Below are 72,089 nucleotides of genomic sequence, written 5' to 3'. Positions count from 1 at the left end.
GATATGATATTAATGATTAGTGTTACATGATGATTATGATACGAAACAGTAGGGTTTGCCGGCCGAGTCTCCGCGACGAAACAGCGGGATCTCATCACTAGCTGGCCACGACTCGTCACCAATTAGCTTCGATGAAACCTTGGGGTTTCGTCACATAGGAAATTCATCAGGGAGGCTGCATGGGCCTTTTGTCGAGGCGGAGAGCATGTGGCCGATGTGTTGTAAGCAAAGATAAACTAAGATGGTGAATCAAGGATATGGCTGACAACATATAAATGCTTCTATGATTATTGAATATTATTGGGGCAATTAATGTTTAAACGTGAAATAGGGGCTGCATGGAGTATGGGTTGTGGTGATGTAGAGTTTGACACTTGGACATGTCATGGCATTAGAGTAGACAAGACACCATTTGTTTTGACTTTTCGGTAGTAGCATTTGGTATTCGTTTCCTTTTTGTAGTATTCAATATTTGCTTTGGCTTTTCGGCAGTATCTTATGTCAGTACCATATATGTATGTAATCGGTCATGTGATATTAGGATTTATGTTCATTATGATGATAAGCTATAACCTTGATTGTGTGTGATTAAATAATGATTGTTGTGAACGTATGTAGGTATCGCATGATATGAGCTTATGGTTGGATCTGAATGGTAGTTAAATAGGGTGTTAACTTTTGCTAAACGAATTGGTGGAGTAACTCAGTTAACTGTTGTGTGTAATACTCAACTGTTGTAGTATGATACGCATAGGATGTGAATACAAGTGTGAACTGAATAACTGTTTATGTGCTACCTGCTAATTGTTGCTTGAACACAATATGATTACAATTTATACGCAAGTCATGCGAATGTAAACTGATTACGTGTACCTGAACATCATAGGCTTTGAGTAACTAAGTGTGAACAAGAAATTAATCTTACCGAGCAAACCAAAGGTGAGTTCATCTTTCTTGAGCATGCGTCCCGGTGGTTCGGACAGTCAGTGGGTATTCCTGGGAGGGACAAGTCTTTTGGGTTAAAACGGGAATGTTGGATAATATACTCTTCCTATCACCTTTAAAGTCCCTCCGTGTTGTTTGGTTACCTGGAAGGTAACATGGTATTAGTTAGTAGCGCTACTTAGGTTTGGCAACCTCACCCCGTATCTGGGAGAACGGGTGTTGAACTAATGACCTAGTCATGACCAATGCTTTGATAGGAGCATTGGAGAAAGGGCAAAATAATCAGAAGCCGTCTTGTATCAGGGTATTATCAACATTGTTTTCAACATTGCTTTCGGAATTAACTTCAATGGATTAACTACATACTTGGTAAACAACGTTTTCGTAAACTATGAACTCACCAGCGTTGTCTGATACACTTGTTGCATGCTCGCAGGTCGTTAGGTACTTTGGATCTGGGAACTTGCTGTCTGAAGTAGCTGGAGTGGTCATGGGTCGACAGGAAGGATTGATGTGACTGATTTCTTGATACTATACTTTGATTTTTGAAACAGTTTAATTTCGTTTACTATTTGCTTCCGCTGAACTTATTGGTTTTCGTTTAAACTTATTGAGGATGTTTTTATTAATAATGGGATTTTTAATTATAACTTGTATGGGTTCAATGTAATTGGTGGCTCGTTATTGGTACGTCACACGCCTATCAGGGACACTCCCTAGGTGGTATTTTGAGGGTGTGACAATCTATGTTCATACGCCAAATCCACAGTCTCAGCATGTATCAAATCACACAAGTCCTAAAACAAAGTAACATACGACCTACTTTCAACAAATGAATATACTTCAAATCAGACTAACAGTTCTAGTAGGCTCAAACATCTCACAAAACGAAAGGATAAAGGTTACCGACATATAACATGTGTGTACTCTCCTAAAGCATGTTACCCCTAGTTAGGAATCTCTTTTCAATTATCCTCTAAAAACACCTGTCAGAAACACTCTCATGAAACTTAAATGGATAACCATGACAAAGGATCTATGTTAGTTTAATATCAGCAAGAAACCCTTTAGCGATTGAAAATTTTGGTTTTCATGACATTTAAGCATGCTTGAGACAAAAAATTTCAAAATTTTTAACATTTTCAATTTTCACCAATTTCAATCATTCAAGCATCTTATATCACCAATACTACCAATCCCTTTCTCGAGTTACTGCATCCCCACACTTGGGATACATTATCCCTAATGTATGGTCATTTTTATAGATCTAACCCAATAGCTACCACCTAACAATCCATGAGCGACCAATAACCCAAACCTAATAACAATTAAACACAAATAAATCCTCCCAACACATAAGTGCACACCACCAAATACAAAAATAAAAATAAAATGCAAGATAGAAAGACACATGGACCTGATCACTCAATCAGTGAGTGTCGGAAGTAGTGCAACTACTGCAATCTAACAAGGACGTAAGCATCTCATGGATTCTTTGCGACTCTTGTAAGATCCATTTCAATTTAACACGATTATAACAATAAAATACGCATTTTTGTACCAAAAATGCGACTTTACAAAATCTTTGTCATGCCAACATTCATACTTGTTTAAAACATTCAAAATATAGTGCTAAATGTTTACAAAGTTCACATTTTATCTAAACAAAATAAGATCAACGCAGAAGCTTCGTTTGGACATGTTTTCGGTTCACGTTCATTGCTTGATCTTCATCCGGGAGCCTACGACGTTCACCTAATTTCAAAACCAACATAAAAGTTAGTTTTGATAGCTTAAAAATGTGTTTAAACAAGTTTATAGCATCAAACAACAAAATAAAAATATTTTTTTCCAGATTCATGCCTCTCGCGCCACACGAGAGGCTTCCCTTGCTCTTTCGCGTGCCGCGCCGGTGCCCCGATGTCCCCTCGTGTGCCGCGAGGGAGACCACTTTCCAGCAGGTCCGTATCTGGGACCTGCATATCTGCCCAGCTATGGTTTTTAACCAAAATTCAACTTCCAAATGTCATAACTTTTTATCTACTTATCCGATTTGCGTGATTCTTTTTCCTATGCGTCCGTAATTAAATTACGGATCCGTTTATCATCTTTGTTTGCATCGAAATCCGATTTATAAGCTAACAACTTATAAATATTTTTTATGATTATTCGACCCGTTTCATCTATCAACATATTACATGTTTATTAGCAACGATTGTATCTAGTCCTTTTTACCCATTCCTGGGCTTGACAAATATCAGCATTTTCGCTTCCAATCACATGGTTTGCGCACGCGATGTCATCACGATTTTAAGCATGCGCAATTAACTAAACAAACAAATTCATATTTCTAAGTTTTTGACCCAAATCCAGGGGTTCACTAGATCAAGTTTTGGCGTATCCAAAACTTGGCTTACGCATCAATACTCCGGTTTATATAGTGACGTTCTAGTTACTTAAAACCATCAATTTGTTAACTTATTCTATCTTGAACCGTTTGGTTGTCGAGTGAGTTACATCACTTCATTGACATACCAAACACGACTATTTTCACTATATCATCATCAAACATATCTAATTAACTCTTTTGACCCGTTTGGTTGTTGAGTGTGTTACATCACTTCATTGACATTCCAAACACGACTGCCTTCACTAATTCATCATCAACTATATCTAATTTACAATTTTGACCCGTTTGGTTGTCGAGTGAGTTACGTCACTTCATTGACATTCCAAACATGTCTGCTTTCACTAATTCATCATCAACCATATCTAATTTACTATTTTGACCCGTTTGGTTGTCGAGTGAGTTACATCACTTCATTGACATTCCAAACACGACTGCTTTCACTAATTCATCATCAACCATATCTAATTTACTATTTTGACCCGTTTGGTTGTCAAGTGAGCTTCGTCACTTCAATGACATACCAAACTCGTATATTACACTACAACACCATAAACATACTACGGCCAATGTTTATACATAATGTAACGAAACTATAAGTTACATACCTTCAAAGCTTTTCCTTCAAGCGTACCTCCGCTCCGGCTTGTGCGCTCGAAGATTCAATCGCCTTGCCTATAGAGTTCAACCAATGACTTGTTTAGAACTATTATCACATTATATTACGCATAATTCGCCATAAAATTCGATTACGCGTTTTACTCTAAACTTCAACAAATTTGCTTTCGTTTAGGCATTTTAACAAACTCCTTATGGGCATAATTTTTATAAAATTTAGAATCAAGTTCATGACTAATTATTTAGCCAAGATTTATCATCTTTCACAAGTTCATATGCCTAGTATGCATAACAACACCTAGACTTACTTCATAGAAATCAAATAACATCAAATTGATGATCATAATTCCAGGGTTCTTCATTATCTTACAAAACCCATTTAGCACCTAAGTGGTGATTATCAATGTCATGATTATCATGACTAATTCATCAAACTATTGACTAGGGTTTACTCCTAGACATGGATTCATCATGATTTCACTCAAACATCAATCATTCAAGCTCAATTTTTCAATTTCAAGTGTTTATCAAGAATTCAAGATGTAACCAAAAGATGAAATTCGACATACCTTGTGATCCCCTCACTTGGGTGATCACTAGTTTGAGTGGGATTTTCGATTTGGACTTGATTTGCCTCTTTGATTTGGCCAATTTGTGCAAGTTAGGTATAACAACCCTCCTAGAACCCTTAACATAACCCAAAATGTCCTAAAATATACATCATATGTGAGAAACAGGCCCAGAATACCTTAATATTTATAGAAACCAAGAAAAACAAAATCTTGGAGTCGCTCGCAGGGAGCGACTCCCTTAGCCATCATGGTCGCGGGCCGCGACTGGCTTTGTTTGCTGGACAAGGCATTGTGCCACGTGTCCAGTGACTCGACGACCCTAGCCCTTGACTCGGCGAAGCTATACTCGACACGTGTTCTCTCGCGGGCCGCGAGAGAGTTAGAAGATGTTTACGCGGGCCGCGAGCCGCCTTCGAATTAGCCTATAAATAGGGGCGAATAGATTCATTTGCAATTCGTTCAAAATTCGAATTCTCTCTCAAACTTTCTGTAGCAATTATAATACTCGAGTATTATACCCATATAAAGCGAAGCTCTGCCTCGTTGTAAGTATTATAACCATGTTGTTATCCTACATGATCGATCTAGGGCTTCGTAACGCATGTCAAGGCTCTGCCTGACTCAGTCGTTGGAGTTCTGTCTCGTGTTACACCCGATTGATCTAGGACTCCGTAATGCATTTCAGGGCTCTGCCTGACTCAGTCATTGGAGTTCTGTCTTGAGTTGTATGGTTAATGTGATTTGGGTTATTTTACTAACACGTGTGCATTGTTTAATTTAATAGATAATAACCAGGAGATACACTAGGAAGCTTTAGTATCACCTAAGTCAACAATGTGAGTACATTCTTCTTTTATAAACACCTTTTGTGTGTCAAAATGTTTTACCAAAACCTTAAATGTTTTCCATTACAATTACAATGATTAAGTCTTTGTAATTTTAATATTGCTGCCAGTATTATGGGGTTTGTATACAGTACTTGATAACCTTCACAATTGGGCACGGGTATCCAATATGTGATATGACCATAGTCACAGATCCGTCGAGTGACATGTACTGAACGAGTAATTGTGTAGATATAAAACTTGTAATTGCCCTTAATACTGTAATGTGTAACAACTGATGCTTTACAAAATGGAATGTGCTTGCCAGTATTTCTTACTGATAAAATGTTTTTAAAACGCGTTTCAGGTAACAAAATGTGAAAGCCAATAGAAGCCAACTGGAGAGCACTGAAGGCTTGGAAAAGTGGCTATAAAAGTTACCTAAATAAAAAGGAGTTTTGTTTTCCATAATTAAGGTTCATCCCTACAAATGTATTGTCAAATGAACTAGGGTTTTATCCTAATGAGTTGTTATAAAAAGTTTGTTGTTTAACTCTGACAAAAATATTTCCTAACTATGGTCCTGATGTATTCCGCTGCCAAATTAATAAACATCGATACCACACGCTCTGCGCGATGCTCGTGGCACCCGCCTTTCATTCACTAAACTTTCTCCATACTAACGAAGTTCCTACACACGTTCTCGACTCATTGGTGGGTTTACTGGGTCAGGGTAATGAGGTATGGGTTCCTCGTAAGGGTCTGCTTTATTCATTTCAAAAAATGTTCTATCATCATCCCACCATGTATTACGTTCTAAAGGGATTGGGGTTGGGATTCTAGGTAACTCGTTGGGGTCAAATGCAGGTATCGGGAATTGGTTTTCCTGGTTGGGTTCTAACATTTGTTGGTCTGGGAATAAAGGTAACAATGACGGTTCAGCTATTTGGTTTAGGTTAGCATCTACTGCTGTAGTGGCTAGCATATGGAAATCTGCCAACTGTCTATCTAGTTCCTTTTCCCAAGGTGGCCTATTGACTGTTTCCTGAATTTGTGCATTCGCTTCCTTATTAGCTCTGACTATCGCTCTTTGTTGTTGTAATTTCTTCAATCTCTTTCTTCTCTCATGTGCTCCTCTATTAAACAAACCTCTCTTTTTAGAAGTGAAGGGTTCCTCAGATTGTGCCTTAAAAACAAATAACCCTTCCTCAGTATCAGCTGAGTATCCTGAGGGATTTGGTTGAGATGATGTTCCTATATCTTTTGGTGAACTAGCTAAGTGACGATAAGCGTCTGAAGTACCTTGCTCACTCATACTGTAAATTAATAAATAGTCAAATAACACAAAACAATATTTATATGTAATCACATAAGTTACTTCCTAACACAGAATTTAAGTGTCAGCAGAACACTTCTTTGGCTTAAACCAGTGGTTGTAGCTCTGATACCACCTCCTGTAGCAGCCCCCAGCCAAACCAACCACACAAGAATGGAATCGTCGAGCGAAAACACTCAACAACCTCTAGGAAGCAGCTTTTCTTGCCACCAGACCTTTCTCCATCAATTAGGAATCTGATGCCGTCACTAAACACATTCCTTAAATTGTAGCCAATTTTTGAGTGTTTATTTTTTGGTGTCTACTTCGCATATATATCACTGATGTGCGTGCGGTGTGATATATTTTTATGTATATTTTTAGCCCTTTTTACACTTTATTCAAGTTTTAAATTTATAAAACACGATATTTTACTAACACCAAACACACATATGGGCAAGTGCACCCATCGTGAGTGTAGTATAGCGTTGGTAAGATACCGAGGTCGTCCAAGGACACAAGAGCTTTTAATACCGGTTTATCCTCAACGTCTAATCAAATCAAAAATTTAGAAAAAGGTTTTAAACTAGATAATAAAAACTAAAAATGCTGAAAATAAAAATAACAATAAAAACAGATAGACAGGATGAATCACTTGGATCCAACTCGCCTTTAGTGTAACCTTTGATTATTTCCGCACTTTTGCACTTTTTAAGAGATTATCTTAGTTATAGTAGTTGGCCCCTCTTTTGAAGGTGACGTTACCCTCAACCCAGTAGTTTAAGTCAGCAAGGATACAATCCTAAAGGGTTGGATTATTGAAAGATAAGTAATTAAGTTATTAATGCGTAATGTGGTAGGCCCCTCTTTTGAAGGTGACGTTACCCTCGGCTAAGTAGTTTGAGTCAGCAGGGATACAATCCTAAGTAGCCGGGTTAATGTTTAATAGTAGTTCACATATGAGGGGATCAAGAAATTCGGACCCCCGGCATCCAATACCAATGGGTATTGAAGGAGGTCCTACTAAGCTTGACCCAGGTCCTTGCAGGATCTATACACTGAACAAGGCAAGACGCTTACCAAACCATTCCCTTAACCCCTGACCAGGTAGCCAACATATCTCCATATAGACCGTGGAGATATGAATGGTGTAAATCTTTTATTTTATATAGACAGTAAAATAACGCCAAGACACCACAGACAAATGATAAGGAAGTTTCACCTTCAACATAAGAAACTAGTTATTAAAGTCATTAATACATAACCAAATAAAAAGTGCGAAAAGATTAAAAATAAAAAGTATTACACTAAATGTTTGTCTTCACCAAGTGATGTAAGAGACTAAGGCAAACATGGCCTTTGATTGTCAAGAACTCTTACTATCAATCTTGGATCCCGAGACTACTACTGTAACACCCCGTGTTTTCGAATGTCAAAGTCAAAGTCAAAGTCCAAGTCAACTTTGACTTTCTTTGACTATAGATAGTCTATATTATGTTTTGGCTGTATTATGTGGAGTAAGTGTTGTAATCAGAAAGAATCGAAGTAATCGAATGTTTAATCAATGTGACCGATTTACGACTGTGAATAGTAGGAAGTAACAATGCGATAAAGCTAAACAATCAATAATCAAGCTAATCGATTCATCAATCAAACTCGAGACTCGAATTATGTGAACTCTGGTAGTGTATTACGTGTGTGTGTGCCTTATGTGTTACTTGTGCGTGTTTACTTATATGTTTGGTGTGGTATTCAAGCGAATCAATCGAAAATCAAATCGAAACTCGAAAAGCAATCAAACTCAATCGAAACCGACATCGAAACGTGAAATGTAGATGCTTATATGTAGATATAGTGATTGGGACTGAAAGTAATTTGACTAGGAACTCTATCGTATTCGTATCAGCGTCCATCGAAATCGAAACATCGAAAATCGTCGCGAAATACTCAAAGTGGGTCGCGGATCGAACAGGAGGCATCCTGATCGAACAGGCCAGCCGATCGGCTAGCATCTTACTAGCCGATCGAGCAGCCCATTCGATTGGAGCTCCTGGCCGATCGGCTGCCACTTTCCTCTTTTGGAGCCTATAAATAGGGCTGTCATTATCACACTTTCTATTTTTGGAAAAGATCTGACCGAACCAGCCTTCTTCTTCACCTTTTCTCAGATTTCTCCCAACTCCGGTAAGTTTTCACTCTAATTCTTGTACGATTTTGATCATTGCATGATTCTACACCTTTCTATCTTTCAAAACTTGATTTCTAACCGTGAAATCACCAAGATCTAAGTGTTCTTGGGTGATGTCATCATGGTGTTCTTGAAAGAACACCAAACTTTGGCCTCATTCAACCATGAATAGCTTAGATCTGACCGGTTTCCACATAAACAAACTAAGATTTGTAAGAATCTTAACATTTTTATGAATGATTTCCAACTTTCTTCAACCTTTTACACTCGAAACCTTAAAACCAGTAGAAACGGAGCTTGAACCGGCTAACTAATCGTTCTAACAGTTAAGAGGTTCAAGATTCGGATTCTATATACAAGGTTCACTGATTTCGGGTTAAACGTCAACTTACCGTTTCGAGCAGTTCACCGGCCAGATTTGGGTGATTCCTATCCGAACCGGTGCAACAAGTAAAAACCCACGTTCTACAGTTTAACTCGCCGTCAAGTTACCTTAAAAGCATGACAAATAATCAAACAGCCAAGTGTTAGACGAAAGGCCGACCAGGTCAGAAATGCTAGCCGAACGGCTAGGCTGTTCAAACAGCCCAGCCGATCGGACATACCAGCCGATCGACCGGGCCAGCCGATCGGTTAGCACATGGTCTCACTTTTCAAACTTTACGAAGTATGCTATTGACGAAGTGATGTTCGATCGAGTATGCTACTCGATTGGTAAACGTTACTCTTCGGATCATGAGATACTATGCCTCAACACTCAATTGATTTTACCACTCGATCGTAGTAGGGAATGTCAGCCGATCGAACAGTCTGTTCGATCGAGCGACATCCTGTTGAGAATCACTTCTAAAGTTCCCAGCCGATCGGTTAAGCCGGCCGATCGAACGGACCATTCGATCGATCGACCTGGAAGGTAAGAACACCTTAGTGCTCTCACATACTACAACGAAAACTTCAAAAGTTCAAATCCTCAAACACAAACACACCAGAGGAAGAAACAATCCACTCGAATGGCCCAGCCGATCGAGCCTACCGGCCGATCGAACGGGACTGTCCAAACGGACATATCAGCCGATCGAGCAGCCCGTTCGATCGAACCTGCCATTCGATCGACCAGCCTATTCGATCCATCCACATTTGTTTACATTTCCACGTTACTCATTGTTATGCCATCGAACTATTCAGGCTAACCCTACTCTCAGCGCTCCCTTCAATCCATAATCAATCACTGTGAGTATACTCGATCCCTTTTTGCTTTTAGCACTTTTGGGTGTTACACACGTTGCTTATATCAAAAGACAAACGATCACACTACTCAAACTATTTGAACGCTAACCAATATGCATGTATTACGTGAGCCAAGCACCCCTATTTATAGCCTGCACAGAAGCCCGAACACGGCCCCGTGTCCATTGGGCACGGCCCCGTATCCACCCATCTTCTCTTTCTTCATTAATTGCAGTTTGTCTGCATTAGTTTATCACGGCCCCGTGTGCAGAATCGTATCTGTACTATCAAGATTTGCTTAGATTCTGCGAGTCTTAGTGTTGACCACGGCCCCGTGTCCACTGGGCACGCACCCGTGGTGGGTGATAGAAGCTTCTACAACTTTGTCTTTTCCTATTCTTGTATTATTGTTAGATTTGGCTGCATTTTTGCTTCTTTTGTTCATTTAAGCTCATTTATCCCTGAAAATACAAAAGGAAGACAAAAGCACACTTTTTCCAACATTAGTACTAAAAAAGGGCTAGTTTTATGCCACATTTGATTTAATTTATATGTTGCATTTTACACACATCAATCACCATTGCTCTTGATTTTCTTGACTGTATATCTATTAAATGTCAACATATACACGTATGATTTAGTTTACGAAGATTTTTCAATGCCGAGAATCTCGATCAGAGAGTAAAAAAGGCGTAAGGTTCACAATGGTGTAAAACTAAAATGGGATATACCGGGCTAGGATCGAGTTACAGGAACAAGGGCCAAACCAACCACCCAAGAATGGAATCGTCGAGCGAAAACACTTGACAACCTCCTGGAAGCAGCTTTACTTGCTACCAGACCTTTCTCCATCAATTAGGAATCCGATGCCATCACTAAACACATTCCTTAAATTGTAGCCATTTTTTGAGTGTTTAATTTTTGGTGTCTAATCCGCATATAAATCACCATTGCTCTTGATATTCTTTACTGTATATCTCTTATATGTCAACATATACACGTATGATTTAGTTTACGAAGGTTTTTCAATGCCGAGAACCTCGATCAGAGAGTAAAAAAGGCGTAAGGTTCACAATGGTGTAAAATTAAAATGGGATATACCGGGCTAGAATTCGAGTTACAGGAACAGGGGCCAAACCAACCACCCAAGAATGGAATCGTCGAGCGAAAACACTTGACAACCTCCTGGAAGCAGCTTTTCTTGACACCAGACCTTTCTCCATCAATTAGGAATCTAATGCCGTCACTAAACACATTCCTTAAATTGTAGCCATTTTTTGAGTGTTTATTTTTTGGTGTTTAATCCGCATATATATCACCATTGCTCTTGATTTTCCTTACTGTGTATCTCTTAAATGTCAACATATACACGTGTGATTTAGTTTACGAAGATTTTTCAATGCCGAGAACCTCGATCAGAAAATAAAAAAGGCGCCATGTTTGTGACAACTCGTATTTCGAACCTATCTTCGTGCAACGTTATGTAATTACGTGAACTATATTAATTGAATGTTATGATTATATGTTATGTGTATTGAATGGTTGTATAATAAACGAGCCCAAACGCACAACATAACCCGATCGCACAAGCTATTTGGGCCGCACAACTCGTTCCTTGTTTTACATGTCCTCTCGGCCTAATCTTGCACATCTTGAACCCGAAACCAATGGGCAACCCATGATGGGTTCGGCCATCCACCTATTTAAACTAAGACATACCCATTAGTGGGGGTTTGTTCTCTCATTAGTTGCAAACACACATACACACACAAAAACCCTACTTGCTCTCTTTCCCTCTCTTGAAGCCGACGACGAGCATCCCCTTTCGTATCGAAGATTCTTATCGTTCGGATCGATCTCATTACGTTTTCTTAACCGGTTAGTGTTATGATTATTGATTGGTTGTTGTATGATGTTGTGATTCATATGTTCCTTCGGTGATGCTTTACGGATGAGATACGATTGATATATGTTATGAATAGATGATAGGCGGATCACATGTATGATGTTATTGATCGGTATAGGGTTGTCAAAACATATGATGCAACTAATGATCTAGATTTAGAATCAGGTATATACATATAATCGGCTGTTGTGATATGATAATTCGAAGTGGTTGTAGGATGATTAGTATTGCATGTTGATATAAAAATTGCTAGCCTAATGATCCGGATTGAATGATTTGATTATTGCTCATAACTATGATTATCTAGGGTTCATGAGAATTCATTTGAATATGCTCGGTTTGATTGATTGTATGTTAAACGAATAGTTGGAAACTTGTTAATTGATAAATGATAAATTTGGAAACCATTGAATGTTTGTAACTGATTGCATGAAATCCGGACATTTAAACTAATCGCACAAGACTGAATACACAAGTGCAGTCGCACAAGATGATCCAGTCGCACAAGAGGTCCCCAGTCGCACAAGGCTGTTGGATCGCACAAGTTGTTATGTTTGCTTAACTGTTGGGCCGGGTATACAGGTTGGGTTGGGCTAGTCCCGATCGCACAACCCAATCGGATCGCACAAGTCGACCGGATCACACAAGATATATTTAATTATTGGGCCGTATGTATGTTGGATCAGGTTGTTAATTGGGCCGGATGTTTCACTGAATCGCACAACATGTTGTGGATCGCACAAGGCTGTGCTGAACGCACAACATGTTGGGCCGCCTGTTTATTGGGCTTTACCCATTGGATCGTACAAGTATTAGATGTTATGGAATGGACTGCTAATATGTTTACGTGCATTGTGTGTTTTCCATGATCGATATGTGTTAATCACCTGCTAGTTTATGTGATACTCATGTGCACTACTCGAAACCAAAACCTTACTTGTATGGTAACCATGTTAGGACGTGATTGACCACTAGCCGCTAAACTTGACCTTTCTGTGTATCTGCCGAGCAAACCAAGGTGAGTTCACACTCTTACCAAGGCATGGGGTTCCCATGGTCGGGAATGGGTTTGGAAGGTTTCTTATACTTAAGGCATTATCGGGATTACGTACTTTAGGCCTCGGGAGAGGAAGGTTATTGATAAATACTGCTAGACTAGTGATACAAATACTTCTCTTCGCACACACGCTGGGAATGGCTGCGATAATAGAAGCAATCTTCGCACACATGCCTGGAATGGCTGCGAACCATACACTAAACTTCGCACACATGCCGGGTGGGCTGCGATACAAATATACCTAGTCTAGAATACTTGGGAAACTCCCACTAATCTTCGCACACATGCCTAGAGGGCTGCGATACAAATGCATACAATACATGGATTACTAAACGAACATACGATTTACAATACGATTACTATAACTGAACAAACCACTATGAACTCGCTCAACTAGTTGTTGACTCTCTGTTACATGCCTTGCAGGACCTTAGGTATACATGGAGCTTGCACGGGAGGCACAGTCGTTGTGGGACATGGATCATGGATGCCATGCTAAAACATTTAAACATTTGAACTTATTACTTACATTGGGTTTACATTAATGCTTCCGCTAGACACTTAACATGCTTTGTTTTGAACACCTTTCATATTGTTTGGTTGATTTACATTTATTACTTATTATGTTCGATATGATTGGTGGCTTGATCCTGGTCATGTCACGTCTCCATGTGGTGGTACTCCGCGTGTGGATTTTGGGGGTGTGACAGATTGGTATCAGAGCCATTGGTTATAGAGAACTCGGTTTTAATAAGGGGAAAACTTTTTTATTAAAACCAGACTATAACCAGAACAGTGCTCTCAACGATCCACAACGACGCTTCGCTCCACGTGTAAGGCTCAACATCCGAGGTAATATTGTTTATGTTTATATTGCCTACTTGCTAGACATAGAACTTTGCTCAGGGTATGCTTAGATACACATAACCACTATTGCTTGAGAACACTTGTGTGCTTACTCTCTTCTGTCATCGCACTTTTCGCGAACCTCTCTCTTACTTATGTTACCTTTGCTATGAAGATCATGTCTGGACGTATTAACATGACTCAAGCCCAGTTGACGGCTCTCATTAACGAACAAGTTGTTGCGGCACTTGCAGCCGCCCAAGCAGGAGGTATACCCTGCAGTTGTAACTCACACTAAGATCTTTAGATCCTACACTTCTAGACCAACTCTTGTGTTTAACCTTGTCCTATTCTTATACACAATAGGTCAACACGCACAACAACCTGTTTGCATTTTCAAGAACTTTATGGACTGTCGTCCTAGTACGTTTAGTGGCACTGAAGGAGCAGTGGTACTCCTCCATTGGTTTGAGAAGCTCGAGTCGGTGTTTGAAATGTGTGAATGCCCTGAGGCTCGCAGGGTGAAATACGCCACTGGTACTTTGGAAGGAATTGCGCTCACTTGGTGGAACACGCAAGTTCAGATTCTAGGGCTGGCAGATGCTAACGCCACCCCTTGGAACGATTTTAAGGAACTGATCAAGCGAGAATACTGCACGCCTGATGACATCCACAAGTTGGAAGTGGAGCTTTACCATCTGAAAATGATGGGATCGGAAATTGAGGCTTATACGAAACGGTCAAACGAACTGGCCATCTTGTGTCCAACCATGGTGGACCCTCCAATCAAGCACATTGAGTTGTACCTCAAGGGTCTAGCCTCAGAAATTCAGAGCCATGTGACATCGGCTAACCTTGACAACATCCAAGACATTCAGCGTCTTGCTCATCGCCTCACGGATCAGGCAGTGGAACAGAACAGGCTGCCAAAACGTATCAGCGCAACTACTACCGCTACCACTTCTGCTACTCCTGCTACTCCTAGTGACAACAAGCAGAAATGGGATGGGGATTCCAGCAAGGGTTCCGCTACCGTTCAGTCTCAAGCACAGCAGCAGCGCAAGAATAGTGATTACCAGAGCCCGGGTCAGCAAACTTTTGGTGGTCAGGGGCAGGGTGGATATCGGGGAATTCACCCACTGTGTAACAGGTGCAACAGACACCACAGTGGTCAGTGCCGCAAGGGCCGCTGTCAGAGATGTCTCAAGATAGGGCACGAAGCTAAAGATTGCAGGAGCTCACGACCTACGAATCAGAACCAACAACAACCACCAGCTCCTCAAAACCAGCAGCAGCAGCAACAGCAGCGGGGCAACAGGGGATGCTTTCAGTGTGGTGCTGAAGGTCATTTCAAGCGGGATTGCCCCCAGTTGAACCAGAACCGCAACAACAATAACAATCAGGGCAACGGGAACAACAACGGTGGAAACAACAACGACAATGAAGCTAGGGGACGTGCATTTGTGCTGGGGCAGAGAGAAGCAAGGAATGATCCCAACGTAGTCATGGGTAAGTTTCTTCTCGACGACTTTTATGTTACTGTATTGTTTGATTCGGGTGCGGATACAAGTTACATGTCTTTGAAAGTTAGCCAAATGTTAAAACGTGCACCAACTCCCTTAAACACCAAACATGTTGTAGAGTTAGCTAACGGTAAAAGTCTAGAGGCCACACACATAGTTCAGGGTTGTAATCTTATCCTCGCTGGTCAGACTTTCTCGATCGATCTCATTCCCATAGTTTTGGGTAGTTTCGACATCGTCATTGGAATGGACTGGTTATCCCAACAGCACGCAGAGATCCTATGTAAGGAGAAGATAGTACGTATTCCCCGTTTTGGTAAAGAACCTCTCGACGTTCAAGGCGACAAGAGTGGTGCTGTGGTAGGCATCATCTCCTTTCTAAAGGCCCAGAAGTGTGTGCGAAAGGGTCACACTGCCATTCTGGCACTTGTTACCGATGCATCAGCAAAAGAAAAGAAATTGGAAGATATTCCAGTTGTACGCGACTTTCCTCAGGTGTTCCCTGAAGACTTACCTGGTTTACCGCCACATCGTCAGGTCGAATTCCAGATTGAACTAGCTCCAGGAGCAGCACCGATAGCACGTGCACCGTATCGCTTAGCTCCATCAGAATTGGAAGAACTATCGACACAGCTATAAGAACTCTTAGATAAGGGATTTATTCGACCTAGCTCTTCGCCTTGGGGAGCTCCAATATTATTCGTGAAAAAGAAGGACGGTACCTTCAGGATGTGCATTGACTACCGTGAACTGAACAAGGTGACAGTGAAGAACCGCTATCCTCTTCCACGTATTGATGACTTATTCGACCAGTTGCAAGGGTCGAGCTACTACTCCAAGATAGACCTGAGGTCAGGTTACCATCAGCTGAGAGTCCGGGATGAGGACGTCTCCAAAACAGCATTCAGAACACGCTACGGCCAGTACGAGATTCTTGTCATGCCATTCGGGTTGACAAACGCACCGGCAGTCCTCATGGATCTTATGAACAGGGTGTGCAAACCCTAATTAGACAAGTTTGTGATTGTTTTCATTGACGACATCCTGATCTACTCCAAGAGTCAGGAGGAACACGAGCAGCATCTACGACTTATCTTGGAACTCCTTCGAAAGGAACAACTGTACACCAAGTTTTCAAAATGCGACTTCTGGCTTCGTGAAGTCCACTTTCTAGGCCATGTGGTAAACAAGGATGGGATCCATGTTGATCCATCCAAGGTAGATTCGATCAGGAACTGGCCTGCACCACGTACACCAACGAAAATACGCCAATTCTTGGGTTTGGCGGGTTATTACAGACGATTCATTAAAGATTTTTCAAAGATTGCTCAGCCGCTTACACTACTGACACAGAAGGGTGTCACCTACCGTTGGGGTAATACTCAGGAAACCGCTTTTCAGCACTTAAAGGATAGACTTTGCAGTGCACCTATCCTCTCATTGCCAGAGGGCACGGACGATTTTGTGGTCTATTGTGACGCATCGATGCAGGGGCTTGGTTGTGTATTGATGCAACGAGATAAAGTTATTGCTTACGCTTCGCGCCAACTCAAGGTTCACGAACGGAACTACACGACGCACGATTTAGAGCTGGGAGCTGTTGTTTTCGCGCTCAAGATATGGTGACACTACCTGTACGGTACCAAGTGCACTATCTACACCGATCACAGGAGTCTCGAGCATATCTTTAAGCAGAAGGAATTGAACATGCGTCAACGTCGATGGGTTGAACTACTTAACGATTACGAATGCGCCATCAAGTACCATCCAGGCAAAGCCAACGTTGTGGCTGACGCTCTCAGTAAAAAAGACACTCTACCTAGACGCGTGCGAGCACTACAGCTTACTATTCAGTCTGGTCTTCCTGCACAGATACGAGATGCTCAGGTAGAAGCATTGAAACCAGAAAACGTAAGGGCTGAAGCCTTACGTGGCTCAAGGAAATGATTAGAACAGAAGGAAGACGGCGCCTACTATGTAACGGGGCGTATTTGGGTCCCACAATATGGGAACTTACGCGAGCTGGTAATGGATGAAGCACACAAGTCTCGCTACTCGGTACATCCTGGTTCAGATAAGATGTACCACGATCTCAGAACTACGTATTGGTGGCCTAGTATGAAGGCCCACATTGCAACTTATGTCGGCAAATGCTTGACCTGTGCGAGAGTCAAGGCGGAATATCAGAAACCATCAGGCCTACTACAACAACCCAAGATACCACAGTGGAAATGGGAGGAAATTTCCATGGATTTCGTTACTGGCCTGCCTAGATCCCAGCATGGGAACGATACTATTTGGGTGATCGTGGATCGACTCACAAAGTCTGCTCATTTCTTGGCAATCAAAGAAACAGACAAGTTCTCCACATTAGCAGACATCTACTTGAAGGAAGTAGTCTCGAGGCACGGGGTGCCCACCTCCATCATTTCGGATCGTGATGCACGATTTACTTCGGAACTGTGGCAAGCGATGCACAAATCTTTTGGCTCTCGATTAGACATGAGCACAGCTTACCACCCTCAGACGGATGGGCAGTCTGAACGCACTATTCAAACTCTAGAAGACATGCTTCGGGCGTGTGTTATTGATTTCGGCAACAGCTGGGAAAAGTATCTCCCTTTAGTGGAGTTCTCGTACAATAACAGTTACCATACCAGCATCCAAGCCGTTCCATTCGAGGCATTATACGGACGTAAATGCCGGTCACCTCTCTGTTGGGCAGAGGTGGGGGATAGTCAAATCACAGGTCCAGAAATGGTAGTTGATGCTACTGAACGGATTGCACAGATACGGCAACGCATGGCGGCGGCTCGCGACCGTCAGAAAAGTTACGCTGATAAGCGCAGGAAACCACTCGAGTTCCAAGTTGGGGATCGAGTGCTACTCAAAGTCTCACCCTGGAAGGGTGTGGTTCGTTTTGGCAAACAGGGTAAACTCAATCCGCGGTATGTCGGACCATTCGAAATCACAGAAAGAATAGGCAAGGTGGCCTACAAACTGAACCTACCAGCTGAACTCGGTGCAGTTCACAACGTCTTTCACGTGTTGAATCTGAAGAAGTGTCTGTCAGATGAGACCCTCATAGTTCCTTTGAAGGAGCTCACTATCGACGAGAAGTTGCGATTCGTCGAGGAACCAGTAGAAATCACGGACCGGGATGTTAAGGTCCTCAAGCACACCAGAATACCTCTTGTTCGAGTTCGTTGGAACTCCCGTCGTGGCCCAGAGTTCACCTGGGAACGTGAAGACCAGATGAAAGAAAAGTATCCCCAATTATTCGCGAACAGTACAACCACTACTGAGGCTGAAGCTACCACGGAATTTCAGGACGAAATTCCAGATCAACGGGGGGAGGATGTGACACCCCAGGAAAACCATGCAACTTAATTAGCTTCCTCAGTGAGTACGTACCAAATTTCGGGACGAAATTTCTTTTAAGTAGGGGATAATGTGACAACTCGTATTTCGAACCTATCTTCGTGCAACGTTATGTAATTACGTGAACTATATTAATTAAATGTTATGATTATATGTTATGTGTATTGAATGGTTGTATAATAAACGAGCCCAAACGCACAACATAACACGATCGCACAAGCTATTTGGGCCGCACAACTCGTTCCTTGTTTTACACGTCCTCTCGGCCCAATCTTGCACATCTTGAACCCGAAACCAATGGGCAACCCATGATGGGTTCGGCCATCCACCTATTTAAACTAAGACATACCCATTAGTGGGGGTTTGTTCTGTAGGTCCCTTTCCGGAGGATGACGAACCTAAACCTTGTTATACAAACACACCCGGTTGTGCGGAATCCAACCGGAGATGCAAACCGAGTTTGAACACGACAAGAACACGAGAAGGAGACCGAGACTCAACGATTAACACTAATGCATTAATACTTGAAACGGTTACAAATCAATGTTTACAAATAATCTTTGCAAACTCTCACTAGTTCACTCGGTTCCGTGTTCTTGCTTGTACACTCCTTCTCTTATCAGTGTATGCTATCCTTTCTGTTTGTGTACGCCGCCCCCTTTGTTCACCGAAATTACCTTTATATTAGACCTACATGTGTGCGATTGGTTAATGGATTGGCCCAATGATGCATTAGCCTACACAAGGAGGCCCAATCACAACCATCCTCTACGTAAAGTCCATTCCATCCATTGCAAAAGGTATTTGGTCAAAGTATATGACATCATCATGACATCATCATGATGATGTCATGATGATGTGGCAGCGGGAACCGGCTCGCGGCGCTCCGTGCTTCACGTGTTGAACTCTGGGACGCACGACAGAGGAATGTCGTGACGTCGGGCCTGAGCCGAACCTAACCGGGTCGAACCGAACCGAGTTGAACCGAACCAAGTCGCGTCCACATAATATGTATCAACAAACTCCCCCTTGGACGCTACTCGTGAGGTTCATCTTCCATGTCTTCCATGTCAGAGGATCTTCAAAGTCTTCACGTATTGAAAGCAGAGAGTGTATCAACAAACTACCCGTATCATGTAGGAAGTGTGTTAACAAACTCCCCCTTAACATAAGCTCCCCCTTGAGTTATGCTCGTGAAATACTTTATCTTTATGAAGTGAGATCCTTGTGGTGTTGATGATGGTCAGCGGCAACTCGATCATCTTCATCATTTGAGTGCCTTCATGTCGTGTCTTCATTCCAAAGCTTTGTCATCGACCATGTTCTCCTAGCCTTTAGAATCTGCACATGCAAGAAATCTAAACGCGTAATGAGAACAACTGCTTGGAATATAGTTAATCATAAACAAGTGACACACGGATGACCATGTCACAATCAAACACCGTCCGACAGATTGAAAGTTTTTCAGATTTATCAATTTCAGATTTCAACTTTCAAAGACTTGCAAATTTCAACCGTTTATGAAGATTTTAGTCAATTCGGTTTTCGTTCAGGTTTCAGGCAACGAAGACTCGAGTTCCAACATCGTACGATCGAAAATAAATTAGAAATAAAATCTTTTTGGCTTTTATAAAGTTTATATTAAAACACACCTAAAATCTTTTTGATATTTTTGACTTTTCTAAATGTAAATACTGAAAGCAGTAAATAAATATATACATACATTCTTTTTGCGAGTTTCGAGGGTAAGAGAATCATATCAGTGTACGGTCATGCCAAAACACTCTTGTTGTTCAGTTAGTTAACATTAAGATAAGCATCCTATAACAGTTATCGGTATTGTTGTCCACTTAAGCTCAACTTATCAGATGTAATCATGTTTAGGGGATACGTTAAGGTATGATTTATACTTACCGACCGGTGTTCATCCACATCACGACACATTCCCGTATCAAGGTATGCACGAGGGTTCATCTTACCGGTGAGTATACCGATTATCATCTGTTTGACCGTATATGATGTGAGATTCTCACTTATTTTGATTTGGAAACAAGTCCTTTGTGATATAATCACTTATTGATGAGGAACTTGATTTTCATATGCATGAGGGCACAGGAGCAAGTCCGTGAACAGGTCAGTACTTTCGTACAGCAGAGAGACGAACTTGACTCCCGGATAAATGTGATATTTTATCACTTATTTGATTTGGACATGTGATTGTTGATCACTTATTGAGGTCGAATGCAGTATGTAATATGTACACGTATGTATAGTATCATGGAAGATCTAGACTTGCGTCCCCGTTATTTTTCGGTAAAAGATACAACCATGATACCTAGATGATAAGCAGCATAAAGACCGAATATCTCAGAACCTCGGCAATCTATCAAACGAAATTTCGGTACTAAGACCATATGCCAATGAATGTTTCCCACCTGGTCTTCAGTCGATTTAAGATTTATATCACCCTGCACACTTTAAAATGATTGTGAGCCTACCGATACATCTTATATAGAGCTGCTTATCATTTTTCATTTAAGGTTTAAAGAGGTTTGAGTAGACCACTGATGTACTATCATTTTCTCTTTTGCTCGCCAGGAAACTCATTTTTGCTTTTCTATTGTTTTTGTGTTTTTGAAATTTTTCGATGTTTTTGGATTTTCATATTTTTGGATTTACTCCCCCTAAAATCAATAAACTAAGAGAAATTTAAAACACAAGGTATTTACAAAAATGATTTTCCGATGTTGGTTTTGACTCGTGTTTTACCTCAATGCCGTTTACCAAAATTAATTTTAATCAGAAAGGATTTATCGAATTTTGGAAAAAATGAGTTGGCACATCGGTAAGCGGTGCGGACCATGACAACATTGACAAGTTTCATAGAGAAACAATCACGTGTGAGACGATATTCTAGATCAATGTGTCAGGTCAAAGAGTGCTGTATGAGATGATGATTCATAAAGCAGCTTAAATATCGACAAGCATAGGAGAGATTTAGAAATTCAAAACCGTATCCTGCAACTGTTTCATGCATTGCAAGGAATCTGAGTGCTCTCCCAAACTTGATATCCACCCGGTGTGGACTTCAAAGTCGAATCTGCAGCTACTGAGAAATCTCTTGACAGCAACAAGATCATAAACCTCCGGGTCCGGCTGGTCTATCATACTGCACCAGCGAAGGTCTTTGACTTTCTCTTTCAGAAATGGTGTGCGGATGTTCAATCCATGCCCAGGCTTCTGCACACATTTCCTTGTATTCTTTCCTGAAGACCCGATCAAAAACCATACAAACCAAATTTTGGCACTTTCTTCATCTGGTCGAATTTTGCAACTTCATTCAACCACATTCTTTCACCAACATATTCTTCTTCTTTTCCTTTTCTTTCCTTTCTCTCCATCAATGGCAACAACATTCTCCTAGATATATCAATATTTCGGATCCTTATGTCGCCAAACTTGTGCATGGACGCTCCACTATCAACAATCCTAAGACTATCAATAGTTCCTCCTGGAACATCCTGCACACTCACTCAGAGATTAGTTGGAGAGAGGGACCCAAGCCTTCACAGACTTGGGTCGTCCGTCATCATCGAGAATTGTAACATCCATTTCCCGATGATTCGGAATTGATGTAGCTCCCCCTGAAACAATTACCGGTTTTGGTATCCAAATCTGTTTCTGTTTTTCATGTTTAACATCCGATTTAACAGATTTTGTTTGGATGACCTCCGGTTTTAAAACTTTTTCAACTTCTTTTCTTTGTTTCTTTTTCTGTTTCTTTTCTCGTTGTTTAACAAGACAAGGGTCCTGTTTTGGTGAAACAGATCTTTTATGGTAATTGTTACCATGGGGGGCATCAATTTTTGACTTTCTCTTGGTGAGATATGGACAATTCTTAATGATGTGTCCATACTCGCAGCATTCAAAGCATGATCTCCGCTCAACAAACCTTGGAGTATCATAACTGCAATAGCTGGATGATAAACTTCGTGATCTTGAGGTACTTGGTCCTATATCACAACCGTTTGTGTGTTGTGTATAGTTGTTTTGACTGTTTCTTTTCAAAATTTTACTTTGTTTAACAAAATCCTTATTGGATTTGTTTTTGGAAGTATCAATTTTATCAGTCCCTCTTGATTTCACGAGGTTTATCTTCCGATCCTTTTTCTTGTTTTCGCCCTGTTTGCCTTTTCTATTCTCTTGGGCGGCATGATGTTGTTCATGGGGATCATCAACCTTTGCTTTCAACTTATGAAGATATGGACAATTTCGAATTATATGTCCAATTGTACCACATTCAAAACAATATCTTCGTTCAACAATCCTCGGAGAAACGTGTTGATGACCAGACGAAGAACCAGACACTGAAGTTTGTGATCTAGATGTGCTAGGACCTAAGTCACATCCGTTGGTATGTTGGGTATAATTGTTTTGATCATTTCGTTTCAAAATTCTAACTTGATTTACAAATTCACTGTTAGATTTGTTTTGAAATGTTTCAAGTTTGTCCGTACCCGTTGATCCAACAAACTTCACTATCGGTTTTTGTTTCTTAACAGGGGCTCTCTTGTTTTGCACCCTTTGAACCTTAGGTTGCTTAACCTTAGATTGTGGAATTTTAGGTTGTGCAGCCTTAGGTTTAGGAGCCTTAGACTGTTCGACTTTAGGTTGTTGAACCCTTGGTTGTTCAGTCTTAGGCTGCTGAACTTTTGGTGCTTGAACATTCTTGTTCTGAGCCCTCTTTTCCTGCACCTTGCCCTTACCTTTTCCAGAATTCACTTGTTGTTTTCGCTCAACTGGCAGTTTTTGGTTTCCATATTGTTTTCTTATTTGGTCACATGGAATTGGTTCACATTGAGTGACCGTCACTTTGTTACCTTTGTTTCCCAAAAACTTATCAGTACGTCCTTCAAAAACTTTCTCAATTAAATCTTGATTTACATTTTTAATTGGAAAATCTCTGTCAGAATAGATTTTGCTGTCTCCCTTGAGCGTATACAACAAGTTATTCTCCTTAATGCTAGGTACACTGGACTTCACTGCCTTTGGTGTTTCAGTCTTACTCGGTTTCACTTGTGGATCACACAAGATGTGATTCTCAATTGGAATGTCTGGTGTAACCGAGTTAGACTGTGGTTTCACAATTTCTTCAGATTCATCGTCTGAAGAATCAGCATCCTCAATAATTGGAGGACTCTGTTCCTTAGCACACGATGAATTGCTCACATTCTCAGAATCTAATTGTTCCGAGGAAGATGTACCAGTTTTGAACCCGAGGCCTGCAGCAAAGTCATCTCGCGCAAGTGGCACAGTAGGTTCAAAACGGGGCATATCCTCGTCATCAGGCAATTTTGAATAATTGTGACTCATTGGGGGAGGACATTTTTTGTATCCAATACACTTGACGTCCCCCTTTTTCTTTTGAACATTGATGATGTGATCCAAAACAAAACGGGAATTGGAATAACTGTCCAATTTCTGCTTGATTGCATCACATTCGCATCGAGCTGTAGCTAACTCCACCATTTGTTTCTCAATTGTGTCAATTAAGTTATTATTAGCATGTTGTTTTCTCAAAACAGCCTTTTGTAATTCAGAAACATCATGTTTTAATGACTTAATTGTTTCTTTAAACTCCTTTTCATTTTTGGCTAAAAAGAAGTTAGCTTCAGATGCTTTAGCAAGATCAACAATCAATTTTTGATTGTGTTGCAGTGTAATTTCAAGCTCACTTTCCTTTTCTGCATAATCTAAACATTTCGCACATTCAACAACAGCAGAAATAGAATCAGGTTTAGAATCACATACCTGACTGGAATTACTCTCAGGTGTTGGCCTTTCTGCATCAGAATTAATAACCTCCCTTGATGATTCACATTCAGATCCATCTTCGCTTGAACTTGAAGTTGTATCACCCTCAACTGAAGTTGAAACATCTTCATCTGAACTTCTGTCATGTTCAGAACTGTCATCATTTCCCGAGGATTCACCATTGCTTGCATCTTTGACAATATCAGCATACAACGCCAATTTTGTCTGACTACTGTTCTTTCGATCAAGAGATGATGGTTCTACAGTAGAACGATGGTGTTGTAAACCAACTGGGGTTAATGGATTTCCATACAAGTCTGTGGTTGGAGCCGGCTTTACAGGAACTTGTATTGGATTGCCAAAACAATCTGTTGTTATTTTCGGTTCACTTTGCCTTTGATTGGTAACAGATGCCCACTGATTTGCAGATATCATGGCAGCTGAACGTGGGGCAATAGCCTGTATCCAAGCATTCCTGAAATCGATTTCAGATTGATAAGCAGATGATTGCGTATCAGACGATTGCGGAGCCAAGGATGTTGTAGTCCACGCGGATGGATCCCATTGACCGTTTGTTCCCATTTCTGCAGTAATTCGAGATGGTGTGGGAGATTCGGCCCTTGATGGAGATAAAATTTGTACACGTGTATTTTCCACTGTCGAAGGATCAACCGAAAGATCACACGAAAAACAAACACCAAACCGGTCTCGAGGATGATATTTCGTAAGTTGATACAAACGAAAATAAAAATGATTCGCAGCTCTTGGGCTTTGGTGATTTTCTAAACGTGGGCCGTGCACAACAAATAACAGAAAGTGGGCTTTTGAAAATTATTTAGTTTCTTGTGGGAGGCGGTGCCTTGGGCCGGAATACTAACAGCACACAAACAAGGTTTGTTTGTTACTTGGGTGGTGCACCACTAACAATAATCAAACAATTATTAGTGGTCTATTTGGGCGGCAATCCCTGAAACAATAATCAACAATTTAAATTTAAGCACATGGGCCGAATCTTGGGCCGTGATCACGAACAACAAATAATCAAGTATTGGTTACTTGGGGTGGTGCACCACAAACAATAATCAACAAAATCAACTAGTCACTTGTCTTGGGCGGTGCACTACAACCAATAAGTAAGTCTTTTGAGTTGTTTATCTTTATTCTCTTAGTGGGCGGTGCACTACAACAAACAACAAATATTAGTGGCCTATTTGGACGGTGACCACTAACAATAACCAACAAAGTCTTTGTTTTCTTGTGGGGTTCCTTGTGCCGAGAACAAAGTCAACAATTAACCAAGTTTATTGGTCTATTGTGGCGGTGAAAACAAGAGCCAACAAAAATAATTAGTCACTTGGGCGGCATGCAATAATCAACAAAATGATTATTGCCTTGTCTTGGGCCGTGAACCTTTGTGCCGAGAACCAGACAACAAACAACCACCAACCAAACGTTATTGGTCACTTTGGGCGGTCACTATAATGTAAGTGGGTGATCAACAACAATAACCAGCAAATGTCTTAGTTTATCTAATCCTTCGATATTGGGTGCATTGGGCGGCGCACACATAGAGAGGGTGCCTTGACTTGAATCCAACAACAACCAATCAAGAATTAGTTAAATGGGGGCGGTGCCACTGATCAACAAAAAGACGGTCCCCTTTTGGCGGTTCACTTTTAACTCTTCTTCTTCTGCCAATTTACGAAAGATATATCTTTCGAATGAGGATAATTAATATCCTTCAAAGATATCCTTCGAATAAAGATAATCCTTCGAAAGCTTCTGATCTTTCGATAATTCTGATGATCTTTCGAATATCCTTCGAAATTTAGATGATAAATATCTGATCTTTCGAGATATGAAGATCTGTCACGAACTTCAAGAACACATCAAGAACACGGCGACTGGTTTTCCAGATCTGACGAAAAAACAACCCAAGACTTGAACAAAAACCCGATTTTAAACAAGGTAAAGAGCCTTAGCTCTGATACCACTTGTAGGTCCCTTTCCGGAGGATGACGAACCTAAACCTTGTTATACAAACACACCCGGTTGTGCGGAATCCAACCGGAGATGCAAACCGAGTTTGAACACGACAAGAACACGAGAAGGAGACCGAGACTCAACGATTAACACTAATGCATTAATACTTGAAACGGTTACAAATCAATGTTTACAAATAATCTTTGCAAACTCTCACTAGTTCACTCGGTTCCGTGTTCTTGCTTGTACACTCCTTCTCTTATCAGTGTATGCTATCCTTTCTGTTTGTGTACGCCGCCCCCTTTGTTCACCGAAATTACCTTTATATTAGACCTACATGTGTGCGATTGGTTAATGGATTGGCCCAATGATGCATTAGCCTACACAAGGAGGCCCAATCACAACCATCCTCTACGTAAAGTCCATTCCATCCATTGCAAAAGGTATTTGGTCAAAGTATATGACATCATCATGACATCATCATGATGATGTCATGATGATGTGGCAGCGGGAACCGGCTCGCGGCGCTCCGTGCTTCACGTGTTGAACTCTGGGACGCACGACAGAGGAATGTCGTGACGTCGGGCCTGAGCCGAACCTAACCGGGTCGAACCGAACCGAGTTGAACCGAACCAAGTCGCGTCCACATAATATGTATCAACATGTTCTCTCATTAGTTGCAAACACACATACACACACAAAAACCCTACTTGCTCTCTTTCCCTCTCTTGAAGCCGACGGCGAGCATCCCCTTTCGTATCGAAGATTCTTATCATTCGGATCGATCTCATTACGTTTTCTTCACCGGTTAGTGTTATGATTATTGATTGGTTTACGAAGGTTTTTCAATGCCGAGAACCTCGATCAGAGAGTAAAAAAGGCGTAAGGTTCACAATGGTGTAAAACAAAAATGGGATATACCGGGCTAGGATTCGAGTTACCGGAACAAGGGCCAAACTAACCACCCAAGAATGGAATCTCGAGCGAAAACACTTGAGAACCTCCTTGAAGCAGCTTTTCTTGCCACCAGACCTTTCTCCATCAATTATGAATTTGATGCCGTCACTAAACACATTCCTTAAATTGTAGCTATTTTTTGAGTGTTTATTTTTCGGTGTCTAATCCGCATATATATCACCATCTTGATTTTCTTGACTGCATATCTCTTAAATGTCAACATATACACGTGTGATTTAGCTTACGAAGATTTTTCAATACCGAGAACCTCGATCAGAGAGTAAAAAAGGCGTAACATTCACAATGGTGTAAAACTAAAAATGGGTTATACAGGGCTAGGACTCGAGTTACAGGAACAAGGGCCAAACCAACCACCCAAGAATGGAAACGTCGAGCGAAAACACTTGATAACCTCCTGGAAGCAGCTTTTCTTGCCACCAGACCTTTCTCCATCAGTTATGAATCTGATGCTGTCACTAAACACATTCCTTAAATTGTAGCCATTTTTAAGTGTTTATTTTTTGGTGTCTAATCCGCATATATATATCACTATTGCTCTTGATTTTCTTGACTGTATATCTCTTAAATGTCAACATATACACGTGTGATTTAGCTTACGAAGATTTTTCAATGCCGAGAACCTCGATCAGAGAGTAAAAAAGACGTAAGGTTCACAACGGCGTAAAACTAAAATGGGATATAACGGGCTAGGATTCGAGTTACAGGAACAAGGGCCAAACCAACCACCTAAGAATGGAATCGTCAAGCGAAAACACTTGACAACCTCCTAGAAGCAGCTTTTCTTGCCACCAGACCTTTCTCAATCAATTAGGAATCTGATGTCATCACTAAACACATTCCTTAAATTGTAGCCATTTTTTGAGTGTTTATTTTTTTGGTGTCTAATCGGCATATATATCACCATTGCTCTTGATTTTCTTGACCGTATATCTCTTAAATGTCAACATATACACGTGTGATTTAGTTTACGAAGATTTTTCAATGCCTAGAACCTCAATCAGAGAGTAAAAAAGGCGTAAGATTCACAATTGTGTAAAACTAAAAGGGGATATACCGGGCTAGGATTCGAGTTACAGGAACAAGGGCCAAACCAACCACCCAAGAATTGAATCGTCGAGCGAAAACACTTGACAAACTCCTGGAAGCAGCTTTTCTTGCAACCAGACCTTTCTCCATCAATTTTTAATCTGATGCCGTCACTATACACATTTCTTAAATTGTAGCCATTTTTTTTAGTGTTTATTTTTTGGTGTCTAATCCGCATATATATCACCATTGCTCTTGATTTTCTTGACTGCATATATCTTAAATGTCAACATCTACACGTGTGATTTAGTTTACGAAGATTTTTCAATGCCGAGAACCTCGATCAGAGAGTAAAAAATGCGTAAGGTTCACAATGGTGTAAAACTAAAATGGGATATACCGAGCTAGGATTCGAGTTACAAGAACAAGGGCCAAACCAACCACCCAAGAATGGAATCGTCGAGGGAAAACACTTGACAACCTCCTAGAAGCATATCTTCTTGCCACCAGACCTTTCTCCATCAATTTGGAATTCGATGCCATCACTAAACACATTCCTTAAATTGTAGCCATTTTTTGAGTGTTTATTTTTTGGTGTCTAATCCACATATATATCACCATTGCTCTTGATTTTCTTGACTGCATATCTCTTAAATGTCAACATCTACACGTGTGATTTAGTTTACGAAGATTTTTCAATGCCGAGAACCTCGATCAGAGAGTAAAAAATGCGTAAGGTTCACAATGGTGTAAAACTAAAATGGGATATACCGAGCTAGGATTCGAGTTACAAGAACAAGGGCCAAACCAACCACCCAAGAATGGAATCGTCGAGGGAAAACACTTGACAACCTCCTAGAAGCATCTCTTCTTGCCACCAGATCTTTCTCCATCAATTTGGAATTCGATGCCATCACTAAACACATTCCTTAAATTGTAGCCATTTTTTGAGTGTTTATTTTTTGGTGTCTAATCCGCATATATATCACCATTGCTCTTGATTTTCTTGACTGCATATCTCTTTAATGTCAACATATACACGTGTGATTTAGTTTACGAACATTTTTCGATGCCGATAACCTCGATCAGAGAGTAAAAAAGGCGTAACGTTTCACAGTGGTGTAAAATTAAAATGGGATATACCGGGCTAGTATTCGAGTTATAGGAAAAAGGGCCAAACTAACCACCCAAGATTGGAACCGTCGAGTGAAAACACTTGACAACCTCCTGGAAGCAGCTTTTCTTGCCACCAGACCTTTCTCTATCAATTAGGAATCTGATGCCGTCACTAAACACATTCCTTAAATTGTAGCCATTTTTTAGTGTTTATTTTTTGGTGTCTAATCCGCATATATATCACAATTGCTCTTGATTTTTCTTGACTCTATATCTCTTAAATGACAACATATACACGTGTGATTTAGTTTTACGAAGATTTTTCAATGCCGAGAACCTCGATCAGAGAGTGAAAAAGGCATAAGGTTCACAATCGTGTAAAACTAAAATGGGATATACCGGGCTAGGATTCGAGTTACAGGAACAAGGGCCAAACCAACCACCCAAGAATGGATTCATCGAGGGAAAACACTTGACAACCTCCGGGAATAAGCTTTTCTTGCCACCAGACCGTTCTCCATCAATTAGGAATCTGATGTCGTCACTAAACACATTCCTTAAATTGTAGCCATTTTTGAGTGTTTATTTTTTGGTGTCTAATCCGCATATAAATCACCATTGCTCTGGATTTTCTTGACTGTATATCTCTTAAATGTCAACATATACACGTGTGATTTAATTTACGAATATTTTTCAACGCCGAGAACATCGATCAGAGAGTAAAAAAGGCGTAAGGTTCAAAATGGTGTAAAACTAAAATGGTATATACCGGGCAAGGATTCGAGTTACAGGAACAACGGCCAAACCAACCACCCAAGAATGGAATCGTCGAGCGAAAACACTTGACAACCTCCTGGAAGCAGCTTTTCTTGCAACCAGACCTTTCTCCATCAATTTTTAATCTGATGCCGTCACTAAACACATTTCTAAAATTGTAGCCATTTTTTTTAGTGTTTATTTTTTGGTGTCTAATCCGCATATATATCACCATTGCCCATGATTTTCTTAACTGTATATCTCTTAAATGTCAACACATACACGTGTCATTTAGTTTACGAGGATTTTCAATGCCGAGAACCTCGATCAGAGAGTAAAAAAGGCGTAAGGTTCACAATGGTGTAAAATTAAAATGGGATATACCGGGCTAGGATTCGAGTTACATGAACAAGGGCTAAACCAAGCACCGAAGAATGGAATCGTCGATCGAAAACACTTGACAACCTCCAAGAAGCAGCTTTTCTTGCCACCAGACCTTTCTCCATCAATTAGGAATCTGATGTCGTCACTAAACAAATTCCTTAAATTGTAGCCATTTGTTGAGTGTTTTTTTTGGGTCTAATCCGTTTATATATCACCAGTGCCCTTGGTTTTCTTGACTGTATATCTCTTAAATATCAACATATACACGTGTGATTTAGTTTACGAAGATTTTTCAATGCCGAGAACCTCGATCAGAGAGTAAAAAAGGCGTAAGGTTCACAATGGTGTAAAACTAAAATGGGATATACCGGGCTATGATTCGAGTTACAGGAACAAGGGCCAAACCAACCACCCAAGAATGGAATCGTCAAGCGAAAACACTTGACAACCTCCTAGAAGCAACTTTTCTTGCCACCAGAACTTTCTCCATCAGTTAAGAATCTTATGCCGTCACTAAACACATTCCTTAAATTGTAGGCATTTGTTGAGTGTTTTTTTATTTTTTGGTGTCTAATCCGCATATATATCACCATTGCCCTTGATTTTCTTGACTGTATATCTCTTAAATGTCAACATATACACGTGTGATTTAGTTTACGAAGATTTTTCAATGCCGAGAACCTCGATCAGAGAGTAAAAAAGGCGTAAGGTTCACAATGGTGTAAAATTAAAAAGGGATATACCGGGCTAGGATTCGAGTTAGAGGAACAAGGGACAAACCAACCACCCAAGAATGGAATCGTCGAGCGAAAACACTCGACAACCTCCTAGAAGCAGCTTTTCTTGCTACCAGACCTTTCTCCGTCAATTTGGAATCTGATGCCGTCACTAAACACATTCCTTAAATTGTAGCAATTTGTTGAGTGTTTTTTTTTATGTCTACTCCGCATATATATCACCGTTGCCCTTGATTTTCTGGACAATATATATCTATTAAATGTCAACATATACACGTGTGATTTAGTTTACGAAGATTTTTTAATGCCAATAACCTCGATTAGAGAGTAAAAAAGGCGTAAGGTTTATAATGGTGTAAAATTAAAATGGGATATACCGGGCTAGGATTCGAGTTACAGGAACAAGGGCCAAACCAACCACCCAAGAATGGAATCGTCGAGCGAAAACACTTGACAACCTCCTAGAAGCAGCTTTTCTTGCCACCAGACCTTTCTCCATCAATTAGGAATCTGATGCCGTCACTAAACACATTCCTTAAATTGTAGCCATTTGTTGAGTGTTTTTTTGGTGTCTAATCCGCATATATATCACAATTGCCCTTGATTTTCTTGACTCTATATCTCTTAAATGTCAACATATACACGTGTGATTTAGTTTACGAAGATTTTTCAATGCCGAGAACCTCGATCAGAGAGTGAAAAAGGCGTAAGGTTCACAACGGTATAAAATTAAAATGGTATATATCGGGCTAGGATTCGAGTTTCAGGAACAAAGGCCAAACCAACCACCCTAGAATGGAATCGTCGAGCGAAAACACTTGACAACCTCCTAGAAGCAGCTTTTCTTGCCACCAGACCTTTCTCCATCAATTAGGAATCTGATGCCATCACTAAACACATTCCTTAAATTGTAGACATTTGTTGTGTTTTTTTTTTGGGTCTAATCCGCATATATATCAGCATTGCCCTTGATTTTCTTGACTGTATATCTCTTAAATGTCAACATATACACGTGTGATTTAGTTTACGAAGATTTTTCAATGCCGAGAACCTCGATCAGAGAGTAAAAAAGGCGTAAGGTTCACAAGTGTGTAAAATTAAAATGGATATACCGGGCTAGGATTCGAGTTACAGTAACAAGGGCCAAACCAACCACCCAAGAATGGAATCGTCGAGCGAAAACACTTGACAACCTCTTAGAAGCAGCTTTTCTTCCCACCAGACCTTTCTCCATCAATTAGGAATCGATGCCGTCACTAAACACATTCTTTAAATTGTAGCCATTTGTTTAGTGTTTTTTTTGGTGTCTAGTCCGCATATATATCACCATTGCTCTTGATTTTCTTGACTGTATATCTCTTAAATGTCAACATATACACGTGTGATTTAGTTTACGAAGATTTTTCAATGCCGAGAACCTCGATCAGAGAGTAAAAAGGCGTAAGGTTCACAATGGTGTATAATTAAAATGTGATATACCGGGCTAGGATTCGAGTTACAGGAACAAGGGCCAAACCAACCACCCAAGAATGGAATCGTCGAGCGAAAACACCTGACAACCTCCTAGAAGCAGCTTTTCTTGCCACAAGACCTTTCTCCATCAAATAGGAATCTGATGCCGTCACTAAACACATTCCTTAAATTATAGTCATTTGTTGTGTGTGTTTTTTTTTGGTGTCTAATCCGCATATATATCACCATTGCCCTTGATTTTCTTGACTATATATCTCTTAAATATCAACATATACACGTGTGATTTAGTTTACGAAGATTTTTCAAATGCCGAGAACCTCGATTAGAGAGTAAAAAAGGCGTAAGGTTCATAAGTGTGTAAAATTAAAATGGCATATAACGGGCTAGGATTCGAGTTACAGGAACAAGGGCAAACCAACTACCCAAGAATGGAATCGTCGAGCGAAAACACTTGACAACCTCCTAGAAGCAGCTTTTCTTGCCACCAGATCTTTCTCCATCAATTAGGAATCGATGTCGTCACTAAACACATTCTTTAAATTGTAGCCATTTGTTGAGTGTTTTTTTTGGTGTCTAATCCGCATATATATCACCATTGCCCTTGATTTTCTTGATTGTATATCTCTTAAATGTCAACATATACACCTGTGATTTAGTTTACGAAGAATTTTCAATGGCGAGAACCACGATCTGATAGTAAAAAGGCGTAAGGTTCACAATGGTGTAAAATTAAAATGTGATATACCGGGCTAGGATTCGAGTTACAGGAACAAGGGCCAAACCAACCACCCAAGAATGGAATCGTCGAGCGAAAACACTTGACAACCTCCTAGAAGCAACTTTTCTTGCCACCAGAACTTTCTCCATCAATTAAGAATCTTATGCCGTCACTAAACACATTCCTTAAATTGTAGGCATTTGTTGAGTGTTTTTTTATTTTTTGGTGTCTAATCCTCATATATATCACCATTTCCCTTGATTTTCTTGACTGTATATCTCTTAAATGTCAACATATACACGTGTGATTTAGTTTACGAAGATTTTTCAATGTCGAGAACCTCGATCAGAGAGTAAAAAAGGCGTAAGGTTCACAATGGTGTAAAATTAAAATGGGATATACCGGGCTAGGATTCGAGTTAGAGGAACAAGGGACAAACCAACCACCCAAGAATGGAATCGTCGAGCGAAAACACTTGACAACCTCCTAGAAGCAGCTTTTCTTGCTACCAGACCTTTCTCCGTCAATTTGGAATCTGATGCCGTCACTAAACACATTCCTTAAATTGTAGCAATTTGTTGAGTGTTTTTTTGGTGTCTACTCCGCATATATATCACCGTTGCCCTTGATTTTCTTGACAATATATATCTATTAAATGTCAACACATACACGTGTGATTTAGTTTACGAAGATTTTTTAATGCCGAGAACCTCGATTAGAGAGTAAAAAAGGCGTAAGGTTTATAATGGTGTAAAATTAAAATGGGATATACCGGGCTAGGATTCGAGTTACAGGAACAAGGGCCAAACCAACCACCCAAGAATGGAATCGTCGAGCGAAAACACTTGACAACCTCCTAGAAGCAGCTTTTCTTGCCACCAGACCTTTCTCCATCAATTAGGAATCTGATGCCGTCACTAAACACATTCCTTAAATTGTAGCCATTTGTTGAGTGTTTTTTGGTGTCTAATCCGCATATATATCACAATTGCCCTTGATTTTCTTGACTCTATATCTCTTAAATGTCAACATATACACGTGTGATTTAGTTTACGAAGATTTTTCAATGCCGAGAACCTCGATTAGAGAGTGAAAAAGGCGTAAGGTTCACAATGTTGCAAAATTAAAATGGTATATATCGGGCTAGGATTCGAGTTTCAGGAACAAGGGCCAAACCAACCACCCTAGAATGGAATCGTCGAGCGAAAACACTTGACAACCTCCTAGAAGCAGCTTTTCTTGCCACCAGACCTTTCTCCATCAATTAGGAATCTGATGCCGTCACTAAACACATTCCTTAAATTGTAGACATTTGTTGTGTGTTTTTTTTTGTGTCTAATCCGCATATATATCAGCATTGCCCTTGATTTTCTTGACTGTATATCTCTTAAATGTCAACATATACACGTGTGATTTAGTTTACGAAGATTTTTCAATGCCGAGAACCTCGATCAGAGAGTAAAAAAGGCGTAAGGTTCACAAGTGTGTAAAATTAAAATAGATATACCGGGCTAGGATTCGAGTTACAGTAACAAGGGCCAAACCAACCACCCAAGAATGGAATCGTCGAGCGAAAACACTTGACAACCTCCTAGAAGCAGCTTTTCTTCCCACTAGACCTTTCTCCATCAATTAGGAATAGATGCCGTCACTAAACACATTCTTTAAATTGTAGCCATTTGTTTAGTGTTTTTTTTTGTGTCTAGTCCGCATATATATCACCATTGCTCTTGATTTTCTTGACTGTATATCTCTTAAATGTCAACATATACACGTGTGATTTAGTTTACGAAGATTTTTCAATGCCGAGAACCTCGATCAGAGAGTAAAAAGGCGTAAGGTTCACAATGGTGTATAATTAAAATGTGATATACCGGGCTAGGATTTGAGTTACAGGAACAAGGGCCAAACCAACCACCCAAGAATGGAATCGTCGAGCGAAAACACCTGACAACCTCCTAGAAGCAGCTTTTCTTGCCACAAGACCTTTCTCCATCAATTAGGAATCTGATGCCGTCACTAAACACATTCCTTAAATTATAGTCATTTGTTGTGTGTGTTTTTTTTTTGGTGTCTAATCCGCATGTATATCACCATTGCCCTTGATTTTCTTGACTATATATCTCTTAAATATCAACATATACACGTTTGATTTAGTTTATGAAGATTTTTCAATGCCGAGAACCTCGATTAGAGAGTAAAAAAGGCGTAAGGTTCACAAGTGTGTAAAATTAAAATGGGATATAACGGGCTAGGATTCGAGTTACAGGAACAAGGGCTAACCAACTATCCAAGAATGGAATCGTCGAGCGAAAACACTTGACAACCTCCTAGAAGCAGCTTTTCTTGCCACCAGATCTTTCTCCATCAATTAGGAATCGATGCCGTCACTAAACACATTCTTTAAATTGTAGCCATTTGTTGAGTGTTTTTTTTGGTGTCTAATCCGCATATATATCACCATTGCCCTTGATTTTCTTGACTGTATCTCTTAAATGTCAACATATACACCTGTGATTTAGTTTACGAAGATTTTTCAATGCCGAGAACCTCGATCAGATAGTAAAAAGGCGTAAGGTTCACAATGGTGTAAAATTAAAATGGGATATACCGGGCTAGGATTCGAGTTAGAGGAACAAGGGACAAACCAACCACCCAAGAATGGAATCGTCGAGCGAAAACACTTGACAACCTCCTAGAAGCAGCTTTTCTTGCTACCAGACCTTTCTCCGTCAATTTGGAATCTGATGCCGTCACTAAACACATTCCTTAAATTGTTGCAATTTGTTGAGTGTTTTTTTTGGTGTCTACTCCGCATATATCACCGTTGCCCTTGATTTTCTTGACAATATATATCTATTAAATGTCAACACATACACGTGTGATTTAGTTTACGAAGATTTTTTAATGCCGAGAACCTCGATTAGAGAGTAAAAAAGGCGTAAGGTTTATAATGGTGTAAAATTAAAATGGGATATACCGGGCTAGGATTCGAGTTACAGGAACAAGGGCCAAACCAACCACCCAAGAATGGAATCGTCGAGCGAAAACACTTGACAACCTCCTAGAAGCAGCTTTTCTTGCCACCAGACCTTTCTCCATCAATTAGGAATCTGATGCCGTCACTAAACACATTCCTTAAATTGTAGCCATTTGTTGAGTGTTTTTTTTATGTCTACTCCGCATATCTAGAATAGCCATTCCATTAACCAAACTGACCTTCAAATCAGTTAAGTTTGAATGGGGACCAAAACGGGAAGAAACTTTTAGGATTCTTAAGAAAAGGTTAACCAACGCACCCATACTCGCATTACCAGACAGAACTGAAGACTTTATTGTTTATTGTGATGCGTCTAAGTTAGGATTTAGACGTGTGTTGATGCACGTTGTCACACCCCAACCGATGGCGGAATCATCGGGGCATGGCACTGAGCGAAACAGATTGTCCAGAAGTTTCCATAACAACTATCTATATAATCCAGTTAAAGATACGTCCCATACCGTATACCGAATAAACAAATACATTATTACAGATAACATCCAAACAAGTAGTTCTGTTCCGACAACTCAGATTTAATACAAAACTTAAATATTGTTCAAATGCTCCTAAAGACCCAGCCTGACAAGATCTACAGACAACTATGCTCTAGTTGCTCTTTCTTGACAAACAACTATTTGTTGGGGGCCTCTACAGCTTTATTCTAGCCTCGCTCTCCTAGCAAGCAAACATCTTAAACATCTGTCACATACGTTAAAATACAGTCAATACATAAATGTAAAGGTGAGCATATAAGTTTGATATGGCATATAGAGTTCGAATAGTTTACGCATAACCAGCACGTACACAGAGGAAAACGAAGCATGTTAATTATCGACATGGACCTATCGATACCAATGACTGCGGGTTGACCGTCCGAGACGGTTCGCAATACATGATTACCACCGTAATTCATGCAAGTAATTGTCCTTAACAACCCCCGTGTGAACGGGTGCCGAGTCCAAACTATAGTACTACGTCGTTAAGGCAGGTAGACAGCATTCCACGTGTAAACACAATCAACAAGCATTCATTTAGTCACGTAATACATGCGAATCAGTTAGCGTTCAAGTAGTCGAGTAGTGTGTTTGATAGTGGTTTTGATAAGTAACGTATGTAACACCCAAAAGTGCTAAAAGCAAAAATGGATCGAGTATACTCACAGCGATTGGTTGATGGATTGAAGGGAGCGCTTGAGAGTAGGGTTAGCCTGAACAGTTCGATAGCATAACGATGAATACACATTGAATGAAAACAAGTGGAAACGGGTCGAGCAGCCTAGTCGATCGAACGACAGGTTCGATTGGGCGGGTTGTTCGTTCGGCTGGACAATCCGTTCGGACAGCCTACCCGATCGGCCGGTAGGCTCGATCGGTTGGATTGTTCGAGTGGATTGTTTTTTCCTTTGATGTGTTTGTGTGCGAGGATTTGAACTTTTGAAGTTTTCGTTGTAGCATTTGAGAACACTGAAGTGTTCTTACCTTTTAGGTCGGTCGATCGAACGGTTTGTTCGATCGGTCAGCTTATCCGATCGGTTAGGTACTTCAGTAGTAGCCCTCGTTAGGTTGTCACTCGATCGGGCAGCATACCCGATCGAACAGTCTGTTCGTTCTGATAGCATGTTCGATCGGGTGGCACCTCAATGCGTCGAACGAGTTGAAAATCGATTAAGTGTTGAAGCATAGTATCTCATGATCCGAAGAGTAATGTTTACCAATCGATTAGGTCGTTCGATCGGTCATTACTTCGTTCAATACCATACCTCATGAATTTGTCAAGGTGCGGGGCCACATGCTAGCCGATCGGTTGGCCTGGTCGATCGGTTGAGATATCCGATCGGTTGGGCTGTTCTTTCGAACAGTCTAACCGTTCAGTCACATCCTGACCTGGTCGGCCTGTTCGTCTAACACTTGGCTATTCTGCTTAATTGACGTTATGTTGAGGTAGTTTGACAACGAGTTGAACTATGACACCTTCGTTCTTACTTGTTTCTCCGGCTCGGACAGGAATCACCCAAGTCCGGCTGGTGAACGGTTCGGATCGTCAGTTTAACGTTTAACCCATAGTCGGTGAACCTCGTAGATAGAACCCGAATCTTGAACCACCCACCCATTGTAATGATCGGTGAGTCGGCTCAAGCTCCGTTTCTATCGGTTTGAAGGCATTGAGTGTAAAAGAGTTGAAAGAAAGTTGGAAATCCTTCTTTCAATCCTTTACACTATGTAAATGTTTAGATCTTTGGTAGATCTTGATTTGTTTATGTGGAAATCGGTTAGATCCGAGCCATTCATGGTGGATTGAGGCCAACACATGGTGTTCTTGAAGAACACCATGATGACATCATCCTTGAATGCTTAGATCTTGATGATTTCACGGTTAGGAATCAAGATTTGAAAGATAGAAAGGTGTAGAAGTGTGTATTGATCAGGAAAGTACAAGATTTAGGGTGAAAACTTACTGGAAATGGAAGAATTCTGAGAAAAAGAGGAGGAGCACGAGCTGGTCGGTCAGAGCTTTCCAAAAGTGGAAAGGATGACAATGACAGCCCTATTTATAGGCTCCAAAAGAGGAAAGGGCTGGCCGATCGGCCAGGCATCCCGATCGGACAGCCTGGCCGATCGGCTGGGCTGTTCGATCGGCTGACAGCCTGATCAATCAATAGCCTGGTTCGAGTGTTCGGTGCGATGATTTTCGATATTTCGATTTCGATCGAGTACGATAGGGTTTCCTATTCAAATTACTTTCAGTCCCTACTACTATATCTAACATACAATCTCCTATGATTCACCCTATCCTTACGTTACCATTCGTCGTAGTTCGATTTCGATTATTTTCGATTTGAGTTTCGAGTTTCGATTCGAGTTTCGGTTGATTTGATTGAATACCACACAAACATAAATTAAACACGCACAGATAACACATAAGGCACACACACACGTATAGAACAACCAAGGTTCGCATAATTCGAGATTCGAGTTCGATGGTAGTTAGATCGGTTTGATTATAGATTAGTTAACTTTATCGCATTGTTACTTCCTGCTGATCACAGTCGTAAATCGGTTTGCATTGATAAAACATTCGATTACTTTGATTCTTCCTGATTACAACACTTACTCCACATAATACAAATAAAACTGAAAAATAGACTATCTATAGTCAAAGAAAGTCAAAGTTGACTTGGACTTTGACTTTGACTTTGACATACGAAAACACGGGGTGTTACACACGTCAAAAGGTTATAGCTTATGCCTCTAGACAAGTTAAGAAACATGAAGAGAATTACACAACCCATGATCTAGATTTAGAAGCCATAGTTTTTGCCCTTAAGATTTGGGGACACTATTTGTATGGAAATAAATTTGTTGTCGATCATATGAGTTTAAGGTATATTTTTGGGCAAAAAGAATTAAATATGAGACAGAGACGCTGGATGGAAGTTCTTAGTGATTATGATTGTGATATTCGGTACCATGCTGGGAAAGCTAATATAGTAGGTGATGCTTTAAGTCAAAAGTATCATGACAAGCCGAAACGAGTACGTTCTCTCAGATTAAATCTACAAGTAGATTTAAATGATCAAATTAGAAAGGTACATGAAACAGCAATCAAGGACGATGCTGAAAGTTTAAAGGGAATGATTAAGGAGTTGGAACAGGGAAAAGATGGAATTTGGAAGTTCCATAAGAAAAGGATGTGGATACCTAAACAAGGAAACCTACGCCACATAATTTTAGAAGAAGCTCATAAGTCTAAGTATACGATACATCCCGGAAGTGATAAAATGTATCAAAATCTAAGAAAGAATTTCTGGTGGATAGGAATGAAAAAGGATATAGCAAACTACGTTGCTAAATGTATAACCTGTTCATAAGTTAAAGCTGAGCATCAGAAACCCTCAGGGTTATTGCAACAATTAGAGATGCCAAAATGGAAATGGGAATTGATAACAAGGACTTTGTTACCAAATTACCTAAGACAAGAAAAGGAAATGATACAATCTGGGTGATTGTAGACAGATTGACCAAATCTGCTCATTTCTTAGCAATAAAGGAAACTTTCAGTATGGAACAGTCAGCCAAGTTATATGTAAATGAAATAGTTTCTTGACATGGAATTCCTTTATCTATCATATCTGATAGAGATAGCCGTTTCACTTCTCATTTTTTGGACAAAATTCCAAAAAGCGATGGGAACCAAGTTAAACCTAAGCACAACTTATCATCCTCAAATGGACGGACAAAGCGAAAGGACAATACAAACAATGGAAGATATGCTTAGAGCCTATGTAATTGATTTCAGAGGAAATTGGGACGACCATTTACCATTAATAGAATTTTCCTACAATAACAACTATCATACTAGCATTAATGCTGCACAATTTGAAGCACTTTATGGACGAAAGTGCCGAACTCCGGTCTGTTGGGCAGAAATTGGAGAAAAACAACTATCTAGACCAGAGATAGTGCAAGAAACAACAGATAAGATAATTCAAGTCAATGAAAGACTAAAAGCAGCACAAGATTGTCAAAAGAGTTATGCAGATAATAGACAGAAACCTTTAAAATTTCAAGTTGGAGATAAGGTCTTGTTAAAAGTCTCTCCATGGAAAGGAGTAGTCAGATTTGTTAAAAGAGAAAAGCTAAGCCCCAGGTATGTTGGACCTTTTGAGATTATTAAAAGAATAAGACCCGTAGCCTATTAGCTACAACTGCCAGAGGAAATGGCAGGAATAAATGATGTGTTTCTGTATGTAATCTCAAGAAATGCTTAGCAGATGAATCAGTAGTGATACCTCTTAAGGACATAGAGGTAAATGAGAAACTTAAGTTTATCGAGAAACCCATTCAGATTGAAGATAGAAAGATCAAGAATCTCAAACACAAGAGACTAGTTCTGGTCAAAGTAAAATGGGATTCCAAGAGAGGACTAGAATACACGTGGGAACTCGAGTCAGAGATGCAAAAGAAATACCCACACCTGTTCCAGTAGACCTCGAGGACGAGATCTAAAACAAAGTAGGGAGGATATAACAACCTTCCTAGAACCCTTAACATAACCCAAAATGTCTTAAAATATACCGCGTATGCGAGAAACGGGCCCAGAATACCTTAATATTTATAAAAACCAAGAAAAACAAAATCTGGGAGCCGCTCGCGGGGCGCAACTCCCTTAGCCATCATGGTCGCGGGCCGCGACTGGCTTTGTTTGCTGGACAAGGCATTGCGCCACGTGTCCAGTGACTCGACGACCCTACCACTTGACTCGGCGAAGCTATACTCGACACATGTTCTCTCGCGGGCCGCGAGAGAGTTAGAAAATGTTTACGCGGACCGCGAGCCACCTTCGAATCAACCTATAAACAGGGGCGATCGGCTTCATTTGCAATTCATTCAAAATTCGAATTCTCTCTCAAACTTTCTGTAGCAGTTATAATGCTCGGGTATTATACCCATATAAACCGAAGCTATGCCTCGTTGTAAGTATAATAACCCTGCTGTTACCCTACACGATCGATTTAGGGCTCCGTAACGCATGTCAAGGCTCTGCCTGACTCAGTCATTGGAGTTCTGTCTCGAGTTGTACGGTTAATGTGATTTGGGTTATTTTATTAACACGTGTGCATTGTTTAATTTTAATAGATAATAACCAGGAGATATACTAGGAAGCTTTAGTATCACCTAAGTCAACAATGTGAGTACACTCTTCTTTTATAAACACTTTTTGTGAGTCAAAATGTTTTACCAAAACCTCAAATGTTTTCCATTACAATTACAGTGATTAAGTCTTTGTAATTCTACAATTGCTGCCAGCATTATGGGGTTTGTATACAGTACTTGATAACATTCACAATTGGGCACATGTATCCAATGTGTGATATGACCATAGTCACAGATCCGTCGAGTGACACGTACTGAACGAGTAATTGTGTAGATATAAACATTGTAATCGCCCTTAATACTGTAATGTGTAACAACTGATGCTTTACAAAATGGAATGTACTTGCCAGTATTTCTTGCTGATAAAATGTTTTTAGAACGCGTTTCAGGTAACAAAATGTGAAAGCCAATAGAAGCCAGCTGGAGAGCACTGAAGGCTTGGAAAAGTGACTATAAAAGTTACCTAAATAAAAAGGAGTTTTGTTTTCAATAATTAGGGTTCATCCCTACAAATGTATTGTCAAATGAACTTGGGTTTTATCCCAATGAGTTGTTATAAAAAGTTTAGTGTTTAACTCTGATAAAAATATTTACTAACTACGGTTCTGATGTATTCTGCTGCCAAATTAATAAACACCGATACCACCCGCTCTGCGCGATGCTCACGGCACCCGCCTCCCGGGGTAGGGGGTCAGGGGCTGCGGCGTTAGGGCTTGAGCCTAAGAACCTTCTTCGGCTCCTGTGGAATCCACGACCAGAACACACACTAGTGTGTGTGTTGTGGCGTTTTGTTTTATTTAATTAAAAACCTTTTTTTTCCAATTTCAACCCTTTTAGTCCCTTTAATATACAAATGTTATAAAAAAGTTACTATATCAAGTTCCTTCATTATTTTAAAACACTTAACTAACTAGGTTGATATTCCTAGTTACTAGTGGGTTCCAGGAGTTATAACCCATTTTATTTTAAGTCCCGTTAAGTCGGGCTTCTTATAAACTTACTTTTCTCAAAGCTTTTATTCTCCTTTTAATTAATATTAGGATTATTTGTTTAAATCCTAATATTCACCGGGTTAATTTTACCCGTTCATTATTATTAATGTGGTTTAATTACCAATCCCGTTTTCGGGGTGTTACAACTCTAAACTGTTCAACTCTCTATGATGGATGTTCTAGTCATATATCACCTGTGATGTTGCCAAACATCCCCACACTTGGATAATCGCATTGGTTTACAAGGTATACCTTTTTGTTTATGCTTATGTGATATATAGAGATTTGAGGGATACAAGAATTTGACAATGTGGCGATTCATTTACAAACCTATTGATTCATTTACTATCTCTCCCTAACCTTGTAACCTGAGTTATTAAAATTGTCACTATGAACTCATTTGTTGAGTTCATATTATACATGTAAAACGTAGATAATTTTTTGTCACTACGACACTAAAATACCTGTCATCCGAACGGGTATTAAACTAGTTAATTTCTAATATTCCTAGGTTGGGAAACATCTCAACCCCCCCTAGTGTGTGTGTTGAGCCTAAGAACCTTCTTCGGCTCCTGTGGAATCCACGACCAGAACACACACTAGTGTGTGTGTTGTGGTGTTTTGTTTTATTTAATTAAAAACCTTTTTTTCCAATTTCAACCCTTTTAGTCCCTTTAATATACAAATGTTATAAAAAAGTTACTATATCAAGTTCCTTCATTATTTTAAAACACTTAACTAACTAGGTTGATATTCCTAGTTACTAGTGGGTTCCAGGAGTTATAACCCATTTTATTTTAAGTCCCGTTAAGTCGGGCTTCTTATAAACTTACTTTTCTCAAAGCTTTTATTCTCCTTTTAATTAATATTAGGATTATTTGTTTAAATCCTAATATTCACCGGGTTAATTTTACCCGTTCATTATTATTAACGTGGTTTAATTACCAATCCCGTTTTCGGGGTGTTACAACTCTAAACTGTTCAACTCTCTATGATGGATGTTCTAGTCATATATCACCTGTGATGTTGCCAATCATCCCCACACTTGGATAATCGCATTGGTTTACAAGGTATACCTTTTTGTTTATGCTTATGTGATATATAGATATTTGAGGGATACAAGAATTTGACAATGTGATGATTCATTTACAAACCTATTGATTCATTTGCTATCTATCTCTAACCTTGTAATCTGAGTTATTAAAATTGTCAATATGAACTCATTTGTTGAGTTTATATTATACAGGTAAAACGTAGGTGACTTTTTTTGTTATTACGACACTAAAAAACCTGTCATCCGAACGAGTATTAAACTAGTTAATTTCTAATATATTCCTACGTTGGGAAACATCCCCTCCCCCCCCCCCCCCCCCCCCCCCAAAAAAAAAAAAAAAATTCTATTGGCTTTCCCATCCCTTATTTGTGCCGTTTGAAACAAAAACAAATAAAGATTCCTCATTTCTAGAGAGAGAAAACCGCACAAAAAAGATATTTTCATTCGTATCGCCTTCTTCCTCATCAAATTAGGGTTTCTACTCGCACATTCCAATCACAATCTTCTCGTAAGTTTTCCCGTAATCTCCTTATACATATTCATTCTTATCTACTTTAATCGCCTTATTACGCTTTTTTGTTGCCCAATCGATTCGTATTTTGCACAATTTGTATCCAACATCATTCGAACTCATCATGCATGTTTAATTGCTTGTTATCTTCATGAAGTTTTGTATAATTCTGTATAAATTTGTGTATTGTGTTGTTAGATTATGTTGAAATGTTTTGGTATTTTGTTGATTTTTATGTTTTGTTGAATGTTGTGGTTGAATTTATGTTGATTTATGGTGTGATTTGAATTGATTTGATTTGGTTGATCAGAGAGAAAGAAGATTAGTTTATAGATATTGATATTGACGAAAGTTTTTGAAGAAATTGGAGAAATTGAGGGGGGAAAGTGAAAAATTAGGGTTTGTGTTTGATTATGCCAACTTCTTGGGCTGATTCAGTTGCTGCAGCTGAAAACACAGCTGCTGGTTCATACGGTAGTTCGAATTCGTTAGCTCCAAACAGACCGACTTACGTCCCGCCACATCTTCGTAACCGTCCTTCTAGTTCAGAGGCTGCAGCTGCACCAGCACCAGCACCAGTTGCTGCAAATACCGGTGTTCCTGCTGTTAGTGGTGGTAACCGTTGGGCTGCTCCTAGAAACGACTTTAGGTCTGGTGGGTACGGTGGTGGTGGTGGTGGTGGTGGACGTGGCGGCGGTGGTTGGAACAACAGGAGTGGTGGATGGGACCGTGGTAGGGACCGTGAGGTAAACCCTTTTGGAAACGATGACGGTGCCGAGCAACAATTCGTTGATCAAGAGAATTCTGGGATTAACTTCGATGCGTATGAAGACATTCCTGTTGAGACAAGTGGTGACAATGTACCGCCACCTGTCAATACGTTTGCTGAGATTGATTTAGGTGAAGCGCTTAATCTAAACATTAGGAGGTGCAAGTATGTGAAACCAACTCCTGTTCAACGCCACGCGATACCGATTTCACTTGGTGGTCGCGATTTGATGGCGTGTGCACAGACGGGGTCGGGAAAGACTGCGGCGTTTTGTTTCCCAATTATTAGTGGAATAATGCGGGGGCAGTTTGGTCAACGAGCACAACGGATGCCTCGTACAGCGTGTCCACTTGCTCTTATTCTCTCACCCACACGAGAGCTATCATGTCAAGTACGTATTGTATTTTATGATTTATGTTTCTCTACTTTTGTTTTATATTCGTTTAAATGATTTGGTTATTGTAATTCTGGTATGCAGATTCATGAAGAAGCTCGGAAGTTTGCTTATCAAACTGGTGTAAAAGTGGTTGTTGCTTATGGTGGAGCCCCGATCAATCAACAGGTGTGCTAGTCATGATATTTAGTTGTACGTTTTTGTATGAAATGTGATATTAATATCACATTCTTAGGTTTGTTTTCTGATCACATGCAAACATTCACTTTGGCTAGAAACATAAGATTTAGAGTGAATTTCAAGAATTGTCCTTTATCTTTATACCCATTTTCAGGCGCTGTCCTTTATGTTCAAAGTTGACGAGTTTTGTCCTTTATGTTTTCATATCATACACGTTTTGTCCTTTAGGCCTAACTCAGTTAGTTTTTTCAGTTAAATTTGGTCATATGCTTTGCACATGAGGGCATTTTTGTCAATTCAAAGGTACATCCAACGGCAGATTTACAGCTCAAAGCTTCTGCAACCTTTGAATTGACAAAAATGCCCTCATGTGCAAAGCACATGACCAAATTTAACTGAAAAAACTAACTGGGTTAGGCCTAAAGGACAAAGCGTGTATGATATGAAAACATAAAAGACAAAACTCGTCAATTTTAAACATAAAGGACGGCGCCTGAAAATGGGTATAAAGATAAAGGACAATCCTTGAAATTCACTCCAAGTTTTATATATACATAGGAAAGAGATCATTAGAGAACTTTGAGAAAATCACTTTTAAACATTTTTAATTTTTTTATATGTTACTATTGTTTGTGAAAATTAAAAAAAAATATATGTAGATCGACATGTTACCTATGTTGTCAAAAGCGCGCGCCCGGGCGCAGCGAGGCGCACCAACAGCGCCTGGTGGTAGCCTAGGCGCAAAAATGGGCTTTTTTTGGAAAACGGTTCTGAGGCGCAAAAAGCGCGCGCCTAGGCGCAAAAAAACGTTGCTGAGGCGCAGGGAAAAAAAGGTAAAACAGAACAAATGACCATTAAAACACGAAACTGAGTGCATGCAAAAACTGGCTCACGCGGGCCCGGGGTTTTCGGAGCTGCATTCGTGTTCGCAGGTGCGGGCACGCACGAGTTCAACCAAATTCAAGCTCAAAAACTCATTTTCTTAAAAAAGCCACGCTTTTTTTGCGCCTTGCGTCTAGGCTTCGGGCGAGGCCGATGCGCCTCACCTGCGCCTTGCGTCTTTGACAACATAGCATGTTACATACATGTAGGTCATGAACTACAGATATATATACCTCATATGTGCTACGTATATGTAATGTAGCTCGTCAATCTACATATATTTTCTGTTTTTATTTTTATTTCTACAACGTTAATCATATAATTAAAGGAAATAAAAAGTAAAAATAAAAAAAATGATTAGTTGGTAGTAGTTTTATGAGTTTTTAAGTTTTGAGTGGTTTTCTAATGAACTTAACCCTATATGTGTGTGTATATATATTATAGTGAAAGGTTTAGATACAAAAGGCTCTTAACGTGCGACGGTACGCGGCCACCAATATAGTGTGCGTAATTATGCAAGACCACCTTATCGTGCGATGCATACGCGAGCATCTCAACCGCACATCTGATCTAATCTAGGCCTTCAATTGAACGCAGTGGCACAATGCCTAGATTAGATCAGATGTGCGGTTGAGATGCTCGCTTACGCATCAGACGATAAGGTGGCCTTGTACGTTAACCAGCCTCTCTCTCTATGTGTATATATATGTATTACAATGTTCATTCTGTTATTAACTAACATTATATATACCGGGCCAGCTTCGAGAGCTAGAAAGAGGTGTCGACATTCTCGTTGCAACCCCTGGGCGATTAGTGGATCTGTTAGAGCGTGCGCGCGTCTCTCTACAATCCATCCAGTATTTAGCTTTAGATGAAGCTGATCGAATGCTAGATATGGGTTTTGAACCACAAATAAGGAAAATCGTGCAACAAATGGACATGCCCCCGCCAGGTGTCAGACAGACAATGTTATTCAGTGCCACTTTTCCCAAAGAGATACAGGTTGTTAAAATCTATTTTAAACATTACGCGTGAACATACAAACTATGTAGCAACTGTTTATGTGGTTTCGGTTAATATGCAGAGATTGGCGTCTGATTTTCTTGCAAATTATATATTTTTGGCTGTGGGAAGAGTTGGTTCGAGTACCGATTTGATTGTTCAGAGAGTCGAGTATGTACAAGAAAGTGATAAAAGAAGTCATCTTATGGACCTTTTGCATGCACAAAGGGCTAATGGTGCGCATGGCAAGGTAATATTTGACGATAAATTATTATTTAAATTTAAATAAAGACCACCCAAATATCGATAGACACTATGATAGGCGTATGACCCTCGAATCACCGGTTCAAATCAAACAGTAAAATAAAAGATAGTTCTACGGCTCGTTTGGATACAGATTCACCACCAAACGAAACGGTAGGGCTGCGACGTCTAACCGAAGATACAGATACACCACTACGGTTAGAGAATCGTGTCTAAGTTCACCACCCAACGCGCCACGGTTGAGCTAGCATAGACGAATTAATTAACCCACAAACATGAGATAATTAACACAAAGATTTTCATTCTAAAACTCATTGCCTTTTCATTGATTTCATGGAGATACATATAGAAATTAAGAAACAACCCCATGATGCTAAATTTTAGGAAAACGGATAACGACTAAAACGGGTCGCACTTGCTATCACACTAGGGTTGCCAACGAACCGAATGGACACGAACAAGACCCTGGTCGTGCTCGTTTGCTAAGGAGATATATGTGTTAACAAACTGTTCATGAACGCTTACCGAACGAGATTTTTTGTTTGTGTTTGTTCGTTAAAGATACAATTGTGTTCGTGCTCGTTTGTTAATTCTAGGTAACAGACGCTCACGAACACAAATTAATATTCGTGAATACAAACGAACACAAACAATGTTCATGAACAGAATATATAATACCCCGATACTTATTAAATATTTTTTTTTTTTTTTGGAATTTTGAAGTATTTGAAATATAATATAAAAATTAGAAACACTAATGAACTATTGAAAACAAATGAACATAAACGAACACGTTACCGAACGTTCACGAACATAAATGAACGAACACAATCCCTCTTCATGTTCGATCATTTAAGTAAACAAACGTAATTTTCTGGGCGTGTTCGTTCATTTATTAAACAAACGAACTTCCCGACGAACAGTTCACGAACTGTTTACTGAACGTTCGGTTCGTTCGCAGCCCTACTAGACACGCCTAAATTTAAGCTTTCGAAAATGCCCCAGTATCTAAACGGAAGATATTCTTACATGGATTGTTAAAACTTGTAGATACGATAAAAGTTTTTGAATTTTTGTCGTTTTACAATTTTTTTGAAAATTTTGTTGCCGAAATCAACAAAACTGAAACGAAATTGATACTCGGGTGGTGTATGCATTTGCATAATCTGAAAAAAAAAATTATGAGTTGATTTTGTAATATATTTAATCACTGCAGCAAGCGCTTACATTGGTTTTTGTGGAGACTAAAAAAGGGGCCGATTCACTAGAATATTGGTTATGCATGAATGGCTTCCCCGCCACCACTATTCATGGCGATAGATCACAGCAGGTATATATAATTGTATACTTTTAAAATTTTTAAATATTAATCAGGAATTTACAATATATATGACGGTTTCTCAAATATATGGAACAATTGCAGGAACGTGAACAGGCTTTGAGATCATTTAAAAGCGGGAATACCCCAATCTTGGTTGCAACAGACGTAGCAGCACGTGGTCTCGACATTCCACACGTGGCCCACGTGGTCAACTTTGACCTACCAAACGACATTGACGACTACGTGCACCGTATAGGAAGAACCGGCCGAGCAGGAAAGTCAGGCCTAGCCACTGCTTTCTTTAACGACAACAACACCTCAATGGCTAGACCGTTGTCAGAGCTCATGCAAGAATCTAACCAAGAGGTTCCGGCTTGGCTTGCTCGTTACGCAGCTCGAGTTTCCTACGGTGGCGGCAAGAACCGCCGTGGTGGTGGTGGTGGTGGTCGGTTTGGCGGGCGTGATTTCCGGCGAGACAACAATTTTAACCGGGGTGGTGGAGATTATTATGGTGGTGGGAATACGAATAACGCTTACGGAGGAGCTCCTGGCGGCGGGTATGGTGGCGGATATGGAGCTTCTGGTGGTTATGGTCCCGGTGTTGCTAGTGCTTGGGACTGAGTCTTGTTTTTTCTGAAACATAACTTGGTTTAGTGGATTTGTTTTTAGTACCCTTTTTTCGGGTAATTTGGGTAGTTTTTTTCTATACCAGTAACGGAATTAGGGTTATGTTTGGTGGCTAATGGGTTGTGGAATTTGGTCGAATATGTATAGAACGATAAACAACCCGAGTTGAGGGTCTGTAGATTATTGCGGGTTTGGTGTTGTGGGTTTTCTGCAGAGCCTCAGCCTCCCTCTTATGGCTAAACCACAGTGTGCTTGTTTTTGTTTTATGTTTAGTAGTTGGTACATAACGTCGTTATTGTGAACGGTCATTCTTTCATGACCCCTCCGGCGAGAGGTCATGAGTACACGATCCTTTTTTTCTGTGGGAGGTCACGAATACGCGACCCCCCTGGCTTCTTCTGTGGGAGAAGCTCCCCATCTACCGTAGGTTGACCTGGTCAACGAGACCGTGGACTGGATCTTCGGTAGGTTGACCTGGTCAAGTTACCTATATATGTCATCAATGAGTGTTTGTTGAGATCATATTTTAACAAGTAAATGATGTTTTTTAGATAAGAAAATAATAAAAGAGTGCAGTTATGTTTGACTTTGAATTTTTTCATAATAAGAAACTAAAATAAATGGCACATGAAATGGAAGAAATATAAGGAAACAATGAAGTACGTTGTAGATTTAGTCAAAATCAAATATCTTTCACATCGTTTAGCTGTCTAATATAAATGCTTTTTTTATGGTATTAAATGGGTACATTTAGTTCGTTTTGTGTAATTAATATGAGATAGTATTTAGATAATAAAAATCATAGTACATTAGACTTTTTTTATGTATCTTATGATATATTTACTTACATACCTCTTAAATTAACAAAAAATAGAACTTTTTAAATTCATCTAGTTTATAAGTTAAAGGTTTTATCAGAAAGGTTAAGTATCACCATAACAATAATCTAGTTATTTACTATTTTAAGATAAAATGTCCTAATTGACAACCTCATATTACCAAATTCAAAATTAGAAATCTTTATTGGGTGAAACAATTGTAAAAGCTAAGATTCCAGTTTAAACCAAACGCCCATTGGTTTCATGTTTATAAGGGTAGTTATGGAATGGAGCCTCAGGGGCTTTATTGTGCCACATCAGCGTCATGTATGTGTCACCTCATCTAACACCAACCAATAGCATCCCTCATTAACAAATAAGAAATGGGATAAAGCCCCCCTCAACCAATAACACCCCTTTTATTAATTATAAATTGATTTGGCCTCACATAACCTCTGTTATCCCTCATTATTGCGGTGGCGAGCACTCAATAGCGCCCCACAATAGCCCTCATGGTATGGTTTGGGGGGCACTGTTGATAAAAGAAAAGTTTTTGAGGTGGAGGGAAATGACGCCCCATACTTGAAGATATGTCTTATTTGATCATATTGGTTAATAGAGTATTAATGAGGTACTGTGAGTTTCGGGTTCTCACGGATAAACAATTCAAAATTAGAAATTTGTGATGATGATTTTACTTTCAAGTTCAAATATAAACTCTTTCATTCTCTTTTATTGAAATCTGCAAACAAAATTACGATATGCAGAGAGTCTAAGGTGACATCGGGTACAACTAGAAAACACCGCCCCACCTCATACGGTACCTAGTCGGTGAGGTGAATGACGGTTAGAGGTTTCCGAGCATGGTGTTGTGCAATGGCTCTTTCCTCTCTTCAATCGCTAGTTTAACTTTTCTGTAAATAAAAAATAAAATTCAGATTAACTCTACTCATACTCAATAAACTTAATCAATTTTTACACAAATTTCTTATCTCTTCTTTCTCCCAAAACCTTTTCTCATACCTCTATCAATCCGAAAATGAATCCATCATCCAACTAGTGTAGATAGGACTAGCAATTCTGACACGAACACGATAACACGACACGAACCTACACGAAGTTAACAAGTTTCGTGTTTAACCTTAACAGGTTTCGTGTCTATAACATGTCGACACGATAAGGCCTGTTTAATTTCGTGTCGTGTTTGTGTTTACCTATGTGATCACAGATGATCTAAATATATGATGACGCTGATTTAGAACAGAGAATGTCATAGATGAAAAAGATAAAAGCAACAATATTTACCGTCTTTATAAAAAAAAAATAAAAATACAACTTATATATTCAATTAACTTTAGAAACAAAAACATTTCTACTGCTATATATCCCTATAAATTTTGGGAAAATAATCATGTCACACTAAATACCCAAATTTAGCTCCCAAAAAGTTAATTGATTTAAATATTTAATACAACAAAATACCTCATTAGAGTTTGGAGACCACATATGTTTTAAGTTTCAGTGTTTGATGACAGCAAAATCAACACGGCTCCAGATGTAAATTTCCTGTTTATCAAAAACTAAACTCTTTTCACACCAAACCAAACAACACTCTCCAGTTTTAGAAACTGCTGCAAAAGCTCTTACTTCCACACACACACACATGTTCTTTCCTCTTTGCATTCTCATGTACCACTAGAAAAAGATCATCTTTTTCCAATTCTTGGATCTGTTTTCAAGATTGGCGGCCAATCTTTGTCTTGATCTGAAACCAAAGACTGTTGCCTTTACATGAAATTTGTTGAATTGTGAGTGGGATGTCTCAATTGTCTGAACGTCAAAGGTCTCCAAATGTGCAGCAAAGAGGGGTTAGAGTTAGAGCTCCATTGGTGAGTTTCTTGTCTTCTTTTGACTTTTTCTTGGTTATGTAGATGATACCCACATGAATTTATGTAGAAATTAGCAGTTTTTTTGACAGTTATTGGTGACAAAATTGTGTTATATTTTGTGGGTTTTGTTTGTTTAGTAGTATACAGAGATACCCAGATGAGATTATGATGAAATGAGCAGTTTTTTGTCAAGGATTGTTGACTTTAGCTTGTGGGTTTTGTTTCTTTACTAGTGTATAGAGATACCCAGATGAGATTATGATGAAATGAGTAGTTTTTTTTTCAAGAATTGTTGACTTTTGCTTGTGGGTCTTGTTTCTTTACTAGTATATAGAGATACCCAGATGAGATTATGATGAAATGAGCAGTTTTTTGTCAAGAGTTGTTGACTTTAGCTTGTGGGTCTTATTTCTTTACTAGTATATAGAGATACCCAGATGAGATTATGATGAAATGAGCAGTTTTTTGTCAAGAGTTGTTGACTTTAGCTTGTGGGTCTTATTTCTTTACTAGTATATAGAGATACCCAGATGAGATTATGATGAAATGAGCAGTTTTTTGTCAAGAGTTGTTGACTTTAGCTTGTGGGTCTTATTTCTTTACTAGTATATAGAGATACCCAGATGAGATTATGATGAAATGAGTAGTTTTTTTTCAAGAATTGTTGACTTTTGCTTGTGGGTCTTGTTTCTTTACTAGTATATAGAGATACCCAGATGAGATTATGATGAAATGAGCAGTTTTTCTCAAGAATTGTTGACATTTTCTTGTGGGTTTGTTTCTTTACTAGTGTATAGAGATACCCAGATGAGATTATGATGAAATGAGTAGTTTTTTGTCAAGAATTGTTGACTTTTGCTTGTGGGTCTTGTTTCTTTACTAGTGTATAGAGATACCCATATAAGATTATGATGAAATGAGCAGTTTTTTGTCAAGAATTGTTGACTTTTGCTTGTGGGTCTTGTTTCTTTACTAGTGTATAGAGATACCCAGATGAGATTATGATGAAATGAGCAGTTTTTCTCAAGAATTGTTGACATTTGCTTGTGGGTTTGTTTCTTTACTAGTGTATAGAGATACCCAGATGAGATTATGATGAAATGAGTAGTTTTTTGTCAAGAATTGTTGACTTTTGCTTGTGGGTCTTGTTTCTTTACTAGTGTATAGAGATACCCATATAAGATTATGATGAAATGAGCAGTTTTTTGTCAAGAATTGTTGACATTTGCTTGTGGGTTTGTTTCTTTACTAGTGTATAGAGATACCCAGATGAGATTATGATGAAATGAGTAGTTTTTTGTCAAGAATTGTTGACTTTTGCTTGTGGGTCTTGTTTCTTTACTAGTGTATAGAGATACCCATATAAGATTATGATGAAATGAGCAGTTTTTTGTCAAGAATTGTTGACTTTTGCTTGTGGGTCTTGTTTCTTTACTAGTATACAGAGATACCCAGATGAGATTATGATGAAATGAGCAGTTTTTTGTCAAGAGTTGTTGACTTTAGCTTGTGGGTCTTGTTTCTTTACTAGTGTATAGAGATACCCAGATGAGATTATGATGAAATGAGTAGTTTTTTTGTCAAGAATTGTTGGCTTTAGCTTGTGGGTCTTGTTTCTTTACTAGTATATAGAGTTAGACAGATGAGATTATGATGAAATGAGCAGTTAATGCAGTTTTTTGAAGAATTGTTGACTTTAGCTTGTGGGCTTTGTTTCTTTACATCCACTGTGGTTAATATAACATATATAGTATATATAATGATACTTAGTACGTCCCGTTTGCGGTATGCGCATATAATGTATATATGTGTGGGCGCTGGGGGGGGGGGGGGGGCTAAAATGAAAGAGCACTAATTTTAACGTTATTTTACTAATTTCGTGAAAATAACGTTAAAAGAGGCGGATGGTTAATCATGCATCATGTGGTGGCGTTGATAGTCGAAAGACAAGGGAGTACATGCACTAATCGGCCTTTGTCTTAATTGTTGCTGAGTGTTATGTGCCTTATGTCCAAGGCTTGATGCAAAACTGCTATCGAGCCGGGGGTCTCACTGGAAGCAGCCTCTCTATTCCTACGGGGTAGAGGTAAGACTGTCTACATCTTACCCTTCTCAGACCCTACCTTAGCTTTGCTACTGGTGGGATTTACTGAGTATGATGATGATGATGATGATTTTTTGTATATTTGTATATGATGGTGTCCAAATGAATATGATTTCTGTGCATCCTAACTCAAATAAATGCTTACAGGTCGATTCCGTATCATGCTACTGCAAAGTCGACGCGGGCTTAAAAACAGTAGCCGGAGCCCGGAAATTTGTTCCCGGGTCAAAAATATGCATCCAGCCCGACATCAACCCGCACGCACACAAGTCCAAAAACCGGCGTCAAGAACGAAGAGTCCAGCCACCTCTCCTTCCCGGGCTTCCCGATGACCTGGCAATCATTTGTCTAGCCCGTGTACCACGGGCCGAACATAACAAACTCCGGCTCGTTTCCAAACGATGGTCGCATCTTTTATCAAACAATTACTTTTATTCCCTTAGAAGAACCCTCGGAATGGCGGAAGAATGGGTTTACGTCTTTAAACAGGATCGTGACGGAAGAATTTCGTGGCATGCGTTTGACCCGATTTACCAAATATGGCAACCGTTGCCACCTATCCCGATGGAGTACAGTGATGTAGTTGAATTCGGGTGTGCGGTTTTAAGCGGGTGCAATCTTTACTTGTTTGGAGGTAAAGATCCCGTTAAGGGATCCATGAGCCGAACCGTTTTCTACAACGCACGAACGAACAGATGGCATAAAGCACACGATATGCATAGGAAACGACATTCTTTTGGATCGTGTGTGATTAATAACTGTCTTTACGTGGCGGGTGGAGAATGTGAAGGGGCCCACCGGGCTTTACGGTCAGCTGAAGTTTACGACCCGAGTCGACGCCGGTGGAGTTTCATAACGGATATGACCAACGCAATGGTTCCGTTTATCGGAGTTGTTCATGACGGAAAATGGTTTTTAAAAGGGGTTGGGGATCACCGCGAGGTTTTGAGCGAAGCGTATACACCGGAAACGAACACGTGGACGTCGGTTACTGACGGTATGGTTGCGGGTTGGCGGAACCCGAGCATTTCTATAAATGGAAGCCTTTATGCTTTGGATTGTCGGGACGGGTGTAAGATTAAAGTTTATGAAGAAGATACGAGTTCTTGGAAACGGTTTATCGACAGTAAAGTTCATCTCGGGAGTTCTCCTGCGCTCGAGGCTGCTGCTCTCGTTAATCTTAACGGGAAACTGTGTATCGTTCGGAACAATATGAGTATTAGTCTTGTTGATATATCGAGCCCAGATCGAGAAGTCGAGAGCAATCCACACCTTTGGGAGAACATCGCGGGTAAAGGTCATATAAAAACGTTGTTTACGAACTTATGGTCGAGTATATCGGGGAGAAACGGTCAAAAGAGTCACATTGTGCATTGTCAGGTGCTTGTAGCATGAGCCACAAAGGGAAAATCACGAAACTAGTCAACCTTGGACCAAGTTTTGTAGCCAAAATATTCATTGAATTTTAGCCGGGCCCACAAGCGGCAAAGCTTATTTCGTGGAAGGTGATTAGTTGGAATCGTGAATGTCTATTTTGCCAAAGGCTGGAATTCAGTGACTATTTTGGTAAAAAAACTTGGTCAACTTGACTAGTTTTGATTATTTTTCGAGCAACAAAAGCGTCGGTTTCTTCATATATCAAAGGATTTGTGTATAGATTTGGGTTAGAACTTACAACTCATGATGAATATTTGGATTGTCTTTTTATGTTATGGGTCTGGGTTATTTTAGAATTCAAAATAATGCTTATAGATCACTATATCGACCCTGCGATAGCATGTCTGTAAGCCCCTCGCGTTGCAGATGGTGTAAAAATGAATAAATTATCCGCGTGTTGTTTTAACATCTAAAAACCGATGGATAAAAAACATAAAAGAGGAAACGAGTTAAAGTTGTTTAAATTAGTAAACATTTTTAAAGAGTGTTTTTAATACATTACGCTTCATAATTCAATTACAAAAAAAAAAAAAAAAAAAAAAAAAAAAAACAGATTTATCATTGAAATAGGGTAATATATATTTATATTTGAAGGTATCTATGTTTGACAAAAAGTATTTAAATGTTCTATTTCAATCCATACAAAAAGTCATATCTTTGACATATTTATGCTAACGAGATGTTACCAACTAATAGATTGACAAACACAAAAAAAGAGAACAAGCTCTTTTAATTAAACTAGTTGATTTTCCGCCCGCGCGATGCGGCGGGGACCCAATGACTGCAAAACGCTTGTTAGTAACGGTAAGTAGATACTGAATATCAAAACATAAATAAAAATATCGTGAAAATAATAGTCACTCCGTCCTAAAAAATGATTTTAAATAACCTAATATATAATAATAGGACCCACACGTCCTACACGTTGGAAATTCGGTTGTTTTCAGTTCAGTTATTACGGTGCTAACACGTTAAAATATGGATGAGCTCGGTACCAGTAACGACACCGAAAGTATCGATCCGGAAAATCATCGAAATTACGTACCGGCATCGAAAATGCTCGGTACAATATGATATGGTATTTGAAGGTAAAAATCAATAAATACAGCTGTGGTGCTAGACCGGTGTCGAACCGAAAATAACGATTCTGAAAACGCCAAAAGGTGGGTACCAAATTGGTACCGAAAATGATTTGGTATAGTAAATTTGGTACCAATACGATACCATACGATTTGCTCATCAATAATCTAAGTATCCAAGTTAATTTTACATGCTACAATTCATTAATTACAGGAAAAGACAAAAAATAAAGCAAAATAAGTTGTGTATATAAAACCTCATTCAAACGAAATACAGTTACTTACTGTGTGTATGAAAAGTAATCTGAACGGTGCAATTACTTACATTGCTACGTTGCTACATGATTTGATGAGCTCGGTATCAATCGGTACCGAAAATACCGTTACGGAAATCCCCAAAAGTGGGTACCGGTACCGAATATATCTGGTACGGTACGGCTCAATACAGTCGGTACTGGTACGGCATCGATATTTGAGGGTAAAAATCGATATATACCGGTGCCGAACTGGTAGCAAAAACACATCCGTTTGGTAAATTTGATACAAATACGAATACATGATATCATTTACAGATTCCTTACTTATCTTAATATTCATTAAATAAATTATATTTTTTACTGTTCATTGAATGCTGTTTTTAATATATAGGTTAATTGAGATGTTATTCACACATTTTTACAACTGATATGGATACAAAACATTGTAGAAACCCGTTGATCAGTGCATTTTAAATACACTTAATTAGGTTAATTAGGGTAAAAGTGCATCCATATTGTTAAAAAAGATGGTATGCTGATTAGTTTTTCTATTAAGCGGGTTATGAAGAAAATAAGACTAATACGATAGATTTATAAAAGCATTTTTTTTAACGGCAAACAAACTTTAAAAGCAATAAAGCATATGAGGGAGGTTCATTTGAGAAGAATCTTATTAAAAGAAGAAAAAATGAATTAATCTAGATCTTATATTTTTTTTTTATCAATGGTTGTGAATTAAGATATCATTTTTGTCCACTTTTAATTAATGTTTTAATTACTAAGGTTAGTATAGACATTTTGATGTAGAATCTTAATAAATATTTTAAAGAGTTACTCAAGTCTTATTAATGCAACCATAAATTTCTCCTTCACCATCATTAATGTATTGGCTACACAAATTTTATTAGAAGTGACAAAATTATTTAAAAATTTTGTGTCCTACACATATTTTATTATGAGTCGCAAAATTATTTAAAAGTGTTTGAGCCGTACACATTTTGTATCCTACACCAAAATATTGTTTTAGTGGTGTAGGAAACGTTGAAAATGTAAGATCATGTGCTGGATTGTTTTTATTGTGTAAGGGTGTAAGGGACACTCCTCTAAGGGGGGAGTGACCTCTCTTATACACACCCAATCAGCACGCGCCACGTCAACTCCCCCCTTAACTCCCCCCACACTCTCAATTTGATGGCGGCACTCCTCTCTTGAGGGACTTGTTTTTTTATTTTTTTAATTAAGTTGAAAAAATCAAAAAGAAAAAAAAAGAAAAAAAGGAAAATACTTGATTCGTTGAATCAATGGTGGGCCACCCTCTCCTCTCTCCTTTCATGCGGTGAACACCCACCGCTCCCCACTCCCCGCTTACGCTCCCCGCTTACGCTCCCCAAGGGGTCGGCGGCGGTGTTCCCGCTCGGGGACTCGCCTCACCGAACCCCTCCCCGCAAAGCGCCCCGTCACCCTAAGGTGCACAACTATTTTATAAGATAGGCTTATTAAATGATTAGAGTTCATTAATTTGAATAGCAAAAATAAATAATAGACTCATTAAATGATTTGTTCAAATTACCTTTGTATCCTTTATTCTTTTTATTCTTAATTTTTAATTCTTTTAATTTGAACTCTCTACTATATAGGATATTATAAAAGGAAAACTTTATAAAAAGTGAAACATTAAATGGTTAATTGTAATTAATGGTTTAATGACTTTGAGGAGTTGAGCTAGGAGTGATAAAAAAAGAACAATGAGACTATTAAGTCAAACCATTATTGTATTTAATGGGTCAAGCACATTTACTATTTTCTTTGCAACTGGTACAGGAATTAGGGATGACTATTTGTTACTATGTACCGGTATCGAATTTTTTCGGTATCGGTATCCATTTTTTGACATTTTCAGTTCCGGTATTTTCGGTATCGGTTTTTCTTTCAAATACCGGTACCGTACTGTACCGTATCGAATATTTCGGTACCGGTACTCAGTTTTGTCGAATTTCGATACTGGTTTGGTACGGTACCAGTACGGTACCGGTATCACGCTCATCCCTAACAGGAACAACAAAAAGAAGGAAATTCAAGAATAACGGGGATTTGAAGTTGAGGTAATAAATATGGGTTCATAGTTTTGGTTCTAAAATACTAATGAATTGGGCGTGGGCTGTTAATAGAAGGCACATCATGAAGTGCAAATAATTTATACATAAGCAATTAGTTTTGGTGGGCCTTGGGCCAATAATTGGAAAGGTCACGAGATTGGAGGTGGGCCAACATAGGATTGGACGACAATTAACATTTATGAGGGTGTACGGGGCGCAATCGGGGAGTGGATCGGTGAAGCCTTTCCCCGATCGGGAACACCGCCGCCATCCCCGCGGGGTCCCGAATCGGGGTGGCTTTTGGGTGGTGGTTCACCGATGTAAATTTTGCGTGGATCGAGGAGATGACCGTTGAACGGTCGACTTTTTAATAAATAAAAAAAAAATCACTTTTTTTAAACTAATGTAAATACCCAACTCATTCTCACCCTTTTTTTATACACAACCCATCTCATTCTCTATATTTTTTTAAACTCTCCAACCACAACCATTTCACTTTTTATTTTTTATACTCTCCAACCAAACCCCCTCCACTTTTTATTTTTTATACACCGAGCAATGGAGAACCGACCCCGCGAGGCCAAGAAAAAAACTAAGGGACGGGTCTCGAAACCGTCTCGAGATGGTTCGAGCGGTGCAAATGCTCAACCACAACCCCCTTTCGGATACACTTCACAACCCCCGTTTTTTTCCAACAACCTCCACACCCCTCGTTTTACAACACCCAACAACCCAACTTCGGCTATTTTCAAAATTTGCTATCAATGGACGCTCCTCCTCAATCCCCCGCCTTCGACCCATATGCTTATCGTTCTCCACAAGTTCCTTCTACACGAGGAAATGTCGAACGTCCTCTACCTATTGACGAGGACGACGAGGACGATGGGGTAGTGCCCGAAACTCAAAATTTGGGCGACGACGACGAGGAATATGAATATAATGTGGACGAAGACGCGGGCAACGAAGAAGACGAGGCTCGAGAAAAAAAAGGGAAAACGGTGAGCGAAAAATGGACAAAAGAACAAGAAGAGGCGTTGGCGAAGGCGTGGGTACATTGTTCTACCAACAAAAAAAAGGGCAATCAACAAAGTCGCGAAAGTTTTTGGGGTAAAATTTTAGAGCACTTTAACAAAACTATCGGTGGAAGTAACCGGACCGTTCATCAAGTACGGTCTAAATGGAACCCGATGCATTCGAAAATAAACTTTTTCAACGGCCTATACCAACAAGCGGTAAAAATTATATTTTTTTTAACATTGTATATTTTTTATTTTTTTTCTAAGTTCATACTTTTTTAACACTTTATAATTTTTTTTATTTTATAACATGTAGGATCGCACACGAGCAAGCGGATGTCAAGATCTCGACGTGATGAAAATCGCGTTAAAAGAATGTCTTTTATATAATTTTTAAACATCCATAATTTTACCAAAAAAAAAAAAATAATTTTGAACTCACCTAATAGGGGAGTGCCGCCATCAAAAATCGGTATTAGGGGAGTGTATTAGGGGAGTTGACATGGCACCATGTGACTGGTTGTGTGTAAGAGGGGGGACTCACCTATTAGGTGAGCACCCCTTACACCCTGAGGGAACGCCACTTTCTTGGAGATTATTATTGAGAGGGTCGTACGCAAGAAGAAAGCAGGGGACTTCCACGGAACTGGGCCCTACACGGTTCAAGGCATGAGCAGCTAGATGGCTTTTTTCAAGCGAACGGTTCGTAGGATTTTGACACTTTTCTTAGTTTTATTCATATTTGGATTTGTTTTAAACATTGACAACGTTTTATAAACAATTTGATGTGTTGGTTTATTTATACTAGAGTAAATTACTTTTTGAGTCCCTGTGTTTTAGTGGTTTTAACTAGTTGAGTCCAAAAGTAAAAAGTTTAACGACCTGAGTCCCTATAAGCATTTTCATTAACCATTTGAGTCCTTTTGACTCCAAATTTTAACCTTTTGAGTCCAATTTTTTAATTGGACTCAAAACGTTATAAAATAAACAAAATTGGACTCAAAATGTTGTAAAATAAATGACTAGGGACTCAGGGTGTTAAACTTTTTTATTTTGGACTCAAGTGGTTAAAACCACTATAACACAGGGACTCAAAAAAGTAATTTACTCTTTATACTATTGGCATGTGTTTTGAGTTTTGTTTTACAACTTATTTGGTTAATGATAAAACCTAGTAGTATGTTGGGTGACATAGAATAGATTGACTCGCACTAGTAAATAGGGTAATTGAACTGTAAAAGATTTCATAACAAAGACCTATTTTTTATTACCACTTAAATTAACCGCCTTTTCAGCACCATGTCTATGCGGTGGCCAATCAACTGAGTAAACTGAGTTTAGTGTAAACCTAGAATCTGAAACTTGGAGGAGGTTATCTTTTTCTAAACTTTTTGTGACTTCCCCCGGATGAACGATTGTTAGGTTTTTATATAAATACTCTGTTTTTTTTATGATTTTTACAACTGATATATCTTGATCACTCGTGCTTGGATTTGATAAACGTTATTTATATTTGAACTGTTTGTCTTTTATCAAACGTGTTGGTGGTTTCTTGCATCGTTATTGGGTTGATAATTAGGTGGGTAGTTGGTATATCTTAACGGATCATTAGGTCGTACGATTATTATTAAAAAATGTCCCTAATTATTATTCAAATTCACAAATCCCAAGGTCATGTTTTTATGGTGTTTAAATAATTGAAACAGAGTTTTATGTTAAACTTGCAATCAGGACTCTATATGGGGATTACTTCTTAATCTGATAACTCTTTTCTTAAAGTTAAAACCCATATCAATTCCCCCACACCAGCACCACCATTAAACGACGAACCTTAACTATTGACCGCCGTCAAAACCATAATTTTTTTGACCGACGTGAAACCCCAATTCTTTGGCCGCCGTATCAAATTCAAAATCATCGCCACCACTGTTGGTTCTTTGACCGCCGTAACTGTTGCCGTGAAATCTAGAACAATCGCCGTGAAACCTGGATGTTGTTGCCATGATATCTAGAACCATCGTCGTGAAATCGAGAACCATTGTGGTAGTGTTGTGGGGGTGCGAGGGTGGTGCAGTGGTGCTATGGGGATGCGGGGGTGGTGTGGTGCAATGGTGCTGTGGGGAGTTATGCGGTGGTGATGTAAGGATGATGTTAGGGTAGTGCGATGGTGGTGCTAGAGAGAGAGTAGAGAGAAAAAGAGTGTGTTTTATAGAGAGTATGTGTGTGTTTTAGAGAGAGAGAGTGTGTACGTTTAGATATATATAATATTCATTTTTGTTTTAGTTACTAAAATCATTAAAAAGGTTTTCTAAATAAATAAGTAAAAAAACCAATTTATCCTTTACTTAACAGTTAAAACTGACCGGGTTAAGGTTAATTTTGAAACATTAAAAACAAAACTTATCAATTTTAATGATAAAGAACGACGCCTGAAATTGAGTATAAAAATAAATGATAAAATTTATAATTCACTCTTAAAATAATATTTAATTTAAATAAATTAAAAAATCAAGGAAAAGATTGGATGAGAGCCTTGGGCCCACCAACCCTTCTCCCTTCACACCGTGAATTATCTCACATCTGCAACAAAAATCCCTTCACTAACGCCCTTTGAGCGGCATGGTGACACCCCCTAACACCGTGAAAATTAACATAAATGGCGAGTTACTCGGTTACACATAGTCTAGTCTCTTGAGAGAGTTTACATACTTTTATAATTATTTTATATTGTAGTATCTAAAAACATAATTATAAGTTATTAAAAAAAAGGAAAAACATTAAATAGCATGGAAATATAACAGTAGTATAATTAGTGATAATAAGTTTGTATATTCGTTCGATAATAATATCATCTAAACCCCACATAAACCAGATGTTTCTTGAAAATATCTTTATTGATGCATGATCAAACTTACAAGTTACAACTCACCAAACTATATATATATTTTTTTATGACGAACAAGTACACAACCAGCATGAATTTGCAATTTATTCATACAACACGTTCAACCGAACCATCACCCACATAACATCTCGATCTTCATACAACACGTTCAACCGAACCATCACCCACATAACATCTCGATCTCAAGCTGACTGGAAGCTGTAGAACAACAAATTGGATCACAATTAGACTTATTAAGATTTATAGTAAAATGCAGGGCCGACCCTGAAAAAAACGTGCCCTTATGCCTTAAAAAAGTGATGTAATGCACAGCAGTTCTAAGGGGTCGAAAAACCACTTTTTTACGGTTGTCTTTATAACATTTTAATTTATGAGTGTGAAAAAAAATTGAGAGCAAAACTCGAACGGAAAGACCGGGTTCTCTAAGTTCTCACAACTAGTAAGAATTTTTCCTTAATTCGAATCAAATATATATCAGATTTTTTTTAAATAATAAAAAAAATAACCCTTAAAAAGTTGAAATATGAAACCTGTGAATGGTGTTTCATATTCTTTTAAACAAAAACAAAAGAAACTAATAAATAATTGGTTTTGAGAGTGGTTTGTACGATTATTTTCGAAAAGCCCCATGCTATCAAAAAAGTTGACTAATTAAATAATTCAATTATCTTTTTCTCTCTCTATCTTCTTCTTCACCCTGTAAGTTACTGGTTTTTACCCTGTAAGTCACCGGCTGAAAAAGAGCAGGTATCTTTTAAAGTTTTAATCTTCACAATTCCTTGGTTCTCCTTCCTTTTAGTCGGTTCTCCTTCACTCTCACTTCTCTCTCTGTATATATATGTATGATTTTTTTAAATGTGCCCTCGGAATCATAGGGCCCTGGCCGGTGGTCTTCCTCGTACACCCTCAGGGCCGCCCCTGGTAAAATGCCAAAATGACCCCTGAGTTTTTTTGCCACTTTAGTCCAAAAATGAAACCTTTTGTATTTGGGTCTCCGAGGTTTCATTTTTGCTGCCACTTTCATCCAATTGGCAAATTGGATTAGAGGTTTTTTTGTTAACCTCCACCTTTTTTGTCGTCTTAGTTTAAATATGAAAGGTATCTTCGTCATTTTACGTATGAATAATAGTTATTTAAGGTGATTGGGCATGCAGAATTAAAACATAAGTCACTGTGAGTTTACTAGTTGAATGAAAATGGCAGCAAAAATGAAATCTCAGGAACCCAGATACAAAAGGTTTTATTTCTGGACTAAAGTGGCAAAACTGACCTAAACTCAGGGACTATTTTGACATTTTCATCTAAGATTTTTGCTAAACACCATCTATTATTCAGTGGCGAATCTAGAAAATCCGCATAGGGGTAACGTTTCAAAAAATAAAAACGATAACGAAATCGAAAAAACGCCAATTTTTTTCCAAAATTTAAACTACCCTCAGAGCGTCAAGGGCCAACGAAGGTTAGACCTTGTAACACTATAGGTCTGCCCCAGCGCCCCTAGTATTATTGTTCATTGTTCAATTGTCCATAGTTAACTAGATCACAGAAGGTGTTAGCCCTAAAACACAAAGTAAAAATTATGATTCATCTAGTAAGTTTAAATTAGTTTGAATGTTTAGTCTTTTTTTTTTTTTAACATAAGTTTGAATGTTTAGTAGGTTAATTTTTTTTCCAAGTTAGGTTATTTGAGTCCTAGCATGGTAAGAATTTTCTTAGTTTAAATAGCATGGTACTTTTCTTTATTTTGTATTCAAATTCACCTAATTGAAAAGTTAGTTTGGGTCATTCTTTGTGTTCCAAGTTTCTTGTTCTTCATCTATTTTTTTTTTTTTTTTTTTTTTTTTTTTTTTTTGTACAGTTGGAAAATTAAGATCTATACTGTTGAGTTATAGTACCTGAGAGATACGTTTGGGCGATGAATCTGAAGCATCAAGGGCCAGATCTTGGCAAGTTGGAATCGACGCCATCGCTTCCTTTTCAACCAACATAAGGAAGATTTCGAAGACTGTTAAGTGGAGGTATACGTCGTCGGCTCTGATGTTGATAATATTTAACCAATATATATCACCGGATATGTACTGCAGTGCCGCCTGAATCCCTTTCAGCTGTGTAATACTAAAGACTTTGATCTGTCCGGTAATCTCTTTCATGAAGCGAATGGTAGTAATGGGTGTGTACTGGACTTGACATGTGTTCTTAAGGTAGATAGTGAAGTTGAAACCCTCTTCTAGAGGGCATAGGATGTAAGATTCGACGGAGTCAGGTAGAAGGCCGGGTGGAAATCCAAATACTTTGAGGACGTCGTGTATCGGCGGGCTTGCAGAGGTTGACGCCACGAGTGCGAGTAGCACAAGGAGGAAGAGAGGCATTTGGGAAGTTGCCATGGTTACTAAGTTACTAAGTTGTGAGGTGAGGACTTGAATAGGATCTGAGATTGCAATATATAGGCGAAAAATCAATAGCTATCCCCGTAGGCCCGTATTAACTAACTAGATTATTAGACCCGTGTACTACACGTGTTTAACGATATAAAATTATAAATTATTTAATGTTATACTGTCTTTGTAAATTTATGTAAGTGAATTTTTTTTACCATAGATGACGTAATAGTTGGTCATGTTTAAAAACGGATTCTTTTAGAAACAAACCAACTTTACATAGATACTGTCCTATACGTCATGACAAAACATAGGGCGAGAGAAAACGGTCTTGTTTTCAATTTGATTGGAATCCTTCTATTTGGTGGGATTAAACGTAATCTTGGGGATAAACGTTCGAGTGCCGGTATTACTTCCGGATAATTTGAGTGCCTCAATAACATGATCACTCAGTGATAGAATCTGTAGTTGAGTTCCATTACATAAACCATTCTTTCGATTAATATTTCTTGAAAAAGGAACAATCACCATTGTTAACCTTCAAACCAAGTTCTCACATTCTTTTAAACGCTCATACATTTTTTCATAGGTTAATATTAAAAAAATCCCGTTTTTATTATCTTTAAATTTAAGTATAGTGATTACGCGATTTTGTATTCCCTATTACGTATTTCTATACTTTTAGGTAATTACAACCAATACAATTGAGTTTAGGTATTGAAACGTACAAGGTTGTTTTGTGTATGATTAGAGAGAGCCTTAAAATTTTACTTCAAATACAATATTTTCTTAAAGTTGTGAAACCAGAAGATATAGGTATCTTATTAGTTTTTTCATACTCAACGAGTTAGGATTTATTATTCCTTACATATTGTTGTTTAAGTAATATGTCCACTTCAATAAACTTTTACGTTCCGTTTGCGGTATTCGCATATAATGTATATGTGTGGGCGCTCGGGAGGCAAAAGTGAAAGTGCACTAATTTTAACGTTATTTTACTAATTTCGTGAAAATAATGTTAAAAGAGGGGGATAGTTAATCATGCATCATGTGGTGACGTTGATAGCCTAAAGACAAGGGAGTATATACACTAATTGGCCTTTGTTTTAATTGCCGAGTGTTATGTGCCTTATGTCCAAGGCTTGATGCAAAACTACTATCGAGCCGGGGGTCTCACTGGAAGCAACCTCTCTATTCCTACGGGGTAGAGATAAGACTGTCTACATCTTACCCTCCTTAGATCCTATCTTAATTTTGCTATTGATAAGATTTACCGAATATGATAATGATATTGTCAACTTCAATAAACGTGACAAATATGGAGGGTCGAACATGTCTTTGTTTGAGTAGTTGGATTGGTCCTAAGAAGTAACTTAAATTCTTAACTTTTTACGGCCATATATTAAATTGTAGGATCCACGTTGGATTTTGGATAAACATGTGTCTTTAATTTCGATTATGACATTCTCTGTTGAGTAGTCTATTTTATCCTAATAATAATTTAGGGTAAATTACATTTTTCGTTCTTTTTGTTTGTATCAGATTGCAATACATAGTCTTTAATTTTAATAATTACAGTCACAATCCTTTATTTGGAAAACTCATTATAGTATACGTCTTTTAGCACTAACCAAGTTAAAAATTTCAGTTAAATATAACATGTGCCTTAAAGATGAGGGTAGGTTAGTAATTTTACTAGTACAAAGGACCATAAGTGTAATTTACCCTTCAACAAATAAACAACCACCACCACCAAACCCATCAACACCAAATCCCACCCCCACCACCTGAACTCCCTCCTCCATCCCACTAACCTAAATGCAAATCATAACACCATACTCCAAACAATAAATCACACTCTAAATTCACAACTCACACAACATATTCTCAACAAATTTACCTAGAAACACATTTAAGAGGTCGAAATCTTCGTCTACGGTCATAATTGACGTACGAAGAAATGAATGAATGAAATCGGAGGTTACAATAGGAGTTGCACGGGGATAGCGGAACAAAGTTCCAGCGAAACACGCCGGAGTGGTGGTCATGCTGGTTGCAGAACTCATATTGAAGTATTCGACATTGAAATTGTTGGATTTTGTTAGGGTTTCAGTGGTGAATAAACTGTAAATTTTGGGAGTTTGAGGTGTGTGGATTATTAATGGCGGAGAGTGAAAGGAAATCTGAGATATTTCAATACGAAAAGTGTAATTTTACTAGGTCGTCACTTCGTCACCAATCAAACCCTAAAAACACTTTCATCGTCCCCTGCATCTTCATTGCAACCAACGAATCCCAAAGTTAATCAGTGCCATATGTGGATCTGGTTGCATCAAACACCTAAATTCATGCCAGATCTATTGGGGTGGATCCACAATCTCACCACTTTTCTGACTTGTAACATCATCGTCAATTTGTCCCCGACTCACCATCCTCAGTGGAAGTTGAAGGTCATCGAGAGAGAGGACTGAGGATAGGATCACTTCATCACCACCCTCATACTGCTGATTTGGATAGCAGGTTGAATTTGAAGCCCTAATTTGGATGGAAGGTGAGAGAGGGGTTGGGTTATAAGATGGGAGGAATTAAGGGTAAAAGGACAAAAATGCCCTCATATGAGGTGCACGTGATATAACTTAACGTTTAAAACAAACCAGGTTAGTGCTAAAGGATGTAGAGTGTAACAGTTTTTCCAAATAAATGATTGTGACTGTAATTATTGAAGTTAAAGCCTATCCATTACAATCCGATACAAACATAAAAGACGAAAATTGAAATTTACCCAATAATTTATCATATTAAAACTCAACCTAATTTCTCTAGAGTAAGTCAGTCTTAGTTTTTGACAATGACGGATCCAAGAACTTCTTTCCGTATGTTCGTTTTGATAGATTCTCACTATTTTTTCCAAATTATACAAAGTTCTCACTAGTTTTTTCCAAACCAAATGGGTTCATGTGTTCTGCCACTGGTTTTTAACCTAGATGTGTAACTATCTTAGTAAAGCATTACTTTATTTAGGTGTTGTTAGACTGCGGGGAGTGGAGGCGTTGGTGGGGCGGGGGAAGCCAGCTAACGCTGGCTAAGCAATCCGTGCCAGCATTGGTGTTGGCGTTGCCCTTTTAGCATCGCTATGGAGCCTGGCGTGGGGCGGGGTGGCGGGGTGATGTGGCAAGCCACAATTGGACCTTCATTTTTGACAGTTAGCATAGCCGTTGGCCGTAGCCGTTTGGCTTGACAGTTTAATGGTAAAAATTATTTTTTTTTTCAAAAAACTTTACAAATTTTTATCTATAAATACCCCCACCCCACCTTCAATTTTTTACAAAATTCTTCAACCCACTCTCACACAAAACTCACAATTTTTTTTCAACCAAACAACAAATCCGAAAATGCTGAACTGGACGGAGGAAGAGGAGATCGCGCTCGTCACTTCGATCGTCGACGCACAGCGTACGTTCCAACACTGTCAAACCGCGTACTAGGGATAAGTCTTCCAACAATACTAACAACACGTTCGTAACAATCGCCACAATCTAAACGCGTGCCAACACAAGCGGCATGAACTAAGACCGAAGCTGGATCAGTTTAAAATTTGTTTCGATCGTGTCCCTGCAGGGGACCTAAGCCACGGCGATTGAATGGAGGCACGACGGGAATCCTGAATTTAAGTGGGTTCCCCACTTTAATATTTATAGAACTTAAAAATTTTTTAAGTACTGTTTTTTAATAAGTAGTCCTTTTTTATTTTTTAGGATTTATTAAGTACTGTTTTTTATTTTTTTTAGGAGGCAATGTAATTTTTTTAGAGTAAAATGCACGGATAGTCCCTGGTTTTGTAAAATAACACCTATATTCCTCAACTTTTGGAAATTACATCGGTGCTTCCTGTGGCTTGATAATTTGTTACTCGGATAGTCCCTGGAGTGGATGGAGGTTAGTTTTCTCTGTTAAGTCTACCTGAAATTACTTATTTACCCTTTCACATTCACTTCATAGTATATTATAGTATAATAAAAAATAAATAAACAAAACAATGAATCTATACTAAAAAATACCCGTCCAAAGATTCATTTCCAACCACCACAACCGTAAGCCACCTTCTCCGATGACAACTTCCGCCCTCTTCCACTGTCCATTCTTCAACCCTAACCTAAACCACCAAGCAACTCTCGCCACCCTTCCGCTACCCTCCAATCCCCCAATTCCACTCCAAATCCACCTCCAAAGACCACAACAACCTCACCGCCTCCGATCAACCAACACAATCTACCAACCGCTCTTTCGCGGTGGCCACCGGAGAGTTCTTTCTCGGAATCGCATCTCGTATTATCAAAACCAGCAATGTCATGGAGCAACGAGTGGATTCAGAGGAGAATGTTAGGATGTTTGGTGAGGAATTGAACGGTGAAAAGGAATCGGAGTTTTGGAAGAGGTGGCAGAGGAGGAAGGTGGATGAGGAGGTGGTGGCAGTGGTGGTGGAGCCTCGTTGAAGAAAACACTAACCACACCCTGAAGCAAAAAACTGAATGTCAACGCCCACAAGTGGCCGAAGCCTCGTCGGAGAAACCAAGCTATTCTCCGGTAACCATTTTCGGTGGCTAATGGTGTCCCACGCCATCGTACCACAGAACAACAACTCCCACCCTTCACCTCCTCCTCTTTCTTCCCAGTCTCCGTTGACATCTCTGACCACCCAATTGATCTAGCATCTCAACTAAAGATGAAATTGGTGGTGGTGGTGGAGGGTAGAGGTGGTGGTAGAAGATGACTGTGGAGGGTAGGTGGCAGTGGTAGAAGACGATGTAGAGGATGACGGTGTAGGTGGTGGTAGAAGATGACGGTGGAGGGGAGGGTGGGTGATATGCAGATGAAAGGGAGTGGGGATAAGGATGGGTTTTTATATTTAGGTTACAATGGTGGGGCCCACTTTAAATTGCAAATAAATAATTTATTATATTAATGTTTTAGTTATTTTTTATTGATAAGGGAAGTTTTGTCATTTTACATGGAAAACTTAACGGACATCCACTCTAGGGACTATCCGAGTAACAAACTGTCAAACCACAGGGAGCTCCAGCGTAATTTCCAAAAATTGTGGACTATTTGTGTTATTTTACAAAACCACAGGGATTATCCAGGCATTTTACTCCTTTTTTTTTAAATAATATAAGTTTGATTTTATTTTATAAATCTCAACTATTTAAAAAAATATATAATAAAGTCAGCCAACATGGCTGCCCAACGCCGCTAACCCACCCCCCCACACCCCACTTTTTTTTGGGGGTGGTCCGGTGGACCCCACTATGGCCACGTGTCTAGCAAAGCCCCCAACCCCCCTTCACTCCTCGCAGTCTTAACATCTTGATTTTTATATAACTCATAATGTTTTTTTGAACGACCAACAAACTTCACTTTAAAAACTCCAAGCTAGCAAGATAGTGATACTAACACACTCGGAAAGACAATAAAAACATACAACTTAGCCCAAACAACTAAAGTCGAAGCTGCGCCACTTTTCCCAAGTCAACGCATCCAGTTTTGCCCGGTTCTTTACCCACAAAAATTTGTGACCTTGATTTCTTCAATCGCCTTTGAAACGGACACATGCTTCTGATTAAAAACC

At 39.2% G+C, this 72,089-nt stretch overlaps 4 protein-coding genes across 4 annotated transcripts; 3 read left to right on the top strand and 1 right to left on the bottom strand.

The window, feature by feature from the left end:
• The first annotated feature begins 44,889 nt into the window (after positions 1–44,889).
• Positions 44,890–50,750, top strand: LOC110898734 (DEAD-box ATP-dependent RNA helicase 37). The gene is made up of 7 exons (XM_022145565.2): positions 44,890–45,042; positions 45,356–46,205; positions 46,293–46,376; positions 48,030–48,272; positions 48,355–48,522; positions 49,753–49,866; positions 49,960–50,750. Exons 2-7 carry the CDS (start codon positions 45,459–45,461, stop codon positions 50,476–50,478), a joined length of 1,875 nt encoding a protein of 624 aa, XP_022001257.1. The 5' UTR covers positions 44,890–45,042; positions 45,356–45,458; the 3' UTR covers positions 50,479–50,750.
• Positions 50,751–52,801: 2,051 nt separating this feature from the next.
• On the top strand, positions 52,802–57,035 carry LOC110898733 (F-box/kelch-repeat protein At1g55270). The gene is made up of 2 exons (XM_022145564.2): positions 52,802–53,191; positions 55,443–57,035. Exons 1-2 carry the CDS (start codon positions 53,120–53,122, stop codon positions 56,688–56,690), a joined length of 1,320 nt encoding a protein of 439 aa, XP_022001256.1. The 5' UTR covers positions 52,802–53,119; the 3' UTR covers positions 56,691–57,035.
• Positions 57,036–60,907: 3,872 nt separating this feature from the next.
• Positions 60,908–61,577, top strand: LOC118485816 (glutathione S-transferase T3-like). Its single transcript, XM_035982290.1, has 2 exons — positions 60,908–61,396; positions 61,497–61,577. The coding sequence occupies exons 1-2, from the start codon at positions 60,929–60,931 to the stop codon at positions 61,575–61,577; spliced, it is 549 nt and encodes a 182-aa protein (XP_035838183.1). The 5' UTR covers positions 60,908–60,928.
• A 2,482-nt stretch (positions 61,578–64,059) lies between these two features.
• On the bottom strand, positions 64,060–66,512 carry LOC110898731. Its single transcript, XM_035982092.1, has 3 exons — positions 65,981–66,512; positions 64,244–64,283; positions 64,060–64,195 (listed from the first exon to the last, which is right to left on the bottom strand). Exons 1-3 carry the CDS (start codon positions 66,467–66,469, stop codon positions 64,173–64,175), a joined length of 552 nt encoding a protein of 183 aa, XP_035837985.1. The 5' UTR covers positions 66,470–66,512; the 3' UTR covers positions 64,060–64,172.
• Between the last annotated feature and the right edge of the window lie 5,577 nt (positions 66,513–72,089).

This window comes from Helianthus annuus, chromosome 13 (genome assembly GCF_002127325.2).
Source record: "Helianthus annuus cultivar XRQ/B chromosome 13, HanXRQr2.0-SUNRISE, whole genome shotgun sequence".
Lineage (NCBI taxonomy): Eukaryota > Viridiplantae > Streptophyta > Magnoliopsida > Asterales > Asteraceae > Helianthus > Helianthus annuus.
Note: the sequence above shows the minus strand (reverse complement) of the source record. Positions and strands in the feature narration are given on the sequence as shown.

Excerpts from the sequence above, each read along its gene's own strand:
- LOC110898734 (XM_022145565.2), top strand. The coding sequence starts at position 45,459 with ATGCCAACTTCTTGGGCTGATTCAGTTGCTGCAGCTGAAAACACAGCT. Across the intron at positions 46,206-46,292 it reads CACGAGAGCTATCATGTCAA|ATTCATGAAGAAGCTCGGAA; the intron begins GTACGTATTGTA and ends TCTGGTATGCAG. Across the intron at positions 46,377-48,029 it reads GAGCCCCGATCAATCAACAG|CTTCGAGAGCTAGAAAGAGG; the intron begins GTGTGCTAGTCA and ends ATACCGGGCCAG.
- LOC110898733 (XM_022145564.2), top strand. The coding sequence starts at position 53,120 with ATGTCTCAATTGTCTGAACGTCAAAGGTCTCCAAATGTGCAGCAAAGA. Across the intron at positions 53,192-55,442 it reads TTAGAGTTAGAGCTCCATTG|GTCGATTCCGTATCATGCTA; the intron begins GTGAGTTTCTTG and ends AAATGCTTACAG.
- LOC118485816 (XM_035982290.1), top strand. The coding sequence starts at position 60,929 with ATGGACGCTCCTCCTCAATCCCCCGCCTTCGACCCATATGCTTATCGT. Across the intron at positions 61,397-61,496 it reads ACGGCCTATACCAACAAGCG|GATCGCACACGAGCAAGCGG; the intron begins GTAAAAATTATA and ends TATAACATGTAG.
- LOC110898731 (XM_035982092.1), bottom strand. The coding sequence starts at position 66,469 with ATGGCAACTTCCCAAATGCCTCTCTTCCTCCTTGTGCTACTCGCACTC. Across the intron at positions 64,284-65,980 it reads CGCCCAAACGTATCTCTCAG|CTTCCAGTCAGCTTGAGATC; the intron begins GTACTATAACTC and ends GTTGTTCTACAG. Across the intron at positions 64,196-64,243 it reads GAGATGTTATGTGGGTGATG|GTTCGGTTGAACGTGTTGTA; the intron begins GTTCGGTTGAAC and ends ATGTGGGTGATG.